This window comes from Trachypithecus francoisi, unplaced genomic scaffold (genome assembly GCF_009764315.1).
Source record: "Trachypithecus francoisi isolate TF-2019V2 unplaced genomic scaffold, Tfra_2.0 Contig00709, whole genome shotgun sequence".
NCBI lineage: Eukaryota > Metazoa > Chordata > Mammalia > Primates > Cercopithecidae > Trachypithecus > Trachypithecus francoisi.
The window spans coordinates 1,917-74,005 of record NW_022680837.1 but is presented as its reverse complement, the minus strand read 5'-3'; the positions used below and the strand labels follow the sequence as shown (position 1 = coordinate 74,005).

Below are 72,089 nucleotides of genomic sequence, written 5' to 3'. Positions count from 1 at the left end.
ATAGACCAGGCAGCCAGCTGCTGCACTGCACTCTAACACCCGTCACCTGGTGTGTGCCAAAGTCACCCCTCCGGGGAGCTCCTCCCAGACAATGGCTGTGCACAGAGGAGTACTGAGGCGTGGCTGCTGCTGGGACACATGGGAGAGAGATTCCTGATGGACAACTGTGCTCTGGGAGGCACCAATGGCCTCTCTGGACTTAACTTAGACCACAAGGTAGTTAGGGCAGCTCCATCAAGTTCCTACCCATGTCCAGCACTAGTTGAGAGACTGGCATTCTTGGGTGACGGCGTCTAGAGCCTCACCCAGCTCCTGCGCATTTTTATGCCTCCATTACTTACATGTGCCTTGGTGACAAAATGAGAATGTTTCCTCTTCTTATAATAAACTTTTCTAATCCAGAGACCTCAGGGGTAGCCACAGAATCATAAATGCAGAGAGGCTCGCAGGGAAACTGTTGCATGCAGAGGAAGCCACAGATCCTGAAGGAAAGCTGCCCGTGACAACCATCTGCACCTGCCCTAGTTTTCTGTGGGTTCTGAGTGCCCCCTTTAGCTGAGCCTCCTCCCATATCATTGCAGGAAATTCTGTGTCTGTGTTCACACTGGCGTCTTCTTACCTCGTGCCTCACATACAGTAATACACGGCCATGCCCTCTGCTCTCAGACTGTTCATCTGCAAATACAGTGACTTTTGGCACTTTCTTTGGAGACGGTGAATCTGCTCTTCACAGATTGTGCATAACATATCTGATTACCATCATACTCTATATCTACTACTCACTCCAGCCCCTTCCCTGGAGCCTGGGAAACGGAGTTCATTCAGTAGCTACTGAAGGTTCATCCAGAGTCTGCACAGGAGAGTCTCAGGGACCCCCGAGGTTGTCTTGGGTCCTCTCCAGACTCCACCAGCTGTACCTCACACTGGACACCTACAAACACAGAGACATCCTGGTCAGAAACTGCTGGACATATCCACTATTTCTCTCAAATTTTTTCACTCACACTTCATCTCTCTAGTTCACCTTTTAAAACAAGGACAGTGAAAACCCAGCTCAGCCCAAACTCCATGGTGAGTCCTCTGTCTTTAGACCTGTTCACCAAATGGAAACCCCTGAGAATCCCAGGGCTGGGGCTTCTCTTCTAGAGCTGCAGGGTCCAGACTGGGCTGGTTTTCATCAGCAGAGGGAGAAACGTATTTGCATGTCTCCTACTGTACAGAAAGCTCTGGGATGGGAATCGTGAGGAGGGGCAGGGCTCAGAGCAGACAAAGTGCCCTGGGGGAGATTGGTAGTGATCTTATCACTCGGGAAAACGTCATTTAGTGGTCATCTTATTTCATTTTTATGTATTTACAGAGTACATTTAATGCAAGTGTGAATGTTCCATTTTAAGGAAGATAAATTACATACAGAACAGAGTGGTTGTACAATGCATTCCAGGTCACACAGCTGGATAGAGTTCACCCCATTATCTCTGCCTGTGCCTCTGGGCCACTAGAGGAGACTGCTCCCCTGAGACAACTCCGGGGCAGTGTGGGACATGCCTAGTGAGGTCTGCAGGATTCCACCCCTGCCAGGACATCTCCCTTTTCTTTTTTTGTATTCTGCTATTTTCCTAAACTATCTAGAGAGAACCACTGTTCATGCATGTGCATTTTCAAGAGTCTGAGACGTTTGAGTGTTCATACTCATCTGTTTTTTGCTCCTCCTCAACCTATTCATTTTTTCCTTTGCTACTGCTTTATTTAAGTACAATTAATAAATCATTAATTCAAACATATACTGCACAATTTGGAAAATGTTAATGTGTGTGTGCAACCCTTTGATCAGGGCTTCAATTAAGTTGTGTACAATTAAGTTGACCCCTAAATCTTTCTGTCACTTCCCTGTAATTTCATGTCACCACCCCATTACTTTCAACACCCAATTCTCACCAATTTCAAATCTTCTTTGCTACTTGAGAATAGCTGTACCTTCTGAAGTTTACACAAATAGAAGTTTATGAAGTGCTCTCTTAATTCTTCAGCTACTTTCACTCAGCAGTTATTTGCGAATGTAACCATGCTTTTATGTGAATGAGAGATGCCTTGATTCTAATGCTGCATTGTACTTTAGTTCATAATCATATGTCAAATTGTTTAACATTCACGTGTAATGAATACAGATATTTGATTTGTTTTCTTAGTTTCTGGCTTTCATATCGAAACAGCTACTCAGTGTGGGAATGTGAACGAAGAGAAAACCATGATCTTATTCTGTTCTCATTAACAACAAACCTGAAAAACTGCAAATAAAGGAAGAAGAAAAACCTGTACCATATCTAAGTCGGTTTCACAGAGCAAACAAGAAGTCTGAAATCTGAGGAGACAGACGCCTGCAGAGAGGACTGGGGCCGACATGTTAGTGAACTCAGGGCAGGTGCCACGGGATGGCACTGAGAGGAATGGGCTTACCTGGAAATATTTAGTGATTTTTTTTTTTTCCTGGATGCATGTGCTAATGGTGTTAGAGTGTGAAACTACTAGTCCTTGCAGGCTTTTCCCAGGAATTTGAAAAATTCACAGTCAACTCCCTTATCTGCTGTCCTGTGCTGTTGACAGGAAGAGAAGAGCAGTAAGGACTGTTGAACACCTGGATTCACCTCCACCATCTCCAGGGGAAATCCACTAAAACCTGTGTCCTACATGCTGTGGCGGAGTCAACAGAAACAAATGAAAATAGAGGATTCCCAGGAAACTCCATCCATGTGAAATTCTTAATCTGCAGGGTAAGTACAATGGAGGAGAAGCTGAGGACACTGGTGAGAAACCACTGTGGTTGGGAAAAGACATTCTACCCCTGCGGGAAGAGGTATGGACAGGAAAATTTGGAAGATCACCCCGAGAACCATGATTACTACTCATGCCTAAGAAGGAGGCTGATGCAGAAGGCTGGAGAACGCCCCCATTTGTTCAAGACCCTTCTCTACATGGTCATCTTGGTCTGCAGAATAATGATGTAGCAGCATCAGCTCCATTCTGGCCTCTGTCATGTGACAGTTTTTTGTGGATTTGCTTTCTGGTCTCACATGATTTGTTTCCTCTCTCAATTTCTAGCTCCATCCTCCTTTTAATTCTCAGTGTATTGAAGAGATTTATATTTAGCTTAGAACAATAAAACCATTGGAAGAAATTTTCATCTTAAAACCACCAAATCTAATGAGCTCTCTCCAGAGATGCCCATCTGTTTTTTCTTCCTTTCCTATGGGGTATGGCCCTTGTTTCTACCTGAGTCTGGCTCTTATTTTCATATGCATGAGGAGTCCAACCATTACACACCCAGGAACATCTTGGAGAAACGGACCCTATCATCTGTCTCCTCAGCCCTCATGTGAACAGCGGCTACTCTGTCAGCTGTTGTATGTGCTTTAGGGCTTTCCATTTAAAAGTGTCTTTCACTAGCCCCCCAAATAAAGTTCCTGAACATTAAATACTTTCAAGATCAAGTATTCTTTTCTGTCCCTTTGTTGTTAATATTGTTTTATTCTATTAAAATCCATTGGAACCTCAGTGACAATAGAAGGGTCCAGCCTACCCATCCCATTGTCTGACTTCTGCCTGACGATCCACCTATGAGCTCATTTACTTCACTGCTCTGCAGCTGATGGAACCATCTGGACCTTCATTAATAACAGGTGTGTGATCCATTAGCGAACAACTGAGAGCAGCAAGTGCTTGAGCTCCTCGGAACACAGGTGTGGTCCTGCAGTAGAGTCTGTGTAACTGAAATCACATGTGCGTACAACGCATGGACTCAGCCCAGAAGGTGATGCCAGCTCCTGGCCATTCCTGGGTAGCCTGATGTGGGGTGCCCACAGAAGAATGGATGCAGTATACAGATTTTAGAAAGTGATGATATGGTGCTGGGGGCAGTGACAGCCAAATTTCACTAAAAGTCTATTCTGCCCTTGGTACTTGGGGAAGACTGGGAAGAAGGGAACAAATCTCAGACCCCATGTAGCTCCTCATCTAGGAAGAGATTCAGTCCCATTTTAGAAAGTTGAAGAAATAGTCTATACTTTCAGGGATCATTTCTTTTTTTCTTTTTTTTTTTTTTTTTGAGGCGGAGTCTCGCTCTGTCGCCCAGCTGGAGTGCGGTGGCCGGATCTCAGCTCACTGCAAGCTCCGTCTCCCAGGTTTACGCCATTCTCCTGCCTCAGCCTCCCGAGTAGCTGGGACTACAGGTGCCCGCCACCTCGCCCGGCTAGTTTTTGTATTTTTAGTAGAGACGGAGTTTCACCGTGTTAGCCAGGATGGTCTCGATCTCCTGACCTCGTGATCCGCCCGTCTCGGCCTCCCAAAGTGCTGGGATGACAGGCGTGAGCCACCGCCCCGGCCAGGGATCATTTCTATAGTTCGTTCAATGAAGTTGAAGAAAAACAGTGATGCTGGTGATGTTGCTGTGGTTTCCTGTGACATGCTTAAGAGACAGCAGGAGATGGTCAGCGGCCAGTGTCCGCCCAGCTGGCGCTCTTTGTCCATTTGTTATGTCCAAATGAAAGATAAAGGACCAATTTTGTGGCACACACACCAGGGCTGGTTTCAGAGGATCTTGCCCAAAAATGGCCAATATGGTCATGACACATTTTTATATGAGAACTAGTATATTTGCCAATTTTATGTGGAAATCTGAGAGGTGTGCCCAGCCTCAGGGCTGCTCCTCCCTCAAGGAGATAGAGCTAACAGAGTTATGTGGCATTAGTCTGTCTGGGTCTTCATAAGAAGACAACAGGAGTGACCAGGCGCGGTGGCTCAAGCCTGTAATCCCAGCACTTTGGGAGGCGGAGGCGGGCAGATCACGAGGTCAGGAGATCGAGACCATCCTGGCTAACCCGGTGAAACCCCGTCTCTGCTAAAAAATACAAAAAACGAGCCGGGCGAGGTGGCGGGCGCCTGTAGTCCCAGCTACTCGGGAGGCTGAGGCAGGAGAATGGCGTGAACCTGGGAGGCAGAGCTTGCAGTGAGCTGAGATCCGGCCACCGCACTCCAGCCTGGGCGACAGAGCAAGACTCTGTATTAAAAAAAAAAAAAAAAAAAAAGACAACAGGAGTGAGTGGCTTAAACAACAATATTGATTTTCTTACAATTCTGCTGTCTGAATGTGGAAGATCAAGGTGCTGGCAGGGTCGGTTCTTGGTGCGGCTTCTTCCTGGCTTGCACAGGGCAACCTTCTAGTGCACTACGTCTCCACATGGATACTCCTCTGCGAGCACATGAAAAGTGAGAGGTCTCTGGAGTCTCCTCCTCATCGTATAAAGACAATAGGTCTATTGCATTAAGGTCTCACACATATGACCACATTTAACCTTAATTGTATCCTTAAAATTCTAACATAGATCCATTAGATTTAAGGTTTCAGCATATGAATTTCAAAGAGAGCACAATTCAACTGACGACACAAATCAAGAGATGGTGAGAAGCATTAGAATATATTTTTTAATAAAGAAGGTAAAATGGGCCCTGCAGAAACTTGTAGGAAAGTTCCCAGTAATTGGTGAAACTTCGACCGTAAGAGGAAAATTTGTCTTCCTCCGTTCTTCCCTGACACAAGGATGTGAGGAAGCAGAACCACAGATAATAAAGAAAGAGGATCCCTGGGGACAGCTGAGGTGCTGGTGAGGAGGGAGAGCACTGAGCAGATGAGGAAGCCCCGCCCTCCCTGCACCTGCTCCTGACCCGGCCTCCTGCTCTGTGGTCCCCGCGCGCCCCCTGCTGGTCCTGAGCGGCACCTGCGCCCGCCCCCTCCGCCTCCCTGCAGGGAGGTTTGTGTCTGGGCTCACACTCACCTCCCCTCACTGTGTCTCTCGCACAGTAATACACGGCCGTGTCCGCGGCGGTCACAGAGCTCAGCTTCAGGGAGAACTGGTTCTTGGACGTGTCTTTTGAAATGGTGACTCGACTCTTGAGGGAGGGGTTGTAGTAGGTGCTGCCACCACTACCATAGATATACCCAATCCACTCCAGTCCCTTCCCTGGGGGCTGACGGATCCAGCCCCAGTAGTAACCACTGCTGATGGAGCCACCAGAGACAGTGCAGGTGAGGGACAGGGTCTCCGAAGGCTTCACCACTCCTGGGCCCGACTCCTGCAGCTGCACCTGGGACAGGACCCCTGTGAACAGAGAGGCCCACAGTGAGCCCTGGGATCAGAGACAGCCTCCCACATCGTCATATCTGCATCCCCGAGACACTCACATCTGGGAGCTGCCACCAGGAGGAGGAAGAACCACAGGTGCTTCATGTTCTTGCACAGGAGGTCCATGACTCTCAGAGAGCATTTCCCATGTGAGCAGGACCCTGAATTTAAGGAAATGTGTGGTGGTTTCCTGTGGGTGCCTAAGTGAGGATTTGCATGTGGGTGGTGCCTTTGTGTGGAGAGATGAAAAGGGATGAGGGCGCCCCGGTCTTTTGGGTTCATGCTGTAAGGAGGATGCTGGCTGTGCCCTCTGAGAACCCAGTTCTCCTCCTGGGGCCTCCCCTCACCAAGCCCAGATTCCTCTTCTTCCAGGCAGGGAAATGTGCTGAAGGAGCTGGTCTGGGAGATGAGTGTGATCATGGATCAAGGACAGATTTTGGAACAGGTTCAATGCTGTTTTACCCTTGAAGATTTATATGAAACCAACCAAACAGCCAGGTTATCTAAATTGTCAAATCTCCATTCAAAAATATTAGGGCAGCAGCTGAATATGTTAATCACAGTGAGTTCATGCAAATCTAAATCCATACAATTTTCACTGCAATTCAGAACATCCATCATGGGTAGCGGGAAAATATCTGTCCCAGGGAGTGTGTCATTTAAGGAAAAAAAAAATCTGAGAGCCGCTCTTCTGGGACCTTTTGAAATTTGGGGTTCTGTCTGAGATCTCAGGAGAAGGTGGTGACTCATGTCTCCATCGTTCTCAATGTGTGACCCTAAGAATGTGGCCTGGCCTGTAAACACTTCTCTGTGAAAATATGTAAATTGGGGATTGCAGTGACGATTTCAGTCAAAAACTGTAATAGGTCAGCAAAGGAGGATAGTCTCATCACCAAGTTTAGTGCAATTACCTTTCCTGGGAACCAGAGTGGACGTCTGTGAGCCCTCCCCTCTGAGAGCACGTGGAACTCTGGTCCTTCCCTGATGGGTCATACCTGTGAAACATGGCTGGAAAATTACACTCAAGTCCAGAGTCCTTACCTACATATTTACCAATTCAGATTCATCTGTCTCTGAAAGACTTTCTCCTCCATTGATTTGCATGAACATACCCTAGGGTGTGTGGTATTGCAACTTGGGCATTTGACATTGGTTTGGTGAATTATATAATAAATAATCTGTCTCCATGGATGTGGGTAGCAGGAGAATCACTAGAAGTTGGGAGTGTTGTATAATCAGGATAAACCTGGGCTCTCTCCTGAGGAGCTGAACAAGTGAGCTGACCTGTGGGACAACAGAGGGAGAGAGACAGACCTAACATCCAGAGCCATGTGAACTCCTTATCTCCCGGGGGATCTCTGGGCCTTTTGTTTGAACAGATCCAGAAAGACCTTCCTCACCCTCGGAATTATGAACATTGAGGGAAATTGAGATACATTTTTATTTATGGAGAATAATTCACAGGCTTGTAGACATCTATGAGGTGCATACAGGGTTGCTACAATATGCTCACACAGAGAACAGAAAGAATTATATTTGGTAGAAAGACAACCAAAGAGTTTCTGAATTTGTAGGTATTGTTTGCCGCAAGTATGGCAGGTGGCTAGATCATGTTATAATGCTAGAGGTAAAACTTCCCAACATTGTTATAGAGACAAAATGCAAAAGAGTAAAGATTCAAATGAAGTTTCTTTGAAAATCAACAGTAATGAACAGTCCAAAAGAAATCAACCATTATGGGAAGAGTGGTCATTAAATGAAATAGTAAATTCCGTCTGACAGCTCATTTTCACCTCCGCGAAGACTTCAGAGCATAGACTAAGAGCAGAGAGTGAACGTAGGGCAAACAGGGACCAGATGTTTGAGGAGGATGGAGAGTGAGCTGGAGTCATTGTGAGCCATTCAGAAAGGTAGCAATGTGCCAGAGTGTACTGAGTCCTCCTGAGTTAAGAGGTGCTGAATAATCACCTGTATCACTGCCCTCAGTGTATTTTATTCTCCAAATTCTCTTGGATGTTCAGATTTGAACACGTGGAGTGTTGACGGAAATCATCATGACTAGGAACTTTTCAGTGAAGATGTAGGTAACAATGTGCGTGTGATTAAATTTGGGTCGTGCAAATATTATTATCCAAAATGTCAAAGTCAGTGTCTCTTAATATATCTTTCTTTTTTATTTTACAGGCAAAGACTTGTTCTGTTGCCCAGGCTGGAGTGCAGTGCTGTCTACTAATTTCATAGCATAAAAATGATCAGCCCAATTTATGTAGTCCTGTTATCTCCATCAATGACTTAGGTCCATGTGGCCTGTGACATAGCTCTAGACACAGAGGGAAAAGAGGTGGTTTGTTGAGTTGATGTTGCTTCTTCAGAGGGGAGTTTAAACAATCAACTCCTCATCTCACCCAGTCTATTTTTATAACTGTGCGTGAAACTTGGGAATGCAGTCACGATTTCTTAAATAACGGGAGTTGATTGTGCCATGAAGGAAACAAGAATATGGGTAAATTTAAAGCCTGGGTACATAATCTGCTGAATTAACAAAGCCTAGAGCCAATCACATTCTGGCATCTTGTTTAGTTAGTTGTGAATTTATTTTCAGTTGGTTAGTTCAAGTTCCCATAATTTCTGCTAAAATAGTCAGATACAATAATCTTCAGATACTGAAATAAAAAAATAACTAATTTGAAAATGAACCCGACTTCCAGGAGAGTTGAAAATTCCTTTGTGGTGAACGGTGTGAAGCACCACACCTGGTCTATACATATGTCTATGAGTATAAATTTATGTCCCTATAGCTATGTAGTTGCTGATGTCAACAAATGTTACTAAAACTCTGCAAGAGTCAGTGAAAAGAATTAGGAATGTTTATTTCTTGAACGTATATACTTAAACGATACATATATACAGAATTTTAGTAATTCCTAAAATTTAATAATAAATTTATAATAAATACAAGTAATAAAATATCACAGCCTAGAATGCTCCAGAGTTCTGCCAATACAAACCTAACTTTTCTTTCCAGCTGAGGAGAAAGGAAACCTCGCCCTGCACCTGCTCCTGGGACTGGTCCTGTCCGCAGTGGGTTCCGAGAGCCCCCTGGTGGCCGCGCGCGCCCCTGCAGAGAGGTTTGTGTCTGGGCTCACACTGATCTCCCCTCACTGTGTTCCTCGCACAGTAATACACGGCCGTGTCCTCGGTTTTCAGGCTGCTCATTTGCAGATAGGTGATGCTTTTCGAATCATCTCTGGAGATAGTGAATCTGCCTTTCACAGATGCAGCGTAGTCTGTTGTCTCACCATCAGCTTTGTTTCTAATTAATCCTACCCACTCCAACCCCTTCCCTGGAGCCTGGCGGACCCACTGCATGTAGTGGTCACTGAAGGTGAATCCAGAGGCTGCACAGGAGAGTCTCAGGGACCCCCCAGGCTGGACCAAGCCTCCTCCAGATTCCACCAGCTGCGCCTCACACTTGACACCTGCAAACACAGAGACACCAAGGTCAGAAACTGCCACACATATCCCTGTTTCTCTCACTCATGTCCCTTCACACTCACTATCTCTAGATCTCCATGAATTACCTTTTAAAATAGCAACAAGGAAAACCCAGCTCAGCCCAGACTCCATGGCTGGTGGTCTGTGTTCAGTGCTGGTCACCAAGTGGAAACTCCTGGGAATCCCAGGGCTGAGCTCCTCTCCCAGAGCTGCAGGGTCAGGGCTGGGCTGGATTTATCAGCAGAGGGAGGGCCCTATTTGCATGTCTCCTACTATATAGCAAGCTCTGGGGTGGGGCGCCTGAGGAGAAGACGGGTCCAGATAAGGTGACTGTGCCTTGCAGGAGTTTGGTGACTATGATGGTATTTGGAAAATACACTGTCTTATTGGAAAATTTTGCTGTGATAAGCACTTTGAACGGATTACACTATTTTAGTTTTACTTATTTGTGTAAATTACATTTTGTCGGAATCAATGTTTCTTCATGTACAGATGTGGAAGTAAACCACACATGGAAAATTAATCTTGCCACTTTGGGAAGCAGAGTGGAGATTTCTCAAAGAACTTAAAACAGAGAGAGCATTTTACCCAGCAAATCCACTACTGGATCAACACTAATAAGACCTACTTTTTGAAAGCACAATAGGTGCCTACAGTCAATAATAACTTAATGGTATATTTTAAAGAAATTTAAAGAATGTAATTGGATGTTTTTGTATTTCAAAGAATAAAAGATTGAGGGGATGGACACCTCATTCTCCATCATGTGCCTATTTCATATTGTATGAAAACATCTCATGGAACTGGTAAATATATACACCTATTATGTACCAACAAAAATTTTATAAATAATTAATTTTCTAATTGAAGGCAAATGTTCAAAGGAAATAAAGTGATGAAAGTTTAAAGAGAGACACTTTCTAAGCAGTGAGTAACTACTGTGAAGCCCCTACCAATATGCACATACATGTTAGATTTTAATTTTTTTCTTTTTCTTCCATGCACAGAGAAGCACATTTTAATAAACAAATGTAAGGTTTCTTTTTAGTGGGGATGTGGTAACAGCACAGAGCAGATAAGGTGACAGCTCCTTCTTCCCTGCTACTTTGTGTGCAGCCCCTGCTGTGTGAAGGTTGAAATAAGGCCCTGACTCAATCAGTAGAACGTCACCACTCATACAAGGTGAAATGTCCTGGAATCAGAGGCAGATTGCACTCAGACTTCTTTCCCTACTGTCACACATGTTTTGGTACTTTTTGCAGTATCTTTTATTATTACTATCATTATACTTTAAGTTCTGGGATACATGGGTATACAGGTACCATGGTGGTTGGCTGCACCCGTCAACCCATCATCCACATTAGGTATTTCTCCTAATGCCATCCCTCCCCTAGCCCCTCACCCCTCAACAAGCCCTGGTGTGTGATGTTTCCCTCCCCGTGTTCACAGGTTCTCATTGTTCAACTCCCACTTATGAGAGAGAGCATGTGGTGTTTGGTTTTCTGTTCCTGTGTTAGGTTGCTGAGAATGATAGTTTCCAGCTTCATCCATGTCCCTGGAAAGGACATGAACACATCCTTTTTAATGGCTGCATAGTATTCCATGGTGTATATGTGCCATATTTTCTTAATCCAGTCTATCCTTGATGGGCATTTGGGTTGGTTCTAAGTCTTTGCTATTGTTAAGAGTACTGCAATAAACATACGTGCACATGTGTCTTCATAGTAGAATGATTTAAAATCCTTTGGGTATATACCCCGTAATGGGATTGCTGGGTCAAATGGTATCACCTACTTTGCAAGAAAAATAATTTAAAAAACAATAAAAAAAAGTCTCCGGGACACAGCGCATTCCCAACACTTTGTGAGGCCAAGGCGGGTGGATCGCTTGAGCCCAGGAGTTGGAGACCAGCTTGGGCAACGTAGCAAAATCCCGTCTCTACAGAAAATACAAAAAATTATCCAGGCTGAGTAGTGAGCACCTGCCTGTAGTCACAGCTGTACAGGAGGCTGAGGTGGGAGGATGGCTTGAGCCCAGCAGGTGGAGACTGTTGAGCGATGATTCGACACTGCACTCCACCCTGGGCAGCAGAGCAAGAGCAAGACCCTGGCTTGAACAACAACAACAACGACAACAACCACAACAACAAAAATAGAGTCAAATGTCAACACTTTTAGTTTTCCTTTCTTTCCTAAATGCAAATTTGTACTATGAAACAATAATCCATTCTAATTATCTCAATAGTTTTAGTAGAACTCTCATAGAAAATAAAGATAGATATTTTAATACAGAGAAAATGTATTTTATAATACTTCAGATATCAGTTTGACAGATATTGTCACCAAATTAAAAACAAATCACTGCCTGCATTTAGTCTAAAAGTAGCCCTAGAAAAGTATCAAGGAAGAATGCTTTCTAAAGATAAATATGTGCGTTCTAAAAATATGTATGTATACATTTTACTTTGGGGAATACATATTCTTAATTTTAATATAGGGACCCAGTAGAAATAATAATGGAGTGGACTGTTAAAAATCTCTTTCTGTTTGAGTCAGGAAGTTTAGATTAAAGGCTTACGATAAAAGTGTTTCCAAATCATATGAGTTGTTTAGTTCAAATCATTTTCTCTTGAAGGTACTTTTGATTCATGGCAAGAATTTATATTGAAACAAAATGTACATAAAAGTCAGCATGAACTTCTCTAAGTGGTTGAGATACCATCTAGCTTATCACAGACAAAAATTGTTGTATAAAATAAACACAAAATGTTATTATTTTAAATTTGATCTATGTTATGTAAAACAGAAAGAAACTTTGTGATATTTTTCTAACGTATGAAGCTATAGCAAAATTATTAAAAATCAGGTAAGTTAGAGTATGATTAGTCTTCCACTTATAAGTTATTTGAGTATAAAATTATGCTCAAATGCTGAACTAAGATACAAATGTCATATTGAATAATCACTCATATACTTCTGTATTAATTCATTTTCTTAAAAAACTTATATCCCATACTATAAAACAAAAAATTTTTTAAATTTATTCTAACTATATAGCGTAATTTAATGGATCAATGTGGCAAACTCAATATGTTTCAGGCACAAACAAAAATACTTAATGGGCAGGTTTTATTTTTCATTTAAAATACATTATATTAATTGTCAAAACAATAAATTTGCTGAGTGATTTCATAGCTTCACATTTACTTTTCTGCTGCAGTCAAAGCCAAAAAGGCTATAATTCCTCAAACTTTGAAAAGCACCACGAATCTTTAACAACAGGAGTTATAGGGCTTGGAAATAAATATTTATTGATTAATCCCAGGGGAACTTGTGTGGGGTTTTTTTTTTTTTTGAAACGGAGTCTCTCTCTGTTGCCCAGGCTGTTCAAGCAATTTTCCTGCCTCAGCCTCCTGAGTAGCTGGGATTACAGGTGCACACCACCAGACTCAGCTAATTTTTGTATTTTTAGTAGAGACAGGGTTTCACCATATTGGTCTTGCTGGTCTTGAACTCCTGACCTTGTGATCCACGCTCCTCAGCCTCCCAAAGTGCTGGGATTACAGGTGTGAGCCAAGGCGCCCAGCCCCTGTTACTTTTAATTCATGTAAAAATATAACTTTATCTCTATTTCATTTCACACAGAGAAAGCAATTCTAAATGTGTTAAAAACTCATGAAAACAAAAAAAATGATGAAACATTGCAGGTTATACGTTTATGATTAGTATGAAAAAGGAAATCCTAGGAATAAAAAATCATGAGGTTTTAAATAAAAGATTGATACGTTTCACTAAGAATTCATCAGTTTTTACTATGCAGAAAACAGAAAGGCTACCAACTAGAAATATATATATGGCAGTGTTAAAGGTTTTAATAAAAATATATAAAAAGAACTCTTTTAAATAACCAACCAATGACATAGAAAATAAGTGGGCAAAATTTTTAAATAGTCATTTTATGGAAGAGGAAATCTGAATAGCCAACAACCTCCTGGAAACTATACTGAAAACATCAACAATGCGGAAAATGAAAATCAAAAATCAATAAATTACATGCTCCAGTCAAACAAATGTTTAAGTTCTGGTTAGTTGAGAGGTTGGTAAAGATTACCATAATGGAAATCTCATACATTGCTGGAAAAAAATGTAAATTTTATAAACCCATTAAAAGCAATTAAAAATTTTTTAAAAATCTAAACATAATGCATAGGAAGAAAACTAGTACACAAATGAATGTAAAGGTACTTGAATAATAGAGTTCACAACAGAAATGTTTATTACAGCAATAAATGGAATCAACTTAAGTGTTTCACGACAAGGAATGAAAAAATTTTTGTTACCTATTATTTATAGTTATAATTCCATTTAAATAATATTCAAAGACATATAAAGCTCAATAGCATTTTGTTTAAGGTTACATATTTATGTGTAATACATCTAAAAGCAATTGAAAAATGAGCATAAAAATTAGCAAAATTATTTCTTCATGAGTACACAGAGAGTGAGATAGGATCAGATACACAGTTGGTTTAAAATTTTCAGTTTTTTCTGTGTGGGTGTGTGTTTGTGGGAGGGTGTATTCATCTGTATTCATTTTATTGTTGTATTTTATCCAGTATTAATCATTAAATATCCTTTGTATATATTTAATATTTAAATAAAAACAAAACCTTCCAAATTAAAAAACTTTATTAAAAAAACATTATAGCACATAGCAACACAATATGATCATCATATCTATATTTGTACTTTAAAGTGTTTTTTTATTATAACCCTTTTTAGACACACCAAACTTGGCCGACTACTATTATTTCACTTGGATTTCTTGCAACAAGGGATTATGTCAAATTTGACAAACTAAATAAACAAACCACCTAAATGAAACTTTGTGGACAATTTAGAATATTCTAGTCTTTCTGATGTCTCACTTTTAGAAAAACTGGATCTATGCTTGCAAAGAATTAAGAATTTTAGTTTGGAATAAACACAAAAATCAACTCTAAACGGGCTAAATAGTTAAACGTGTGGCTTCCAATTGGAAAATTTCCCCCACCCAGAAAATAATATTAAGAATGATTTCCGGGCCGGGCGCGGTGGCTCACGCCTGTAATCTCAGCACTTTGGGAGGCCGAGGTGGGCGGATCACGAGGTCAGGAGATCGAGACCATCCTGGCTAACACGGTGAAACCCCGTCTCTACTAAAAATACAAAAAATTAGCCGGGCATGGTGGCGGGCACCTGTTGTCCCAGCTACTGGGGAGGCTGAGGCAGGAGAATGGCGTAAACCCGGGAGGCGGAGCTTGCAGTGAGCCGAGATCGCGCCACTGCACTCCAGCCTGGGTGAGAGCAAGATTCCGTCTCAAAAAAAAAAAAAAAAAAAAAAAAAAAAAAGAATGATTTCCTATATTTCAAATTAAAGGCACAGACAATAAAAGCAGAACTGAACAAGTGGAACTACAGCACAGCAAAAAGAGTCTGCAAAGCGCGAAAATAATTCCAACCTACAGAATGGGAGAATATAATTGCAAGCCAGGCATCTGAAAAAGGGCTTATATCCAAAATACACACACAACTACAACTTTTTAGCAAAATCATAATTGCCTGATTGTAAAGCGGTCAGTTTTACACCATAAAAATTTAAGAATATAGATGTCATTTTAGAGATTCTTCCCTCTGGGTAATGGTAAGTTTGATGGTACACTTGGTTAGGGTAGACTATGTATTTATTCAATCCAATATTAATATATGTGGTGTTAGCCAGCTGCAGTGGTGCATGCCTGTAATCCCAGCACTTTGGGAGGCTGAGGCGGGTGGATCATCTGAGGTCAGGAGTTTGAGACCAGCCTCACCAATATGGTGAAACCCCGTTTCTACTAAAAAGACAAAAATTAGCCAGATGTGGTGGCGTGTGCCTGTAGTCCTAGCTACTGGGGAGGCTGATACAAAAGAATTGCTTGAACCCAGGAGGCAGAGGTTACAGTGAGCCAAGATCATGCCATTGCACTCCAGCCTGGGCGACGGAATGAGACTCCATCTTAAGTATATATAATGTTGTGAATTTACTTAATAGATGCTATTAAAACTGTCATCAGCTGACTCTAGGTTAAGTAGATTATCATTGATAAAGTGGGTGGGCCTGATTCCATCAGAGCAGAACTGGAGAAAATGAAATTCCATGGTGTTCAGCAGCTTCATCTCTCTCTGGGACCTCCAGCCTGCACTTACTGAGGGATCACTTAGGGAAATTGGATATTCCTAGCCATGTCTAAAAAGCGTTATCCTCTACATCTCACAGAAATGTGGCATGTCCATCTGTAGCTTGTCAACTGAATAACAGGCGGAAAGAGACTCTAAAATATAATAATATAATATAAAATATTATATTATTAAAATATAATAATATATCTTCTAGGATGTGTATTGCAATTGAAATATGTATGGGTGCATTCAGGTTGGTATGGAAAGAAAAAAATTAAGGAAAAATGAGGAGGGTTACATCAGTTGTTTTGAGACAGTTATCCTGGGGTAGAAGGATCAGTAATGGGGTGACATCGGTATAAGGTTGTACAGGCAGTTTGCTGGGCAGATATTCTTGGAGAAGTAATTATTTTATGGTTGTGGTGGCCTCGGTGCAAAGTTGTGGTTGTGCAGAGTCTATTTATGATAGTTCTTGTTACCAGGAATATGGGTGTTAGAACCTCCTTCATGGCATTTCCCAGCTTCATCGCCTTCCCCAGCTTCATAAGTGGCTCCATTTTGTTTCTGATAAATTTTACAACCTCTTTCTAACACTGCTTCTGAAGCAGATGAGTCTGATAGTTTGCACAGAACAGGGTTAATTCCACATCCACGTCCCATTTTGATCAAATAAGTTTATCCCTTTCACTATTAATGACCAGTTGCATTCCCAGATGAGTCTACACACAACTCAGTGGAGGGTCCTGAGAAAATGGGGAGAGAACGAAGTTCCATCAGCCTCTCCCACGTGGCTGCAGGAGCCACAGCCTGAGCCCCACCTGAGCTCCAAGAAAATGCCTTGAGCCCTGGAATGTAGACCATGGAGACCATCTTTTTCTTTTTTCAGAAAGCAGGAAAATAAAATTTTAAAGGAAGAACAAACACTACAAAGAAAGAACGAAGTCTGCGAGCAAAAGGAGCACCAGGTCAGTGTGATGCTGACGGGCTTTAGTGTCAGGAGAAGGGTCAGACGAGAAACCTGTGAGCTTCTACATGACACTGACCCTGGCCCAGCCTCTCTATTGCCTGCGATCAGAATCCCAAAGACTGTTCTAGTCCAGGAATCTCCCTGAGGTTTCTGTCCTGCGTCTGATTGGAGAAAACTCACCAGGCACCCCTGAGCTTCCTCAGGACGCTGATCCTGGTGAGGACTTTTCATCTCTGTAAGCAACAATCTGCATTTTGTGCATATGAAAATAGGTTATCATAATAAATAGTCCTTTAAAAAATATGTAGAGATGACATTACTAAGCACAGAGTTCTGAACTCAGAGAGGTTCACTAGAGGAACTGTAAAAAGATGACGTCCCACATCCTGACAGGAAATCAGGCTCCGTGTGCACCTGCCTCTGGGTTGACTCTGATCGGTGGGTCCCGAGCGCCCCCTGCCGCTGATTTCCCGCCGCGCCCCTGCAGGGAGGTTTGTGTCTGGGCTCACACTGACTTCTCCTCACTGTGTCTTTCGCACAGTAATACACGGCCGTGTCCTCGGCTCTCAGGCTGTCCATTTGCAGATACAGCGTGTTCTTGGCGTTGTCTCTGGAGATGGTGAATCGGCCCTTCACGGAGTCTGCATAGTATGTGCTACCACCAGTACTACTAATACGTGAGACCCACTCCAGCCCCTTCCCCGGAGCCTGGCGGACCCAGCTCATGCCATAGCTACTGAAGGTGAATCCGGAGGCTGCGCAGGAGAGTCTCAGGGACCCCTCAGGCTTTGCCAAGCCGCCCCCAGACTCCACCAGCTGCACCTCACACTGGACACCTGCAAACAAAAAGACACCGAGGTCAGAAACCGCCAAATATGTCCACTGTCCCTCTCACTCATGTCCTCTCACACAGAATTTCTACTTCACTCTCAATTACCTTTCAAAAGAGCAACAAGGAAAACCCAGCTCAGCACAAACTCCATGGTGTGTTCTGTGTGTTTAGTGCTGATGGCCGAATAGAAACACCTGGGAATTCTAGGGCTGGGCTCCTCTCCCAGAGCTGCAGGGTCAGGGCTGGGCTGCTTTTCATCAGCAGAGGGAGGGACCTATTTGCATGTCTCTTGCTATATAGCAAGCTCTGGAGGGGGACGGCTGAGGAGAAGGCAGTGCTCAGAGCGGATGAGAGTGTCCCGGAAAGCACTGGAGTCAATTCTATCTCTCAGGAAATATAACTTCAGATTATGTGATTGTGCCTTGATAATCATTTAGTATTCATCGTCTTATTTAATTTTTACATACTTGTAGAATGTACTTAATGCAAGTGTGAATGTCACATTTTTAGAGAAGATAATTGCATGCAGAACAGAGCAGTTGTGCAGTATGTCCAATATTACACATCTGGACAGAGTTAGCTCTATTATCTGTGCCTGTGACGCTAAACACTGGAGGAGTCGGCTCCCCTGAGACAGCTCCAGAGTGGTGTGCGACATGCCTAGAGGGGTTTTCAGGATGTCCCACCTGTCATAACAACTTTATGGAATTTTGCCGTTTCTAGTGTTTACCTGAAATACACAATCAGTGTTCACATGTGTGTATTGTCAGGAGTCCGTGATTATTCAAGTGTCAATATTTATCTCTTTCTTGCTTTTTCCCAGCCAATATCTTCATTTTTATTACTGCTTTATTAAAATCAATTAATAATGGAAACAAATTGATAGTGCAGCATTTGGGAAATGTTGATATATGTGTGCAGTCATTGAATCAGCACCTCAGTCATGCTGTTAGCAATTAAATTAAACTCTATTTTTTTCTCTCACTTCTCTGTAATTTCATTTCACCACTTTGTTACTCTTACCACCCTTTTCCTCAGAAAATTCAGATCTTCTTCATGTTAATTTACAATAGTTGCATCTTCTACAATTCATACAAATAAAATCACTTGAGATTTTCTGTGAATTCTTCAGCTTCCTTCACTCACCACAATTATTTTATAATATCCTCATGTTCTTATGTGAATGATTCATGCCTTGATTTCAATGGCTCATCGTATTTTGTTACATTAATATTTCTCAATTGTTTGACAATGCACCAGATAATGGATGCCTAATATGTTGTCTCAGTTTCTGAATTTTATTTAGAAATTAGATACTAAGCATTATATGTAAAAATTGAGAAAATAATCATTTTCTGACCTCGTTAACAAAAACCATGAATAACTACAAAAAATAAACCCTTCAACATATCTGAATTGATGTTACAGAGAAAAAAAAATCCCTGTATTCTGAGAAAATAGGGGCCTGCAGAGAGAACTAGGGTCCATTTATTAAGAGTAACTGGGGCAGATGCTACTCACAGCATCATATTGAAGAAGGAAAAAGCTAACCTGGAAAGGTTTCATGAGTTTTGAGGATGTGTGTGCTAATGGCGTGTGAGAGTGAAACTCCCGGCACTTGCAGGTTTTTCCTACAGAATTGGGGAAATCCCCAGACAACTCACCCACCTGCTGTCCTGTGGTGTGGACTGGGGAGGAAGAACAGCAGCTCCATTCAATGCTGAATCCCCCTTCACTATATGTAGGAGGCATTTATTAAATCTTGTGTCCTGTAGGCACTGGTAGAATCAACTAGAACACAAGGAAATGGAGGACACCAAGGAAACTCTACCCAGAAACACCTCCCATCTCTTTCCTGAGGAATGAAATCCTGAATCTGTGGGGTAAGGACAGTGGGTCAGAAGCTGAGGACGCTGATGAAAATCCACTCTGGCTGGTAAGAGACACTCTGACACTGGGGAAGGGAAGGAACAGAAACACTTATGAGGCCATGCTTCAGAGCCAGTCACACCACCCATAGCTAAGAAGGAGGCTTAGTCAGAAGGTTGGAGAACGTACCCCTGTGTCCAAGCCCCTTCACCACACAAACAATCACCAAGTAAAAGTGTCAGCAGGATGCACCTGCCACAGCTGAAAGAGCTCTCTGGGGAGAATGAAATGTGAAAACCCAAAGCCAAACAGGGACACAAAGGCAGGTATCACTGGTAACTGAAGCTCTTGTGAACAGGAGAAGCTGACTTCAACTCTGATAGCTGTGGCAACCATACACTTGAAATCCAACCCTGAGTAGACTCACAGAAATGTGGTTAATAAAGGCCTAGCAGAATGTAATATGTGATCATCTCCTGAAAGAAAAAAATAAATGCAAGAAAATAAATTACAAGCGAAATGCAAACTGAAATTATACATGCATTTCATTTTTATAAAAATGTGAAAGCAAATAAAACTATGTTATTAAAAAAGATCCTGAGACAATTTGTCAGCAGATTTGTGTTTCAGGGCACATGTTAGCAAAGTTTCTCTGCGAGTAGCCATGTGATATGCACTCAAAATATAGATCTACACAAAGAAATTAAAATTGTAAAAAAGGGAAAATCAAGAGGAGGTGCAGTTATTATCTTTGTAATTGCTATAACATATAAGTATATAAAGCAATAAAATATGTATTATATTTTATATGTAAGTGCCAACTGAGGATAAACAAGAACGACTGGGGAGAAGGAGGAATTCAAAGCACACAGCTACACTATCTCTGTACTTCATGTCAAGGCCATCACAGTATCTGCATTAGAATCTAATTATACACAATTCTTATTGTAAACCTTATGGCAACCAATACCATATTTATAAAAAATGAAATAATCTGTTAATAGAGAAATAAACATCATTATAAACTACGAATTTAAACAAAAAATAACAGAAAAATTAATATTACTTTTAAAATAGAATATATTATAGTTGATTTGATAAAACAAGACTCAACTATTAGCTTTGTACAAGAAAGTTATCCTATATATTCACAAATAGAAAGATAAAGATGGGAAAACACAGATTATGAAAACATAAACCAAGAGAAAGCTATAGTAGCTGTGTAAATTTCAGAAAAAGTAGACATCAAAAAAACACTTTTAGGACTTAACAGGTATTACATAGGATAAAGTTACCAGTTTTTTTGAAAGACACCAAAAAAGACTTAACAATTGTATAATAGATGAAGAATGCACCATTTGTTGTGATTTACAGAACAAACGTGATAAAGAAGTAAAGATGTCAGTTGGACCATGCACGTAAGAGTGTCCTAGGGACTGTGAACCTTCTTTGTAGTCATGGAGGGCGCCACTGAGAACTTCCTCTTGAATTTCTCCCTGCAGCTGCCCACACCAATCCTGATCCTGGGGCCTGCTGGACCAGGCTGATGCTGCAGTCAGTGAAGGTGAATCCAGAGTGTTTGCAGGAGAGACTCCGAGAACCCCTGGCTGTACCATTATTCCCGCTGTCTCCTTCAGAGAACTTCACACAGGACTTCTGCAAACACAGAGGGAACAGACTGAGAACAGCCCCATCTGGAGCAGCCAAAACTGAGCCTGATCCACAAGGGCCCTAATATTAAGAGTGATTAGAAGGAAAGCCCAGATCAGCACAGACCCCATGGTGTGGACACAGAGGAAGGTGCAGGTGTGGGGTAGCTCCTCACCAGGTCACTAGAGACAGGGGATGAGCTGCTCCTCATGAGCGTGGGAATGACTGCATTTCCATGTGTCCTCCCTGTGGACATAAGTTTGCTACTCAGCAGTTGTCATCCCTCCTCCGCCTGTGGATTTCAGGGAGGGCAGGTCAAGGGATTCCTGGGACTGGATGCTCAGAGTTAATCTGCAAACTACACGTTCTTGTTCCCTGATGAGGGCCCTTTTCAGGTGTCTTTATAGAGTGAATGTTTATTAACAAAATAACCTAGTAAATACATGAAAATAAACTTTTCCAGAGGAGTCATATATCTGCCTGTAGTCTCTGCATGTAGAACTATAAACCACTGCTTTTAACAAGAAGGCAAAGGCTTCAGTTAGAATTAAAAATAAAATACAGACCTACCCATTTTTAGGGCTGGAGTCCATAACTGCTTGTATTCTGAGCTAATTTTGCCACACAGCAGTTCAGCATCAGACAGACATGCTTATGAGAAGGAGTCATTGTGGGGACATTCGTGGTTTTCTGAGGGAAGAGTCCACAAAGCAATGTGTGTGCTTGTCTGATGGAGGAGTCTGCGCGGGGACAGATGTGTGCACATATCTATATCTAAAAGTAATTGCCCAGTTAGGGACAGTCTGAGCTAGTCTGAACTGGAGTTTGGGGAAAACTTTTCTCAGTTAAGGGAAGATGAGAAACCTCTGGGTGACCTGCTTGTCAGGAAGGAAACTGACTCACATGGGAACCTGCTGAAAGAAAGGTCTCTTGTGAAGGAAACAACTTATATGAAAATGGGGAAAGTTACCTTATTCTTTATTGCCTGCATCTCATGCCATCCCTGCCCACACTGAGTAAAGTTGCCAGAGACTTCTATACAGTCTGCATTTCATTTTGGAGTTCATGACAAGCTACATACTTTTTTAAAGTTGTATATATTTAGGTTCACACTTGGTGTCATTAAATTCTAAGTGTTGACAAATTAAGTGCATCATGTGTCCAACATTGCATATGATATAAAATAAGTATTACCACCCTTAATCAGTGCTCAATTCACTTCTGTGATACCCTCTTTCTAAATTCCTGGAAAATCTTCATATGCTTACTTTATCTATAAGTTGGTTTTACGAAATTTTAAATAAAATTATATAGTGTATTTGAAATAACTACACTTTGAAAGGTGACACACACAATCTCTCACCTAAATAACGTTGATAATTAGGGGATTCTGTAAGTCTAAACTGTAATGAAACTGCGTAGAAGCACCGTGCTTTAGTAGATAAACATGCTTCCAAACAAGTACAGCTTAAATCTGATACCGCTGTGCATGTGACCTGAGATTGTGCAACTAAATAATTCAATGACATGTGATGGAGTGGAATTCTTCATATTGGAGTGGATGGTTATTAGCAGGCAAGAAAGAAAAGTTAAAAGTCTATATGTGGTATTACAGTAAGGTAAGTATATCGGTGTGTTCTCATGTTTAATGCAATATAGGTACAGAAGATTAGATATACAGTTTCCATGTGCCCGTAAACGTGGGTTAATATTCAAATGGTACTGTTAGCTTAGAGTCCCTAGAATCCCCAACACCACATTAACAGTTCACACATCCAACATCATAATTTTGTACTTTAATACAATTCTCCAAACCAGAGGCCAGAAATCCTTGGAGAAATGGCTGATTCTATGTAAGGAAAATATAATACAGGAAAATGAGTTTAGAATTTCTTGTAATACTAGAAATGGGGAAATGTTAAGAAACAAAAGGATGAGTTGTATCATAAAGATACAGAGTGCAAAGTAAATGAGCTCACGTCCTCTAAATTAAAGTCTGGTTACTTGTGCAATAAAGTGAATAATGTAGCATGGATCTACACCAGAGTATGAAGTAAACATCCCTGAACCATTTCTGAAATTAATAGGTAATTAAATCAAGGAAAAATAGAAAGAAGGACACATCTCCCTTATAGAATAATCCAAATGACTTAAGTTGATAGTCCTCTCATCAAGTGAGTGAAGTTTAAATACTCATTAGTTAATTGTGGCATGAGATTAGAGCATGGAAAATATTTCCAGTGTTAGTGGATTTTATTCTGAGTTTTCAGACATAATGCAAAAACATGAATCAAGAAATAATAAAACTTCACATGTTACTTTATCCAAATTTACACACACAAGCACACACATAGACACAGAGATAAATATAAATGTTTCTGCAGTACACACTGATGAGGGAGTGAAAAGACAACCACAGACTTGGAGAACACACTTGCAAATCACATATTTGCTAAATGGCATTTTTAAAACTTGGTAAATAATTTTTATCTGCAATTTTGTATTTTAGATGCAGAGGAAGCCACAGACCTGAAGAAAAGCACTCCTTGACCTCCATCTGCACCTGTCCCAGGGCTGCCCCTGTCTTATGTGGGTGCTGAGTTTCTCCTTCAGCCCAGCCTCCTCACGTCTCTGCAGGAAATTTTGTGTCTTGTCTCACACTGACTTCCCATCACTTGGTTTCTTATTATAGTGATACATGGCCATTCACTCTCATAGCAAGTTCTCAAAATTGTATCTGGATGATACAGTGAGTCTACCCTTCAGAGAGTGTGCATAGTATATCTGACTTCCATTATCCTTTGTATCTACTACTCAATTCAGCCCCTTTCCTGGAACCTGGTGGACTCACCTCATTCAGTAGCTACTGAAGGTGAATCCAGAGGCTGCATGGGAGAGTCGCAAGAACTTCCCAGGCTATGACAGGTGGGACACATACACCATGAACTACTAAGTAGCCATAAACAGGAATGAAATCATGTCCTTTGCAGAGACATAGATGGAGCTGGAGGCCATTATTCTCAGCAAACTAACACAGGAACAGAAAACCAAATACTACATGTTCTCACTTTTAAGTGGGAGCACAACGATGAGAACACATGGACACAGAGGAAAACAACACACACTGGGGCCTCTTGGAGGCTGGAGGGTGGGAGGAGAAAGAGAATGAGGAAAAATAACTAAAAATTACTAATAAGCACTGGGATTAATACTGGGTGTATTAGTTTGTTTTCACACAGCTCATAAAGACATACCTGAGACTGGGAAATTTATACAGAATAAAAGGTTTAATGAAATCACAGTTCCACATGGCTGGGGAGGCCTCACAATCATGGTGGAGGTCTAGGATGAGCAAGTCATTTTTTCACAGATGGCAGCAGGCAACGAGAGAGCATGTGATAGGAAATGTCCCCTTATAAGACCATCAGATTTCGTGAGATTTATTTACCATGATGCTCACAGTAAGGGAAAGACCTGCCCCAATGGTTAAATTACCACCCACTGGGTCCCTCTCTTAATGTGTGAGAATTCAAGATGAGATTTTGGTGGGGACACAGCTCAACCATATCATGTCCCTGGCCCCTCCAAAATCTCAAGTCCTCATATTTCAGAACCAATCATGCCTTCCCAACAGTTCCCTCAAAGTTTTAACTCATTTCAGTGTTAACTCAAAAGTCCACAGTCCAAAGTCTCAGCTGAAACATCACAAGTCTCTTCCTCCTATGAACCCGTAAAATTAAAAGCAAGTTAGTTACTTCCTAGATACGATGGGGCTATAGGTATTGGGTAAATATAGCCATTCCACATGGGAGTATTTGGCCACAACAAAGGAGCTACAGACCCCATGCAAGTCCAAAATCCAGCAGGGTAGTCAAATCTTAAAGCTTCAAAATGATCTCTTTTGATTTCATGTCCCAAATTCAGGTCATGCTGATGCTGAAAGGTGGGTTCCCATGGTCTTGAGCAGCTCTGGCCCTGTGGCTTTGCAGGGTATAGCCTGCCTCACAGCTGCTTTTACAGGCTGGTGATGAGTATCTGCAGCTTTTCCAGGCACAGAATGCAAGCTGTTAGTGGATATATCATTCTGGGGTCTGGAGGATGGTGGCCCTCTTCTCGCAGCTCTACTAGGTCATTCCCTAGTAGGGACTCTGTGGCAGGGTTCAAACCCCATATTTCCCTTCCACACTACCCTAGCAGAGGTTCTCCCTGAGGGCCCCACCCACGCAGCAAACTTCTGCTTGGGCATCCAGGCATTTCCATACATCCTCTGAAATCTAAGTGGAGGTTCCCAAACTGCAATCCCTGAATTCCATGCACCGCAGGCTGAACACCACGTGGAAGCTACCAAGGCTTGGGGTTTGCACTCTCTGAAGCAACAGCTCAAGATATATCTTGGCCCCATTTAGCCAGGGCTGCAGTTGCTGGGATGCAGGGCTTCAGGTCCCAGGGCTGCTAAGGCTGGGCTTGCCCTTGGCTTGGTTCCCATTACAATTTTTTCTGCTAGACCTTTAGGACTGTAATGAGATGTGCTGCTGTGAAGACGGCTGATATGCCCTGGAGACATTTTCCCCATTGTCTTGAAGATTAACATTTGTTTCCTGGTAACTTATGCAAATGTATACAGTCAGCTTGAATTTCTCCACAGAAAACAGGATTTTCTTTTTTATCTCATTGTCAGGCTGTAAATTTTTCAAGTTTTTGTGGTCTGCTTTCCTTATAAAACTGAATGCCTTTAACAGCACCCAAGTCACCTCAGGAATGCTTTGCTGCTTAGAAATCTCTTCCACCAGATACCCTAAATCATCTCTTTCAAGTTTAAATTTCCACAAATCTCTAAGGCAGGGGCAAAATGCTACCAGTCTTTTTGCTCATACATAAGAAAAGTCATCTTTGCTCCAGTTCCCAATAATTTCCTCATCCCCAACTGAGACCATCCCAGCCTGGACTTAATTGTTCATATCCCTATCAGAATTTTGGGCAAAGCCATTCACCAAGTCTTTCCAAACTTTACCACCTTATTCTGTCTTCTTCTGAGTGCTCCAAACTATTTCAACCCTTGTCTGTGACCCAGTCTCCAAGCCGCTTCCACATTTTCAGGTATCTACAGCAGTGAGTCATCTACTGGTACCAATTACTGTATTAGTCTTTTCTCACTTTGCTAATGAAGACATATCTGAGACAGGGTAATTTATACAGTCAAAAGATTTATTGGACTCACAGTTCCACATGGCTATGGAGGTCTTACATTCATGGCATAAGGGAAGTAGGACCAAGTCACATCTTACATGGATAGCAGCAGGCAAAGAGAGAGCTTGTGCAGAGAAACTCCTTGTTACAAAACCAGCATATCTCATGAGACTTATTAACTATCACGAGAACAGCATGGGAAAGGACTGCCCCCTTGATTCAATTACCTCCGATCAGGTTCCTCCCACTACATATGGGAATTCAAGTTGAGATTTGGGTGGAGACACAGCCGAACCATTTCACTGGGTGATGAAATAATCTGTACAAGAAGCCTCCATGACACAATTTATCTATGTAACAAACCTGTACATCCTACACATATATACCCCTGAACTTAAAATAAAAGTTAAGATAATAAATAAATAATATGTTAATATATGCATATATAATATACTTATATATACATATATTTATATATTATATGTATAAAATATATATGTATAGATAGAGTAATATAAAATAAGAAAATCTAAGAGGAAACAAGCTTGGCCTAATTTTCTTTTTCTATAATAATTAAAACAATTATTTTTAGAACTTTGTGTATACGACAAAGTGCTTTTTTTCAGTTCATATGGTTGCAACCGCCCTTATGAAAGATATAAACACCCCTGGCCTGACTGCGTAAATGTTGAAGGTAGACCTGGTTCTGGATTCCTGAGTCAGAATCTTCCAGTTGTCCGCACCCTCACAAGGCCAGAGAAGTGAGAGGAGATTTCCATTCTGGAAAGGAGTGAGTGGACGGCACAACTGGTTTGGAGACACGACATACTGCGCCTGCATTTACAGAAGCAACGCACACAGGGAACGTCCTAGCGCCATCTGGTCTCACACACACGCTTGGGACTCATGGTGGGGGACTCCGGCCTCGGACAGTCCTAGTTGTCAGTGCCCGGCTTGGAGAGGCCTGGGCAGAAGTCATGCAGGTCCTGGATCTTCCCGTCCAGCACCTCCAGGAAGCTCTTCCCCCTTGACCTCCAGGTGGCGCTGTCGGGATTGGCTCTCCTCAGCGTCTGTCTTTAGGGAACGCGCTTTGTCTTCCAGGATTTGATCTTCTCTCTGCCGCCTCCATCTTCTCAGAGACGCCGTCTCACTCAGACATGAGCTGAGGTGTGAGTTCAGTTTGTTTTCGGAGATCTTCCACCTCTATCTCCTTTTCTCGGAGCTTGGCCTCCAGCTCCTCGATCCTCCTCCTCAGCTGCGTGTTCTTCTCCTTCTCTCTGTGGATCTCAGGGCCTCTTCCTCTGCTCAGCGCTGGCCGCCGACTTCCGCAGCGCCTTGGGCAGCCGGGCGTCGCTCTCCCGCCGGGTCTGCGGCTCCATCTCCCGCCTCTTCTCGTGGGCAGCGCCCTGCGTCGAGGCCGCCTTCAGCTTGTGGTTCCCAAATTGCAGGTGCCTGTCGGCTGCAGCGGCGTGAGAGGCCTTTCCATCGTTCGTCCCGTTGACACTGGATGCCGGAGTAGAAGATGAGGCTCCACGCCCGGGTTCTCGGGGATGATCACTCGAGGGCTCCATGTTCCCCTAGGTCTTGTTTTTTCCTATCTTGGCAGCTTCTTCCACCTCCTGGAATTTCTCTGCAAACTTTGTCAGCTGCTACTCAGTGGAAATCCCCAAACCAAACGCTGTGTCAGCTCTGCTGTCGGCCCACTGCCCAGACGTCTGTGACGTGTTGGTGAAGGTCATATTTGGTGCGATTGTGCTCTTTATGGTCACCTTGGCTCCGTCCACACTAACCATCCAAAAGCTGTTCCTTGTGACATCATAGAAGCAGGAAACGGTGACCACCTATTGCTCGCAGGCATCCAGTTCTTGGTGTTTGGGTCAGTCTGGAAGACCCGCCCTCGGGGGTGAAGATGGGCTGTTCTCCCATCTCCGGCGCTGCTCAGGCAGCCTCTCTGACCAGGCCTCTGGTGCTCGCTCTCCGCCCACTGTGCATCCGCTCCCTGTGCAGCACGTGTGGCGGCCCCTGCGTGTCTGGCTCAGCTCTGGCGCCACTCCATTCCGCCAGGTAGGCCGGGCGGGGGCTCTGGAAAGAATAATTCTAAGAATTAAATTAAAAGAATAATCTGTGATAAGGAGACGTCAGAATTCCATCTCAGAAAAAAAAATTGAAAATATATAATACATACAAAGTCCTGAGAAAAAAACCTTGAAGCACAGGAAGGTCTCATGTATAAGTAGTTCGTAATATGTTTATTGTTAAAATTATTACCTTTATGTTGTTTTGAAAAATTGAAGCAAAGCATAATGAAATTGTTTTGTGCTTATCTAGTACAACAGCCTGGTTAAGAAAACTGAAGAGCCCTGTAATCATGAGGAGGAGACCTAATCCACAAGAGAGGCTCTAATTCCTGTGTGGACACACACATTTGCCTGCTTCTGCCCATCTAGGAGCTGCTTCCTGAAGTCTTCAGGAGGCAGGAGGGTAAATGAGTTTCTCAGCATAATCTAATCACATCCTGACTGGGAGAAAACATTAATGACCTAGGACGGATTAGAAAATATGTAGTTAAAACTTCATTGAAAATTGAGACATTTTGGTTGTATATATTTATAGGAAATAAAGCTATGTCATGATTTATGATTGCAAATCAGAGTAATTGAATCAAGCTAGTTGACATATATACCGCCACAAATCCTTATTTCTGTGTGTGTGTGTGTGTGACAGGGACATTTGAAATTTGTTCTTGGCTATTTCAAAAAGACCAATACACTATGTTTAAGCTTACAAATAGACATCAATTTATGTAAACTATAGAGAATGATCAAAAGGAGTTATGGATTACTATAATTTATATTAAGTTAATCATTGAGCTTCATTCTTTAGGACATATTTTATGATTATATATTTTCTATTATTTTATTATAATAAATATAAAGACTACACATGTATGCATAGCTTTGTGTATTTACACATATGTCTATAGATATAAATTAATGTCCCTGTAGCTACGTAATAGCTGATATCAACAGATGTTAACAGAATTCTAAAAGAACAAGTACAAATTATTAGGAAGAATTATTCCTTGAAGGTATGTATTTTTAAAAAATACCCTTACATATAAATTTAAAAAATACTAAAACACAATTCTCAATAAAAAAATTCATGACAAATAACCATAGTAAAATATCGCAACCTAATAAGACTACAGAGTCCTGCAAAAACAAGCCTGCCTCTTGCACCTGAGAAAGGAAACCTCCCTGCATGGCCCTGCAGGGAGGTTTGTGTCTGGGCTCACACTGTATTCCCCTCACTGTGTCTCTGGTACAATACAAGGCCGTGTCCTCAGTTTTCAGGCTGTTCATTTGCAGATGAAGCGTGTTCTTGGCATTTTCTCTGGAGATGGTGAATTGGCCCTTCTGGAGTCTGTAAGATATGTACTACCACCCTTAGAATTAACTTGTCCAACCCACTCCAGGCCATTCCTGGAGCCTGGTGGACACAGTTCATGTAGTAGCTACTGAAGGTGAATCGAGAGTCTGCACAGGAGAGTCTCAGGGACCCCCACCAGGCTTTGCCAAGCCTCCCCCATACTCCACCAGCTGCACCTCACACCGGACACCTGCAAACACAGACACCCTGGTCAGAAACTGTTGCACATATCCACTGTTTCTTTCACTCATGTCCCCTCACACTCAACATCTCTCATTTTACATAAATCACCTTTCAAAATAGCAACAAGCAAAACCCATCTCAGCACAAAATCCATGGTGAATCCTTTGTGTGCGATGCTGATCACTGAATGAAAACACCTGGGAATTCTGGGGCTGGGCTCCTCTCTCAGAGCTGCAGGATCAGAGCTGGCCTGGTTTTTATCAGTAGAGGGAGGGCCCTATTTGCATGTCTCCTGCTATATAGCAAGCTCAGGGGTGGGACAACTGAGGAGAAGGCAGTGCCCAGAGCAGATGAGTGGGTCCTGGAGAACACTGGGGCTAATCCTACCTCTCTGGAAAATATAGCTTCAGATTATGTGATTGTGCCTTGATAATCATTTAGCAGACATCAGCTTATTTAATTGTTACATATTTGCAGAATATATTTAATGGAAGTGTCAATGTTATATTTTTAGAGAAGATAAATTACACACAGAACAGAGCATTTGTGCAATGTGTCCGATAACACACATCTGGCCAGAGTTAGCCCTATTATCTCTGTCTGTGCCTCCAAACACTGGAGGAGACTGCTCCTATGAGACAACTCCAGGGCAGTGTGGGATATGTCTAGAGAGGTTTTCTGGATGTCCCACCTGTCATAACAACTTTATGTAATTTTGCTTTTTCTAGTGTTTTCCTGAAATATGCTATCAGTGTTCACATGTGTGTATTTTCAGGAGTCCGTGATAATTCAAGTGTCAATATTCATCTCTTTCTTGTTATTTCTCAGCAAATATATTCATTTTTGTTGCTGCTTTATTCAAAACATCCATCAATAATGAAATCAAATTGACAGTGCAGCATTTGGAAAATGTTGATATATGTGTGCAGTCATTGAATCCGCACTTCAATCATGTTGTTAGCAATTGAATTAACCCTCTTATTTTTTCTTTCACTTCTCTAATTTTATTTCACCACCTTGTTATTCTCACCACCCTATTCTCAGAAAAATTTAGATCTCCATGTTAATTTTCTACAAATTATGTAACATGAAATTTCCTGTGAATTCTTTAGCTTCCTTCACTCAGCACAATTATTTGATAATATCCCCATGTTCTTAAGTGAAGGAGGCATGCCTTGATTTCAATGGTTCATTGTATTTCAGACATGAATATTTCTCAAATTGTTTAACAATGCACCAAGTAATGGGTATTTGATTTGTTGTCTTAGCTTCTGAATTTTGTTTAGAAAGCAGATACTAAGCATAGGAATGGAAAAAATGAGAAAACGATAATGAGGTTTATATTCTGACCTCATTAACAGAAAACTTAAACGACTACAAAAAATAAACCCTTCAACATATCTGAGTTGATGTCACAGAGAAAAAATCCCCCTGAAATCTGAGAAAATATGTGCCTGCAGAGAGACATTGAGTCCATCTATTACAGTACCTGGGTCAGGTGCCACTCATGGCCTGGTATTTAAGATGGAAAAATCTAACCTGGAAAAGTGTAATGAGTTGTTGAGGACGTGCGTGCTAATGGTGTGAGAGTGTGAAACTCTGGGCATTTCAAGGCTTTTCCTACAGAATTGAGGAAATCCCCAGACAACTCACTCACCTGCTGTCCTGTGGTGTGGACTGGGGAGGAAGAACAGCAGCTCCGTTCAATGCTGAGTCCCCCTTCACTGTATGAAGGAGACATTTATTAAATCTTGTGTCCTGTGGGCACTGGTAGAATCAACTAGAACACAAGGAAACAGGACACCAAAGACACTCTACCCAGAAACACCTCCCATCTCTTTCCTGCAGAATGAAATCCTGAATCTGTGGGGCAAGGACAGTGAGTCAGAAGCTGAGGACACTGATGAAAAACCACTGCGACTGGGAAGTGACACTTGGCGAAGGGAAGGAACAGGAACGCTTGGAAGGCCGTGCTTCAGAGCCAGTCTCACCACCCATAGCTAAGAAGGAGACTAGGTCAGAAGGTTGGAGAACGTGCCCCTGTGTCCAAGCCCCTTCACAACACAAACAATTACCAAGTAAAAGTGTCAGCAGGATGTACCTGCCACAGCTGAAAGAGACAGGCTCTCTCTGGGAAGAATGACATGTGAAAACCCAAAGCAAAACAGGGAAACAAAAGCAGGTATCACCAGAGGAATCTGAAGTTTTTGTGAACAGTAGAAGCTGACTTCAACTCCGATAGCTGGGGTAACCATACACTTGAAACCCAGCCCTGACTGGATTCACAGAAATGTGGTTAATGAAGGCCCAGCAGAATGTAATATGTGATTGTCTCCAGGAGGAAAATAAATACTAGAAAATAAGTAACAAGGGAAATGCAAACTGGAATTCTACATACATTACAATTTCATTAAAAGTGAAAGGCAAGTAAAATTATGTCATTTAAAAAAAAGATCTTGAGACAATTTGTCAACACATTCATATTTCAGGGCAAATTTTACAAAGTTTCTCTGCTAATAACCATGTGATATGCACTAAAACATAGATCTATACAAAGAAATTAAGATTGTAAAAAAAGGGAATATCAAGATGAATTGTCAATTGAATTTTATCTTTGTAATTGTTATAATGTATGGGTATAAACTGATGCAAAATTATGTATTTTATTTTATAGCATATATAAGTGCAAACTGACAGTAAGAAAGACTGGTTGGAAGGAGGAATTCAAAGTACACAGTTACATTATCTCTGTACTTCAGATCAAGGCCATAATAGTATTTACATTATAATCTTATTACATACAATTCTTATTGTAAAATTTATGGTAATCAATACCATATTTATAAGAAGTGAATTATATAATCTGTTAATGGAGAAATAAACATCATAAAATGCTAATTTAAACAAAACTAAAAGAAAAAATTAGTTTTAAAATAGAATTTATTATAGTTGCTTAAAAAAAGCAAGACCCAACTGTTAGCTTTGTACAAGAAAGTTATCCTACATATTTACAAATAGAAAAGATAAAGATGGGAAAACATGGATTATGAAAATATGAACCAAAAGAAAGCTATAGTAGCTGTGTAAATTTCAGAAAAAATAGACATCAAAAAACACTTTTAGGACTTAACAGGTATTACATAGGATAAAGTTACCAGTTTTTTTTAAAGACACCAAAAAAGACTTAACAAATGTATAATAGATGAAGAATGCACCATTTGTTGTGATTTACAGAACAAACGTGATAAAAGAAGTAAAGATGTCAGTGAGACCATGCACGTAAGAGTGTACGTAGAAACTTCCTCTTGAATTTCTCCCTGTTGCCACCCACACCAGCCCCGGTCGTGGAGCCTGCTGGACCAAGCTGATACTGTGGTCAGTGAAGGTGAATCCAGAGGCTTTGCAGGAGAGGTTCAGTGAACCGCTGGGCTGTACAATTTTTCCACCTCAGACTCCACCGGTGAACTTCACACAGGTCTTCTGCAAACACAGAAGGAACAGACTGAGAACAGCCCCAGGTGGAGCAGCCATAGCTGGACCTGATTCACAAGGGACACTAATATTGAGGGTGATGAGAAGTGAAGCCCAGATCAGTGCAGACCCCATGGTGAGGACACTAAGGAAGGGCACAGACATGGAGTGGCTCCTCACCAGGGCCTGAAGGAACAGGGGATGAGTTGTCTTTCATAAGGAGGGGAGGGGACACATTTCCATGTATTTCTTTTTGTGGTCATGGGTGCACCACTCAGCATTGCTCATCCATCCTGTGTCTACATTTCAGAGAGGGCAGGGTCAAAGGATTCTTGGGTCTGGATGCACAGAGTTAATCTGCCCATCACTCTTTCTCAGTCTCTAATGTGGACACTGTCCGGGTATCTTCATAGCAGCAAACATCGACAAATAAGACCAGTAAGAACATAATAAATATATTTCCAGAGAAAACAGGCATCTGTCTGTGATCAGTACATTTAGAGTTGGAAACCACTGTTCCTGACAATGAGGCAAAGTTAAGTTAAAACGAAAAAAAAATGTGTATCTACATCTTGTCTGGAAGGAGTTTTATAATTATAATTATCTTGATATCATTTTTCCATAATATTATTCAACATTGGATATATGTTCTTGTGTCAGCAAACAGTCAATGTGGAAATGTGTGTACTTATCTGAGTGAAGAGTTCACATGGAGACATGTTTGTCTGAGAGGAGAGTCCACATGAGGAAATGTCTGTTTTCTGAGGAAAGTGTAATTGTAAGGACATATGTGGTGATCTGAGGAAAGAGTCCATGTGGGGACATGTGGGTTTGCCTGAGGGAAGAATCCACATGAGGAAAGGTGTGTTTGTCTGACAGAAGAGCCCGCATGCTGACAGGTGTGTGTACCCATCTGAGGGTAAATGTCCACTCAGGGACAGTGTATGTCTGAACTGAGCTGAAGTTTGGGGAAAACTTTTCTCAAAGAAAGAAAAGAATGTTCTGGGTTGTTTGCTTGTCAGGAAGAAAAAGCCTGGGCCACATAGAAAATAGATTTTGTCTTCATTAAAGGTCTTCATTGAATGGAAACATCATATATGCAAGTCAGGAAAATTACTTCATTCTTTGCTGCATGTATCTCATAACATTCCCACGGTCCCAAATACATTATTAGATAATTTTATAGAGTATGCATTTAATCCAGAGGTTAATAAACTGCTAAATATATTTTAATTGTATATATTTAGGTTTATATTTCTCATCACAAAATTATGAGCTTAGACAAATTAATTGTGTCACGTCTCAACCATTGCATATCACTAGAATATTCTTACTCTTGTTAAACAGAGCCTGTTTTACTTATTTTACACCCACCCTCTAAATTCCTGGAATATCCTGTTTACTTGACTCTAGTTTTGGCTTTTACAGAATTTCAAACAAATGAAACGATATCGTGTAATTGAAATGACTTCACAGAAGAAAGTGGAAAATGAAGTTGCTGACATAAGTAACTTTGAAAATGAGGAGATTCTGTAAGTTTTAATTGTAAACAAACCACACATAAGCACTCTATTCTAGTAGATAAACATGTTTCCTACAATGGTACAATATTACATTTCTGATGCTGCTCCGCATGTGTCCTGAAATTGTACAGCTGAGTAATAAAATGGCATATGGTGGGATGGAGTTCCTCACTTTGCAGTGGGTGGTTATAGACAGTCAAGGAAGAAAGAATAGAAAGGTCCATGTGGTAGCATAGTTGGGTGGAGAGTCCAATGTCTTCTCATTTTTAATGTAATCAACTTACAGAAGATTAGATACATAAACAGTTTTGAAGTGTGCATAAACATGGGTTCATATAAACGTGCACATTTACTAGGCCAATTCATTGAGAGGTCCCAGAAGTACTTACACCCCATCAACAACACACATACCCAGTATCACAATATTTTATTGTAATATTATTATTTAAAGTCAGAAACAAGCACTCTTTATAAAAATGGCTAATTCTATGTATGAAAAAGGTAATATGGAAAATGAGCTTAGAATTTATTATAATATCCAGGAAACAGGGAAGTGTTCAAAAACAAAAGGATGAGCTGTGCTGTAAGGATGCAGGATCCAAACTAAATCAGCGCCCAGCACCTAATAAAGCTGTGGCGATTTGAACAATAAAATGAATAATGTAGCATGGATCTTTTTCAGACTATGGAATAAACATCCATAAACCAATACGGATATTAATAGATGATTAAATAAACAAACAACAGGAAGAAGAACACATCTCCTTACAGAAGTGTTCCAAATATCTCAGGAGGATAGTCCTCCAATCAATAGGTGAAGGCTAAACACTCATGAGTTGATTGTGGCCTGAGATTAGAGACATGGAAAAAAAAATCACTAATAGTGTATTTTATAGTGAAATTCACATATAATGCCAAATACATGATCTATGAATGAATATTTTTTTTTGGTCTAAATTTGTTTAAACACACACACACACACACACACACACACACAAACATTTTTCTTCAATATCCACTGATAAGGGAGAAAAAGGCAACCACAGACTGGGAGAAAATACTTCCAAGTCACGTGTTTGTTAAATCAATCCTTTTCATTTGTTTTTTGTTTGTTTGTTTTTGTTTGTTTGTTTGTTTGGAGATGGAGTCTTGCTCAGTTGCCCAGGCTGGAGTGCAGTGGCGCGATCTCAGTTCACTGCAAGCTCTGTCTCCTGGGTTCATGCGATTCACCTGCGTCAGCCTTCGGAGTAGCTGGGACTACAGGCGCCGCCACTACACCTGGCTGATTTTTTATTTTATTTTATTTTTAGTAGAGACGGGGTTTCACTGTGTTAGCCTGGATGGTCTCGATCTCCTAACCTCGTGATCCGCCCGTCTCAGCCTCCCAAAGTGCTGGGATTACAGCTGTGAGCCACCCACCCCGGCCAATTTTTTAAATTTGTTAAATGACTTTTATAATCAATATGCAAGTAAACTTACAACTAATCAAAAGAAAACAATGCAGTTAAAAATCAACCAAATATCGGGAGAGGCATCTCACCAAAAATTATATAAAAATTGTTAAATATGATTTTTTAAATTAAGAATATGTGCATTTAAAGAAAAATTAGATACAATTACTCACCTATTAGCATGGTTAAAACTCACAAATCTCATGAGGATAAATGGCAGTATGAATGTGGAAAAACAGGAAATGTCATGCATTGATGGTAGGAATTCAAAATGTTACATGCACAAAATGATAGTTTTTGGCATTTTTTAAATAGAGATAAAAGTAGAGTTAAAATGTGAACTTGTGTTTGGGTTCCAAAATATTTACAACATTGATTCAGAAATTGATGTTTACAAAGATCGATTCAGAGGAAGTTCTGTATCAGATATCTTAATTTGATTCATTCTACAATCTCTGAAATTTGCTTATGGAATAAATGCTATTTGAAAAATCTCTCAAATAACTAAAATCCCATCCACTCAAGCCCTTGTCCAAAGTTCTGTGGCACCCAATGCAAAACATAGCTGGTAAAGGTGTATCTGGAGGCCTTCCAGGAGACCTTCACTGAGGACCCAGGCTTCTTCACCTCAGCCCCAGACTGCACCAGCTGCACCTGGGAGTGGGCACCTGTGGGGAGGACACAGGAATGGATGAAAGCCCACCTGACTGAACTCAATCCCCTTCTCATCGCTGGGACTTGGGAACCCCTTACCTGTAGCTGCGGCCACCAAAAGAGGATCCTCCAGGTCCGGTCCATACTGAGGAGCTGTGCTCTCAGGGCTTCTCTGGGAGACGGATGTGGTTATTGGGTGATGCTCTCAGGGCTGAGATATATCCATAATTACCTCCGTGGATCTCAGGTTATTTGTGTATTCATGAGTCAGAGCATTTCATAGCTCAAGACCCTGATTCAGGATAAGAAACAGTAAATGAATGACACATCAGCCTTACACGAGTGGGATTCTGACGGTCCAAGCACTAATCCTGTTTGAAGAAATGGATGCCCTGCTCCATTTACAAACTTTTTGTGGCCAGTCATCCTTTCACTGAAAAACAAGCACCCAGAGGACACGCTCCTCACTGTGAACCCACATTTCATTAGCATGGAGACCACATGGATGGTTTCTGGAACCGTCACTCTTCGTGACACTGACCAGGTGCCGTGACCCCATCCTGGTCCCGTCAGGCATCAGCCACAGCTCACGTTGACTCTGAGAAAGTGAGTGCTGATGTCCCACGTGAGTGTCCAGCAGGTCCCTCTAAGATCTTCTGGGCACTCCTGAGACAGTGTCTCCGACACCTGCCTGACATCCTGATCCACCAGGATCTTCAACAGAACCACCCTTGGTTTACAGATTTGCCCTGTGATGCATAAATAGAATTGATTTTCTCATCTCACGGACAATAGGAATCAAAAGATGGAAGAGATATTTGGAGTTCTTTATGAATTCACTACTCCAAAAATAATTTGCAAGGAATTTGTGTTTTGAATAAATCTTGGTTTTATTTCCTACTCCATTTAATAGAATTTCATGAAGTTTTTATGTACTTTCAGTTCATATCCATAGATCCTCATCTTCACATACTGGTTTCTGACTCACTGGGTCTGTGTACCTGCCACACTCTCAGATCCATCACTGCACTGTCAAATGCACAATGTAGGCAACATTACCTAACACTGAAATCTGACTTTTTATTCATAGGAATACAGTGGTTCCCACAATTCTGTATCCATTCAATTAGTAGAACTATTCCTATTCTTTATATAATCACTATTAAGATATTTATAGTCTTAGAAACCCACTTTAAAAATAGTTCACATTGCCTTAAATTATATGAATGTTCTGATGTAACAGGATATTTAAAGGCACATCAGCAACTTGTTGAACACATAGTTTTTGTTGTTGTTGACAAAGGAAGACACCTGAGAGGAAACTTCCTCCCCATCCTTCTGTACACCTGCTCTGGGGATGAAACCTGTGCTTGGTGGCTCCTGAGTGCCCCCTCCAGCCCAGCCTTGCCTTGTAGTGAGGTTTCTGCAGTGGTTGTGACCTTGACCAGGCGTCTCCAGGGGAAAAGCTCAACTTTCGTCTTTACTGCCTTTTGTGATTTCAGTGTCCCTGGACTATTTACTTACATCTTCCCTGGACGATTTGCCTGGATTTGCTTACATCTTACCTGGATTAACTATTTGTTTACCTCTTACCTAGGCTATTTACTTACATCTTACCTGGATTATTTGCTTACATCTTACCTGGACTATTTGCTTACATCTTACTTGGACTAATTGCTTACATCTTACTTGTCTATGCACTATTTACTTACATCTTCATATAATCATGGGAGAATGGAGGAGGGATCTGGCATGGTAGATTTGTCTTTCTTCACATAGAACAAGGTGCTGGAAAAGTTCTTCCCTGTGGGATCTTTTGGAGAGGGCTCTTGGTATATTTTACAGTAATTATAACTTCCCCACTTCTGACTCATAGGAAACATATTGGGATTGTATGTTTTCGAATCTGGAGGTTTCTGGAGGGAAAGTCCAGAAGACTGAGGAGCGTTCGGCCCTCTGGAACTGTCACTTCACCCTAGTCCACATCTGTCTTGCAGACGTCTAGAGTGCTTACCATGTAAGTGCCCTCAACAGCTTGTTTATATATATATATATATATATGTATATGCATGTATGTATGTATATGTATGTGTATATGTGTATATATGTGTATTTATGTACATATATGTATGAATGTATATATGTATGTATACGTATGTATGTGTACATATATGTGTGTGTTTGTGTGTGTGTGAATATTCTTCTGCGGCTTCTGTTTCAGTAAAGCAAGTGCCAACTGCCATTCTGGACATACCTGTCTCTCCCGTTTTGGGAGTGGGCAATTTTTGATTGGAATTTCATTCCTTTGATGAATTCCCAAAGGTATTGAAGATCAGATTGTGCAGACGCCTCTTGACGTAAGAATGAGGTGATGACTTTTGTAATCTTTACATTTTGGAGCAAAGACAAAAGTACAATCAAAGGTCCTCTTCATGTGTTACTGGAGGCAGGATTCTAATCTGATTACATAGATGTGGCACCTGGTCTGACATAAATGAACAGGCAAGGAAACAGAGAAAGGACATGGCACAACGGTTATGAAAAAGTCTCAGCAATTTTAATTTTCTTCTGAGGAAGCTGAAATTGTGAAAGTAAAACAGTGTGACTGGTCATGTGTCAGGTGAAGTTGTGTTCCGGAAAGTGTCTCCAGTCCTGGGCTGGATCCAGTAGGTGCACTCAGGCCCCAAATCCTAAAGCAGGGACTTGTATTCCTTAAACAGATGATATTCCAATGAGAAAACTGTTCTCAGGTGAGCTGCAGAGCAGGGAGGAGGAGATGGAGGTGACCTTGGCTTCCCAGCATTGCTGAAACTTGAAGACCAAGGCCACATCCTCATAGATGGAGCAGAAATCCACCTATGAGTACATTACATCCGCTCTGTCTTCAGGAATCTTGGGCTGTGGGGGAGGTGAAGGAATGTGATTTATTCCTTTCTGCTAAGGCAGTGTGCTTCAGAGAAAATGAATTGAAAATTTAATAAATACGCTTTTTGCCATAATAAGGGAGACAACATGAATAATTCATGGCAATGCAAGTGGTCACTTCAGAGCTGGCAGAAGGAGCAAGTGCACAACTGAGAGAAGGAAGCCCCCTGCCCCAGGAAGCAGGTGCACTAAGACCATCCCCTGAGAACTGCCCTCCAGATGCCATGTGTCAGTGGAACCTGGGCCTGTGCCTGGGATCTGGTGCGTAGTGTGGAGAGCAGAGCACAGCTCCATTCCTCCTCACTGTGTGACCTAGGATGTGACCTCTTCCTCTGAGCTTCATTCTAACTAGGTGTTAAAATCAAATAACAGCAGTAACTTTACTTGTGAACTTTCTGGTAAGAGCCAGTGATGATCAGAATTGTTATCACTGTTGTTGTCCAAACCCTTAAATATCATAAAAATACCTGTGTGACCCCTCATCTCAGACCTCAGAGGACCACCTTGCAGAGAGCACACCTGCTTTGTTTCTGTCACAAACGTGGTATTAGAACTGGAAAGTATGTGTACCTTGTTATAGAATTTATATCTTAATTATGTTACATTGGTTGAAGTCAGAATTAGTAAGTGACAGTTAGAATTTTAGGTGGTGGGATATCTAAGCAAACTATGGATGGTGTGTCTTCATTTCTCCTTGCTTATTATAGATAAGGGAAGAGGAGAGAGAAAAATTAAAGAGAAAACTATGGACCAATAGTCAGGTGTTTTATAAACAAAGGAGATTTTCACTTCTTCTGGAAACTCCATTAAATTAAATAAATTAGGGAACTTTAAGACACCTTTCTACATTCTAGATGCATATCTAATACAGATTTAGATTTAAATGCACAGAGATAAGGCAGAAAATGGAAATTCAGCAACAGATCAGTTTGCCAAATAGGCAGATTTAAACTAGTTTGTAATTTTACCTAAATACTCAAAGAACAAACCCCAGATTCATATAAGAAATGACGAGATTTCAATGTTTAATGACTGGTTGAGAGAAGCTTGAGCTAACATTATTTTGATGAATCGTATATCAATAATAAAACTTTGTCCAGTGGTCCAAATTTTCAAGGGGCTGCTTGAGTAAATAGTTTCTACCTCCCCTACCTGTGATTACTGGCAGAATCTATCATCCTCTAAAACCCAGGGACCATTAAGAACAGAGACAGAAGCTTGAATACTATGAATTTTGAGAGACCCAAATTACTGCCTGGACTGGTTGATGAAGATGATCTCTATAAGCCTCGTCTTTGAAGAGTGTATGGTGGCTTTTGTTATAATGAACAGGTAACAACAAAGACAGTCAAGGAAAATGAAGGAGGAGGGGCACATGGTCCAAACAGAAGAACAACATAAAGATCTAGAAACTGATATCAATGAAAACGAAGCATATGGATTGCCTGGAAGAAAATTTAAAGTAAATGTTAGAAACACGCTCAATGAGCTAGTGGCATCATGCAAGAACAATGTGAGAATTTTAATAGAGATAAAACATTTAAAAGATGACTAAACAAAAATATTGATGCTGAAGAATACAATAAGTCAGACAAAATTTTTAAGAGGATTTTAGACCAGACTAGATCAAGTCATAAAAGAGTAAACTCAAAGAAAGATCATTTGAAATAGTAGAGACAGGGAAGAAAAACTTAAATGAAAGAAATAAAAAAGAGTTAAAGACTTACGAGTCAGGAAGCGCAGTGAAAATGAAATTTTATGCATTGAGGAGTTATGCAAAGATGAGACAAAACGGGTAGTGAAGGAAGAGGGTGAGAGAGAGACAGAGAGAGAGAGACAGAGAAAGAGAGACAGAGCAAGAGAGAGTGAAGTTTTTAAAGATGTAATAGCATAGAAACTTTCTAAATCTGGAGAAGCAAATATTCATCCACATCCATGAAGCTCTATACATTTTAAATAAGGGAAACCAAATGAGAAAAAGCAAAGATAGGTTGAAATCACATTGCTAAAGGAAAGGTTTTTGAAAACGGAAAGTAAAAGAGCAGATTTACCAGATTTCTCAGCAGAAGATTTTCAGTTCCGAATGGAGGGGAATTATATTTGATAATGTATGGTTTATTGATAGAGATTATTTCTGAGAAATGTATTTCTAGTCAATGTCATCATTGTGCAAGCATCATAGGGAGAACTTACACAAACCTACAAGGAATATCCTACTACACATAGACTATGTGGAATAGCACAATGTTTCCGGACAACTAACCTGTACAGAGTGTTACTGCACCGAACACTGCAGGGAACTGAAACGCTGTGGTAAGTATCTCTCTATCCAAACACATGTAAATATGGAACATCCTTAGTGAAAATACGGTATTACAATGTTATGTGGCCACAAACATATATGTGGTCTATTGCGGACTGAATCATTGTTAGATGGCCCACGACTGTATTCAAATTGCTGGGGAAAAGTAACTGAAAAACAAACAAAACTCTGCCAACCAAGAAACTTTACCATGTAAATCTTTTTGTAAAGTAAAAGATAGGTAAGACCTTTCCCAGAGAAGCAAAAACTAAAGGAATTCTTCAACACGGGGCCTGCCTTAAACACTAAAGGGTTTCAACTAGGGCTGCAGAATAATGACATTGCTGCATCAGCTCCATTCTGGCCTCTGCCATGTGACAGTTTTGTGTCAATTTTCTTTCTGCTCTCTCAGGACTTTTTTCCTCTCTCACCTTCTAACTCCATTCTCCTTTTAATTCTCAGTTTGTTGAAAAGATTCATATTTAGCTAAGAACATTAAAAACTTCAGAAACAAATTTCATCTTAAACTCAACAAATTTAATTACCTGTTTTCATGGATGCCCATCTGTTCTTTTCTTGTTTTCCTATGGTATGTGGCCCTTGTTTCTACTTCAGTCCAGTCCTTAATTCCATATGCGTGAGGCGTCCAACCATCACACACCCAGGACCATCTTGGAGGAAGGGACCCTACCATCTGCCTCATCCTCCTTCAGGTGTACAGTGGCCATTCCTTCAGCTGTTGTATGTGCTTTAGGGCTTTCCATTTAAAAGTGTATTTCACTATCCCTCAAATAAAGTTCCTGGACCTTAAAAAGCGATGTGGTGTTGGGGGCATTGACAGCCAAATTTCATTGAAAGTCTCTTCTGCCCTTGGTAATTGAGGAAGACTGGGAAGAAGAGAACAAAACTCAGACTTCATGTAGCTCCTCATTTAGCAATAGATTCAGTGCAAATTTAGAAAGTTGAAGACATTGAGTAATGTTGGTGTGGTTTTCTGTGGCATACTAAGGAGACAGCAGAAGATGGTCAGTGGTCAGTCTCCATCCAGCTGGTACCCATTGTCCATTAGTTAGGTCGTCAGAAAAGATAAAAGACAACTTTTGTGACAAAGCCCGAAGGGCTTCATTAAAACACTTTGCCCAGAAATTGGTCAACAGGGACATGACAAGTTTTTATATCACAGCTACTATTTTTTGCCTACTTTATGTAGAAATCTGAAGGATGTGCCCAGCCTCAGGGGGCTGATTCTCCATCCAGGGCACAGCGTTAACAGAGTTACGAGTTATGTGGTATTAGTCTGTCTGGGTCTTCATAAGAAGACAACACGGAGTGGGTGGCTTACACAACAAATATTGATTTTCTTACAATTCTGAAGTCTGAATGTTGAAGATCAAGGTGCTGGCAGGGTTGGTTCTTGGTGCAGCTTCTTCCTGGCATGCACTGGGGCACCTTCTAATACACTGCGTCTCCACATGGACTCTTCTCTGCGTGCACGTGAAAAGTGAGAGGTCTCTGGTGTCTCTACCTCTTCTTATAAAGACAGCACGTCTATTGCATTAGGTTCTCACACTTCTGACCACATTTAACCTTAATTGTATCATTAAAATTTCTATATAGATCCATTGAGTTTAAGATTTCAGCATATGAATTTCAAAGAGGGCACAATTCGATTGATGACACAAACCAAGAGATGGTGAGAAGCATTAGAAATATATTTTTTTAATCACTAAGGAATAATGGGCCATGCAGGAACTTGTAGGAAAGTTCCTAGTATTTGTTGAAAGTTCAATTGTAAGAGGAAAATGTGCCTTCCTCCTTTCTTTTCTGGCAGAAGAATGTGAGGAAGCAGAACCACAGATATCAAAGAAAGAGGAGCCCTGGGGACAGCTGAGGTGCTGGTGAGGAGGGAGAGCACTGAGCAGATGAGGAAGCCCCGCCCTCCCTGCACCTGCTCCTGACCCGGCCTCCTGCTCCGTGGTCCCCGCGCGCCCCCTGCTGGTCCTGAGCGGCACCTGCGCCCGCCCCCTCCGCCTCCCTGCAGGGAGGTTTGTGTCTGGGCTCACACTCACCTCCCCTCACTGTGTCTCTCGCACAGTAATACACGGCCGTGTCCGCGGCGGTCACAGAGCTCAGCTTCAGGGAGAACTGGTTCTTGGACGTGTCTTTTGAAATGGTGACTCGACTCTTGAGGGAGGGGTTGTAGTTGGTGCTCCCATCACTACCATCGATATACCCAATCCTCTCCAGCCCCTTCCCTGGGGGCTGGCGGATCCAGCTCCAGTAGTAACTGCTGATGGAGCCACCAGAGACAGTGCAGGTGAGGGACAGGGTCTCCGAAGGCTTCACCACTCCTGGGCCCGACTCCTGCAGCTGCACCTGGGACAGGACCCCTGTGAACAGAGAGACCCACAGTGAGCCCTGGGATCAGAGACAGCCTCCCATATCGTCATATCTGCATCCCCGAGACACTCACATCTGGGAGCTGCCACCAGGAAGAGGAAGAACCACAGGTGCTTCATGTTCTTGCACAGGAGGTCCATGACTCTCAGAAAGCATTTCCCATGTGAGCAGGACCCTGAATTTAAGGAAATGTGTGGTGGTTTCCTGTGGGTGCCTAAGTGAGGATTTGCATGTGGGTGGTGCCTTTGTATGGAGAGGTGAAAAGGGATGAGGGAGGCCCCAGTCTTTGGGGCTCACCTTGAGAGGAGGATGCTGGCTGTGCCCTCTGAGAACTCAGTTCTCTTCCTGGGGCCTCCCCTCACCAAGCCCAGAGTCCTCTTCTTCCAGGTAGGGAGATGTGCTGAAGGAGCTGGTCTGGGAGATGAGTGTGATCATGGATCAAGGACAGATTTTGGAATAGGTTCAATGCTGTTCTACCCGTGAAGATTTATATGAAACCAACCAAACATCCAGGTTATCTAAATTGTCAAATCTCCATTCAAAACATTAGGGCAGCAGCTAAATTTATTAGTCACAGTGAATTTATATAAACCTACATCCATGCCATGTTTATTGTAATTCAGAATATCCATCATGGTTAGAGGGAATATGTCTGTCCCAGAAAGTGCGTCATAAAAAAAATAAACATCTGAGACCTTCCCTTTTGTGAACGTTTGAAATTTGGGATTCTGTCTGCAATCTCAGGAGAAGGTAGTGGGACGTATCTCCAACCGTGTCAATGTGTGATGCTGAGAATGTGGCCTGACCTTTATACACTTCTGTGTGAATAGATGTAGATTGGGGATCACAGTGACAATTTCAGTCAAAAACTATAATAGGTCAGCACAGGAGCATAGTCTCATCATCAAGATTAGTGCAATTGCCTTTCCTGGGAACAAGAGAGGACATCTTGGGCCCTCCCCTCTGAGAGCACAAGGAACTCTGGTTCTTCCCTGACAGGTCACACTTCTGAAACTTGGCTGGAAAATGACACTCAAGCCCAGAGTCCTCACCCACATATTTATCATTTCAGGTGCACCTGTGTCTGAAAGACTTTCTCCTTCATTGAATTGCATGAACATACCTTAGAGTTTGCGGTATTGCATCTTGGGCATTTGACATTAGTTTGGTGAATTATATAATAAATAATCTATCTCCATGGATGTGGGTAACAGGAGAGTCATCAGAAGTTGGGTGTGTTTTAACATCAGGACAAACCTGGGCTGTCTTGTTAGGACTGAACAAGTGTGCTGACCTGTGGGACACAGAGGGAAAGAGACAGAGCCAACATCCACAGCCAGGTGAGCTCCTGACCTACCAGGTGGTCTCTGGACATTTTGTTTTAAAAGATCCAGAAAGACCTTCCTCACCTTCAGGAGAATTATGAACATTGAAGGAAATTGAGATAAATTTTTATTTACAGAGAATAATTCATAGGCTTGTAGACATCTATGTGGGTGTGTACAGGATTGCTAGGATATGCTCATACACAGAACAGAAGAAATAATTCTATTTCATGGAAAGAAAACCAAAGAGCTTCTGAATCGGTAGGTATTCATTGCCGCAAATGTGTCAGGTCACTAGATCATGTTATGATGCTGGAGGTAACACTTCCCAACCTTGTCCTGGAGACAAAATGCAAAAGAGTAAAGATTCAAGTGAGATTCCTTTGAAAAATACAAGTAATGAACAGACCAAAACAACGAACCATTATGTAAAGAGTGCTAATGAAATGAAGCAATAAATTCCATGTTGAGGTAATGGGGAAGTTCCATCTGACAGCTCATTTTCACCTTTATGGCTACCGAGTGCCCCCTGCAGCCCAGCTTCTACCCTCAAGTGAGGTTTCTGTCTGAGCTCTGTGAGTGAGCTGGAGTCCTTGTGAGCCATTCAAAAAATAGTTGATTCCACCTCTTCAAACGGGAATTTAAACCATCAACTCGTCACCTTACCCAGTCCATTTTTGTAACTGTGCGTGACCCTTGGGAATGCAGTCACCATTTCTTTCATAATGGAAGTTGACTGTGTCATGAAGGTAACAGGAAGATGGGTAAATTTAAAGTCTGGGTACATAAACTGCTGAATTATCAAAGCCCGGAGCCAATCACATTCTGTCATCTTGCTTAATTAGTTGTGAATTTGTTTTCTGTTGTTTAGTTCAAGTTCCCATACTCACTTTCTGATAAAATAGTCACATACGATAATCTTGAGATATTAAAACGAAAAACAATCACTGATTTCAAAATGAACCCAACTTCCAGAAGAGATGAAAATTCCTTTGTGGTGAAGGGTGTGAAGGGTGGGTGGAGACATGATTGAATACTGAGGCTGTGTTCACAATTGTATTATTTTAATTAGGAAACTTCAATACATCCCTTATACTTATTAGAAACTCCCATTGAGGACCTTGATGTAATGTAAGTAGTTGATGGGTCACACAAAAACAATGAAGCTGAAGGTTACTGAGCAGGACTTGCTATTGCAACTTTAGCTTTCCTTTAGAACACATTCCTCTACCTGATGTGAAATTAGCCCAGGTGCACTGATGAGCGTTTTACAGTTAACCAAAGACCAGGAAATGGGCACTCGTGTGTGTGGAGCAGAGCATGGCTCTGGGATGCTTTGCAAACAGAGTGGCTTCTCACATCTTCTGGAAAACTCATCAAAATGGGCAACTCAGGGATCTCTTAGGAGCACCCACTTGTCCCACATTCATGGCTGATATAAAAGTGGAAATTGACTTTACATTTGGCATGTTTTTGCAATGGCTGGTACCTGTTGTTCCTTTCCAAGTTTAGTGATTCCTTTAGGATCTTTTGTAGGGTAGGCCTGATAGTAACAAAATCTCTAAGCATTTGCTTGTCTGTAAAGAATTTTATTTCTCCTTCACTTACGAAACTTAGTTTGGTTGGATATGAAATTCTGGGTTGAAAATCCTTTTCTTTAAGAATGTTGAATATTGGCCCCCACTCTCTTCTGGCTTGTAGAGTTTCTGCCGAGAGATCTGCTGTTAGTCTGATGGGCTTCCCTTTATGTGTAACCCGACCTTTCTCTCTGGCTGCCCTTAACATTTTTTCCTTCATTTCAACTTTGGTAAATCTGACAATTATGTGTCTTGGAGTTGTTCTTCTCGAGGAGTATCGTTGTGGCGTTGTTCCATTGTACATACATTGTACAATGGTTTGTGGCATACTTGAACATATTGTTTTATTCTAAACATCACTCTTCCTTAAATAAAGTCATTTTTATTTCAGGATAAATGTTATCATACAAGATTCTTTCTCATATAATTTTTTTAACTTTCCTTATCGAAAATACTTCTCTATTTCTGTAACTTTCTTTAAATTTCTCTTATTTACTGGTTATGCTTACGATGTTTTATAAGAAATCTTTGAATTAATAAGTTCTTTTTGTAAGAACAAATTTTTTTAAAAAATAAGTTTTTATAGTATATATTTTTTAAAACAATTGGTAATGACTTAAACATTTAGTCAATATTTATTACTTAATTAAACTTTACATTTTTAAATTGTAGAACAAGTTTAGGCAAAAGGTTTACTTTATTACATTTACCTAGTTTATTTTTCAGCAGTTTACCTAGATTATTTACGAAAGTTATAATACTCACACTTTAAAGTATTTTCCTTGTTAACCATGTTATAACCCATGAATTTCATGTATTTACCTAAGTAAAAATCTTATGTTTAATTAAATGATTGTTTATCTAATAACTATTTACCTGTTTTTTATTAAAACAACAATATTAAACATACTATTTGCCAAATAACAAAAATCATTCTGGCTTTAACTAGGTTTATAATTTTATAATCTTTATAAAAAATTTGCACACCATATTATATCTAGCTGTGATTTTAAATAGAAAATCACTTGATCAATTAATATAAACAATAAGGTAAGCTGATAATTCTGAAAATATCTCTAATTTTGCTTTAACAATGATTTTAAAGCTAACTCATTTATTAAATGTTAATTTATGTCACAGGTACTTAAAATGTATTTAGGGCTCCTTTATTTAAAAATAGTTACTTATTTTAAAGGCAAGTTTGTACCTTGTAGCCACAACGAATAACAACATATATATACATACATATTACACATACATACCAGCACACATTCACACTAATACAAAGATACTAGAGCTTTTACTTCAAAACTCCAGCTATGGAATATTAGTAAAAACTCAGCAGTTGTTTTTAAAAAGGCGTAAGACGTAAGCAGTGGTTGTTAATTTAAAACCAGTAGAAATGCCCTGTAAACTGGAAAACAAAATATTTTAAAGCAAAAAACATATCCTCATCTTTCTTTATAAACGTCACAAAAATTTCATTATACTCTCTTACTATTCTAATGTTTAGAAACCTTAATTCACAGTGAGAAACCTCGGATTACTTAATATGACATGGCTTTGAGATTTTAAATTACTGAAGATAATTATGAGATTATATTTACCAAATTAATATTAGTAAAGCAATATAAAATTTAAAGCTGACTAATAAAAGATGCATATTTTCTTTACAAAGTGTTTCATTAAACAGACTTAACTTGATTGGTGGTCTTTGAAACACAGCTTGATTAGATTATTGGCCTTAGAGTGGAGCCATTTAAGAAAAAGGGACAAGAAAGTATGCAGTTTTTAGTGCATTAACTGCAATTGTTTATGCAAATGTGCAAAGAAATGAGTAGCCTTTTATAGTAATGACCATTCCTGTAAACTGTCCTCAGCCACTCGTAACATAGCTTTCAAAGCCACCCTAACATCGCAGCTTTCACTCACTTGTGCATACACCAAGAATAAATCCTCTCACAATACTATGTAATTCTGGCAGCCTCCAAAGCCAAAAACATTACATAATACAAGAAAGTAGAGTTTTATACCTGAGAAAAATCTGCCAATGATTGAATCCACAAAGGAAGCAGGAAAACTCCCAACAGGTTAGTGTCCAGATCCAAAAGGAACCCTCATCATCCTCTCTGCCCCAACCCAGGGACCTGATGTGGAGCTGCCTCCTAAGGGAGCAGTGTTGTCCTCAGTGCCTCCGGCCACCCCTCCCCTCAACCATCGTGTCCTCAGTGTTCCCTGGTGTTCTGAGCCCCCCCCCCCCGGTGTCCTAAGCTCCCCTTGGTGTCCTGAGAGCCCCCTGCTGTCCTGAACACACCCTGGTGTTCTGAGTCCCTGGTGTCCTGAGCGCCTGCTGGTTTTCTGAGATTCCCCTGGTTTTCTGATTGCCCCCTGTAGCTCTTGTGCACAAGCACTCCCTGGTATCCTGAGCACCTCCTGGAGGTGGTGAGCATCCCCTGGTGACCTGAGCCCTCCCTGGTGGTTTAGAGAGCCCCCAGGTGTCCTGAGTGCCCCCTAATGTCCTGAGCACCCCCTGGTGTGCTGAGTGCCCCCTGGTGGTTTTGAGTGCCCCGTGCTGTCCCGAGCGCCCCCTGGTGTCCTGACTGACCCCTGGTTGTTCTGAGGACACCCTAGTGTCCTGAGCTCCCCCCAGTGTCCTGAGTGCTCCCTAGTGGTTCTGAGCCCCTGATGTCCTGAGCACCCCCCGGTGACTCTAAGTGCCCCGTGGTGTCCTGAGCGTCCCCTGGTGGTTTTGAGTGTCCCCTGGTGTTCTGAGCGACCCCTGGTGGTTCTGAGCACCCCATGGTGTCCTGAGAGCTCCCTGGTTTCCTGAGCAACCCCTGGTGATGCTGAGCAGCATCTACCATGCTGTCCCCTCCTGTTTCCCTGCAGGGAGGTTTGGGTCTGCTCTCACGCAGATGTTTCCTCACTGTGTCCCTCACAGTAATACAGGGACTTTTCCTGAGCTCTCAGGTTAATTATCTTTTTTTTTTTTACATTATGTTGTAGGGTACATGTGCAGAATGTGCCTGTTTGTTACATACGTATACATATGCCATGTTGGTGTGCTGCACCCATTAACTCGTCATTTACATTAGGTATATTTCCTAATGCTATCCCACCCCCTTCCCCGCACCCCACAGTAGGCCCTGGTGTGTGATATTCTCCTTCCTGTGTCCAAGTGATCTCATTGTTCAATTCCCACCTATGAGTGAGAACATGCAGTGTATGGTTTTCTGTTCTTGCAATAGTTTGCTGAGAATGATGGTTTCCAGCTGCATCCATGTCCCTACAAAGGACATGAACTCATCCTGTTTTATGACTGCATAGTATTCCATGGTTCATATGTACCACATTTTCTTAATCCAGTCTGTCATTGATGGACATTTGGGTTGATTCCAAGTCTTTGCTATTGTGAATAGTGCCGCAATAAACATATGTGTGCATGTGCCTTTATAGGAGCATGATTTATAATCCTTTGGGTATATAACCAGTAATGGGATGGCTGGGTCAAATGGTATTTCTAGTTCTATATCCTTGAGGAATTGCCACACTGTCTTCCACAATGGTTGAACTAGTTTACAGTCCCACCAAAAGTGTAAAAGCGTTCCTATTTCTCCACTTCATCTCCAGCACCTGTTATTTCCAGACTTTTTAATGATTGCCATTCTAACTGGTGTGAGATGGTATCTCGTTGTGGTTTTGATTTGCATTTCTCTGATGGCTAGTGATGATGAGCATTTTTTCAGGTGTCTTTTGGCTGCATAAATATCTTCTTTTGAGAAGTGTCTGTTCATATCCTTTCCCCACTTTTTGATGGGTTTGTTTGTTTTTTTTTATTGTAAATGTGTTTGAGTTCCTTGTAGGTTCTGGATATCAGTCCTTTATCAGATGAGTAGATTGCAAAAATTTTCTCCCATTCTGTAGGTTGCCTGTTCACTCTGATGGTAGTTTCTTTTGCTGTGCAGAAGCTCTTTAGTTTAATTAGATCCCATTTGTCAATTTTGGCTTTTGTTGCCATTGCTTTTGGTGTTTTAGACATGAAGTCCTTGCCCATGCCTATGTCCTGAGTGGTATTGCCTAGGTTTCCTTCTAGGGTTTTTTATGGTTTTAGGTCTAACATTTAAGTCTCTAATCCATCTTGAAATAATTTTTGTATAAGGAGTAATGAAGGCATCCCGTTTTGGCTTTCTACTTATGGTAGCCAGTTTTCCCAGCACCATTTCTTAAATAGGGAGTCCTTTCCCCATTTCTTGTTTCTGTCAGCTTTGTCAAAGATCAGACGGTTGTAGATGTGCGGTATTATTTCTGAGGACTCTGTTCTGTTCCATTAGTCTACATACCTGTTTTGGTACCAGTACCATGCTGTTTTGGTTACTGTAGCTTTGTAGTATAGTTTGAAGTCAGGTAGCGTGATGCCTCCACTGTGTCCCTCACAGTAATGCAGGGGCTTTTCCTGAGCTCTCAGATTAATCATCTTAGAAGAGATTTTCTGATAAGAGCGTCTCTGAGGAATGTTAATCTTCTTTGTACTCAAGGAGAGTCTCATTGGGAACTTCCACTTAAATTACTTATGTTATTACCCACACCAATTGCTCTCATGAAGACTGCTGGACCAAGCTTATGCTGTTTTCATTGAAAGCGAATCCAGAGGCTTTGCAGAAAGGTCTGAGAATTCTTGGTCTATAGTATTTCTCTGTGTGACTCCACCAGTTAACTTCACAGGGGACTTCTGCACACACAGAGGCAACAGCTGAGCCTGATCCCTGGGGAATATGAATATTGAGAGTGATGACAAGAGAAGCTCAGATCAGCACAGACCGCATTGTGTGGACACTGAGGAAGAGCACAGATGTAGGATGGCTCGTCACCAGGGCCTGCAGGAACAGGGGATGAGCTGCTTTTCATTTGCAGGGGAGGGACCTCATTTCCATGTCTTTCTCCCTGGGGACATGAGTGCACTAGTCATCAGGGCTCATCCGGTCTCTGTCTCTGGATTCCAGGGAGGGCAGTGTCAAAGGATTCCTGGGACTGGATTTTCAGGGTTGATCGGCCCATTACTCTTTTTCTCATATGTGGACCCCATTAGGGTATCTTTATGGTATCAATGTTTATCAACAGTACAGTAAAAATAAATAAATAAACCTTACCCAGAGGAAATGGAATCCTGTCTGTAGGCTGTGTAATTAGAGCTGTAAGCCCCTGTTGTCTACAATAAAGAAAAATCTTCAGTTAGAGTTTTAAATATGACAGTTTCTACAAATTGTCAGAGCTGGAGTCCATAATTACCTCTATCCTGAGCTCATTTTACCACACAACTTTTCCGTGTCCAATATATGTGCTTGTCTGAGGCAAATTCAATGTGGGGACATGTTTGCTTATCTGAGGGAAGAGTTCACATGAGGAACGGTGTGCTTGTCTGAGGGAAGTGTTGACATGAGGATGCGTGTGTTTGTCCAAGGGAAAGGACCACGTGGGGACAGGTGTGTGTATTAACTGATAGTAAATGCCCATTCAGAGACAGTGTGTGCCTGAACTGAGCTAAAGTTTAAGGGAAATCTTTCTTGGCCAAGGGAAGATGCGAATCATCTGGATTATTTGCTTGTCAGGAGGGAAACTTGACTGCACATGAACCTGATTAAAGTCTTATGTGAATGGAAACATATGCAAATGGAGAAAGTTACTTCTTTCTTTCTTGCCTGCATCTTATGCAATTCCCTCCCCACACTGTGTAAAGTTATTAGATATTTTGCTTTTATACTCTCTGCATTTTACCCTCAGGTTCATGATGTGCTAAATAATTCTGTAAGTTGTATATATTTAGATTTACACTTTACATCATAAAATTGCGAGACGTAACAAATTGTGTTATGTGTTCACTACTGCAGATCATAAAAACATTTCACTTTTTGTAAAAAGTGCCTGTTTCTCATAATGCATACCTTCTCTCTAAATTTCTAGAAAACCCTCATATATTTATATGATCTACACTTTTGTCTTTTACAAAACGTCAAATAAAAAGTGCACAGCGTATTTGAAATAACCTCACTGAAGAAAGTGGCACATAAAATTTCTCACCTAGATAACTTTGGAAATTAAGGTGCTTTGTAAATCAAAGTGTAAAGAAACTGCACTTAAACACTGTATTCTAGTTGATAAACATGCTTCAAACAGTGGGACAAGTTAACAATTCTAATACCACTGTGCAGATATCCTGAACTTGTACAACTAATGAAATGAATGGCATATGGTGGGAGGGGGTTCCTCACTTTGCAGTTGGTGGTTATGCACAGGAAAGGAAGAAAGGCTAGAAACATCCATGTGGCATCATAGTAGATTGTAGATTCCAGTGTTTTCTAAAGTTTGGTATAATAAAGGTACAGAAGATAAGGTACAGAAATAGTTCAGGTGTGCAGGTACACATGGGTTAATATACACACGCACATTTTCCAGGGCTGTTAGCTTAGAGATCCTAGAAACACTGACACCACATTAACAACACAACAACACACACCCAATGTCACAATTTTGTATTTTAATATAATTCTGTAATATGAGGAACCAGAAATCCTTGGAGAAATAACTGATTCTATGTATAGAGAAGATAGTAAAGAAAATGAACTTGGAATTTCTTGTAAGACCAGGACAAAGGAACATGTTCAAAAACAAAAGGATGGGGTGTGCTGCGAGGAAACAGAATCCAAACTAAATGAGCTCCCAGGACCTAAGAAAGCTGTGGTGATGTGAGCAATAAAATGAATAATGTAACATCAAATTTTCTCCATAGTGAAAAATAAATGTTAATGAACCAACACTGATATTAACAGATAATTAAACTTTTAAAAAGTTGAAGAAAAGACATTTTTCATGCAGAAGAATTTCAAACATCTTAAGTTAATAATCCTCCCATAAAGTAGGTGAAATTTAAAGAATTATGCTGTGATTGTGGTTGGAGATTAGAGACACAAGTTTTTCTGTTAGAGTTGATTTCTTAGTTTTAGAATAATACCAGAAGTATAATCTATGGAAAAGTAAAATTATTTTATCCAAGTTTGTACACACATGCACACACACACATAAATGTGTATATACATATATATATCTGTGTGTGTATATGAACACTTTTCTGCCACAGACACTGATAAAGCAGTGAAAAGACCACTACAGACTTGGAGAATACACTTCCAAATCACATATTTGTTAAATGGCTTTATGCTAACTTGGTAAATGAATTTTATATTGGGTATGTAAGGAAGTATACAATGGATCAAAAGAAAACAGTTAAATTAAAAATGAGCGGAATATCAAAATAGACATTTCATCATAATTATATAAAAATAATGAAATATAAAATTCTAATTAGAGACGTGCATTTAAACAACAATGGGATACCACTAATAATCTAGTAGAATGGTTAAAATACACAATATTCATAGTGCCAAATGGCAATAAGAATGAGGAAGAACCGAGATCTAACATGCATTGCTGGCATGAGCCCCAAATCATAACTGCACACTATGGAAAATATTAAAACATTTTGATATTTCATATAATGGAGGTAAAGGAGGTAAACAGAGAGATAAAAACGCAGCTATGTTCCAAAATATTTACAACACGGATTCAAAAAGTCATGCTCACACTAGTATCTTCAGAGCAATTCCTATATCAGTTCTATTAATTTGATTGTTTTCTACTCCTTGAATTTCGCTTACAGAGTAAATATTGTACGGAAAATTTCTCGAATAATTAGAGTGCATACACATTTCTCTTCCTTTTCTTCAATGATTTAACCTCACTTTCTAAGAAAGTCTGCAATCAAATACTCCCTGTCATCTTCTCATGCCCAGCACAAGTGCCCCCTCCCTCAGGCCCTCAGACTCTCTCAGGCTGTGGGTTTTCACACTGTGTGTTGTGCAGAGTAATACACGGCCGTGTCCTCAGATCTCAGGCTGCTCAGCTCCGTGTAGGCTGCACTCTTGGACGTGTCCCTGGTCATAGTGAGTCTGCCCTTAAACTTCTGCGTGTAGACTCTGTTACCATCGCTAGGGTTGTTCCATCCCATCCACTTAAGCCCAGGGGCCTGTCGCGCCCAGTGTATACCGTAGCTCATGATGATGAACCCAGAAAAATTACAGGAGACCTTCACTGAGGCCCAGGCTTCCTTACCTCAGCCCCAGACTGCACCAGCTGCACCTGGGAGTGGGCACCTGTGGAGAGGACACAGAAGAGTGGATAAAATTCTTTTTGACTGAGAAGAGTTCCCCTCTCATCCCAGGGAATAGGTGTTCCTTTACCTGTAGTTGCTGCCACCAAAAAAACGATCCTCCCGGCCCAGTCCATGGTGAGAAGCTGAGCTCTCAGGGGATTCTCTAGAGGAGGGATTGGTTGTTGGATGATGCTCTCAGGGCACAGACATGCAGTGGATGTCAGGTTATTTACTTCAGTGGATCTCAGCTTATTTGCATATTCATGAGGCAGAACATTTTGTAGCTCAAAGCCTGATCCATGATAAGAAAGGGAAGGTAAATGACACATTAGCCTTATGAGAGTGAGAAGCAGATGGTCTGAGCCCTAATCCTGTTGGATGAAATGCATGTCCTGCTCCATTTATGAATGTTTGTGGACAGAGGTCCTTTCACTGAAGAATAAGCCCCCTCAGAGCATGCTCCTCATTGTGAACTTTCATTTTATAAGCGTAGAGACCGCCTGGAAGATTTCTGGAACCATCCCTCTCCATGACACTGAGAAGAGGCCTTGGCCCTATTCTGGACCTGTCAGGCACCAGCCCTCCTCATTGGTGATCTGAGACAGTGACTGCTGATCTCCTATACGAGTGTCCAGGTCCCTCTGAGATCCGCTGGGTACTTCTGATCCAGTGTCTCTAGCACCTGCCCCGCGTCTGATTCCCCAGCATCTTCAATGGAAGCACTCTTGGTTTAGAGATTTGCCCTGTGATGTGTAATCAGAGCTGATTTTCTCATCTCAGAACAATAGAATCAGAAGTTGAAACAGTAGTTTGGAGTTCTTTATGAACTCACTGCTCCCAATATAATTGTCAAGGAATTTGTGTTTGTAATAATTTTGAGTTAATTTTGGACTCCATTTGCTAGTATTTTATGAAGTATTTACATACTTTCAGTTCATATCCATAGATCCTCATTTTTACATATTGATTTCTGACTCACTTGGTAGGTGCCCCTGCCACACTCCAAGATCCACCACTGCCCTGTCACTCACACAGTGTAGGCAACATTACTTAACACTGAAATCTGAATTTCTTATTCATAGAAATATAGTGGCTACCACAATTCTGTATCCATTGAATTAGTAAAACCATCCCTAATCTTCATATTCTCACTATGAAGACATTAATAATCCCAGAAGCCCACTTTAAAAATAGTTCTCAATGCCTTAAACTGTACGAATGGCTCGGATATCAGCAACTTGTTGAACTCGTATTTTAGCTTTTTTTTCTGACAAAGGAAGACTCAGTCCTTCAGAGGAAACCTTCTCAGCAGCCTCCTGTGCACCTGCTCCAGGGCTGGAACTTGTGTTGTGAGTGACTCTCCCGACCAGCCCTTGCCTTGCAAGGAGGTTCCTCTTGGGAACATTTACCCCCAGCTTCTGTAGCCCGACATGAAATGGCTTTGTTCTGGTTTAGAATACTCTCTCAGTGACACCATATGCTGCTGACACCATTTCTTGAAACAATTGATTAGCCTTACTAAATCTGTTGAACTCTGCAGGGTGAACCAAAGCAAGGATTATATGATGAAGGAGGAAGCTCCTTCTCTGAAGCTCTGGATTCACTTCATTAGTGGATCCAAAATGAACACAGAAACTTACAGGAGTTTGGGGAGCGATGTGTTTCTTCAATGGGCTCCTGCAGTTGAATGTTGCACCTGAGAATACCAGCAGGTCCAGATACATTCAGATGACACCCCACTCCATATCCACTATTCCAATAACACACATTTTCCCTTCTTCCCATTTTGTAGCTTATAGGAAGTGCCACCTACACTGACACTAGGCCTATGTATCCGACATTTTCCCTAGAAGTCTAAAGCAAACAGGACACAAGGGGAGACTTGGGAAGTGCATGCAGGTTGTTCTTTTCTTTTTCTCAGCTAGGAATCCAGCAAAGGCTTCATGGTAACATAAGCTGAGGTCAGTTAGGGAGTTTTCAAGACCGTGGTCTTAAAAATGGTGATATCAGAGGCTTTGGATTCCTCTACTGTCTTGTCTCACTCTCTGCCATTTTCCATGAGTTTCCCTACGTTCTCCTCAGATAGAGTCTGTGCATTGCCACACTTGCGTCTTTAATCCAGAGCCATCATCCTGGTGAGAATGGATTGGGCAGTGCGGGTAAGCACTCCCTGTTCTGACCATGGAAACCTAGAGACGCGATCGGCATCCTCTTCTGGGCTGTGACCTTGACCAGGCGTCACCGGGGGAAAAGCTCATTTTTGGCAGTTAATTCCTTTTGTGGTTTCAGCATCCTTGGACTATTTACTTTCCGGTAAGAGCCAGTGATGATCAGGATTGTTATCACTGTTGTTGCCCGATCCCTTAAATATCATAAAAATACCTGTGTGACCCCTCATCTCAGACCTCAGATGACCACCTCGCAGAGAGCACACCCGCATTGTTTCTGTCACAAACGTGGTATTAGAACTGGAAAGTATGTGTACCCTGTTAGAGAATTTATATCTTAGTTTTTTACATTGGATGAAGTTAGAATTAGTAAGTGACAGTTAGAATTTTAGGTGGTGGGATGTCTAAGCAAACTGTCGATGGTGTGCCTTCATTTCTCCCTGCTTATTATAGATAATGTGAGAGGAGAGAGAAAAATTAAAGAGAAAACTATTGACCAATAGTCAGGTGTTTGATAAACACAGGAGATTTTCACATCTTCTGGAAACCCCATTAAATTAAATAAAATAAAGAACTTTAAGACACTTTTCCACATTCTAGATGCATGTCTAATACAGATTTAGATTTAAATGCACAGAGAGAACACAGAAAATGGAAATTCAGCAACAGATCAGTTTGCCAAATAGGCGAATTTAAACTAGTTTGTAATTTTACCTAAATACTTAAAGAATAAATCCCAGATTCAAATAAAAAATGACAAAATTTCAATGTTGAGTGACTGCTTGAGAGAAGCTTGAACTGTTATGCCCAGATCGTTTATTCCCCGAAGAAGACCACCAGAGTCCAGAGTCAAAGCCAAGTGGCAAGGATCTTTACTGCAAGTTCGAACTTGGTCCCTCCATTCCACAGCGTACAAGAGGGCCCCAAACGATGCGTGTGCTCGCTTTTTATAGCCCGATGTAAACAGGATATGTTAAGTTACAGAGGAACAAGGGTATTCTTTTGGTTACAGCATTACAATTGGTTGTCATTTTAAGTTATACATTTAGTAGTTTTCTATTGGTTCCCGCGCTTTCAGTAAACCACAAATGGTTGTGACCTTATTGGGGACTCTCCAGGTGGTGTTTTTTCCAAAGTTGAGATATATGGAGGAATGTGTTTGTGCTGGGCCCAGGGCTGAGGAATGTGTGAATGTGTTTGTGTTGGGCTCAGGAAGTTGAGATGTATGGAGGAATGTGTTTGTGCTCTTTCAGAACTAACGTTATTTTGATGAATCATACATCAATAATGAAACTTTGTGCAGTGGTCCAAATTTGCAAGGGGCTGCTTGAGTAAATAGTTTCTACCTCCCCTACCTGTGATTTCTGGCAGAATCTATCATCCTCTAAAACCCAGGGACCATTAAGAACAGAGACAGAAGTTTGAATACTATGAAGTTTTGAGAGACCCAAATTACTGCCTGGACTGATTGGTGAGGATGATCTCTATAAGCCTCGTCTTTGAAGAGTGTATGGTTGGTGGCTTTTGTAAAATGAACAGGTAGCAGCAAAGACAGTCAAGAAAATGAGGAGGAGGGACATGGTCCAAACAGAAGAACACATAAAGATCTAGAAACTGATATCAATGAAGGAAGCATATGGATTACCTGGAAGAAAATGTAAAGTAAATGTTAGAAACATGTTCAATGAGCTAGTGGCATCATGCAAGAACAATGTGAGAATTTTAATAGAGATAAAACACTTAAAAGATGACTAAACAAAAATATTGATGCTGAAGAATACAATAAGTCAGACAAAATTTTAAAGAGGATTTTAGACCAGACTAGATCAAGTAATAGAAGAAACAGTAAACTCAAAGAAAGATCATTTGAAATAGTAGAGACAGAGAAGAAAAACTTAAATGAAAGAAATAAAAAAGAGTTAAAGACTTACGAGTCAGGAAGCGCATTGAAAATGAATTATGCATTGAGGAGTTATGCAAAGATAGACAAAAGTGGTAGTGAAGGAAAGGGTGGAGACAGACAAGAGAGAGACAAGCAGAGAGGCAGAAAGGTTTTTAAAGAAGTAATAGCATAGAAACTTTCTAAATCTGGAGAAGCAAATATTCTTCCACATCCAAGCTCTATACATTTTAATAAGTTAAACCAAATGAGAAAAATCAGAGATAGTTTGAAACCACATTGCTAAAGGAAAGGTTTTTGAAAACAGAATGTAAAAGAGCAGATTTAGCAGATTTCTCAGGAGAAGCTTTTCAGTTCCGAATGGAGAGGAATTATATTTGATAATGTATAGTTTATTGATAGAGATTATTTCTGAGAAATGTATTTCTAGTCAATGTCATCATTGTGCAAGTATCATAGGGAGAACTTACACAAACCTACAAGGAATATCGTAGTACACATAGACTATGTGGAATAGCACAATGTTTCCAGACAAGTAACCTGTATAGCATGTTACTGCACCAAACACTGCAGGGAACTGAAACGCTGTGGTAAGAATCTCTCTATCTAAACACATCTAAATATGGAACATCCTTAGTGAAAATACGGTATTACAATGTTATGTGGCCACAAACATATATGTGGTCTATTGTTGACTGAAACATTGTTAGCTGGCCCATGACTGTATTCAAATTGCTGGGGGAAAAAAACTGAAAAAAAAAACAAAACTCTGCCAACCAAGTAACTTTAACATGTAAATCTTTTTGTAAAATAAAGTATAGGTAAGACTTTCCTAGAGAAGCAAAAACTAAAGGAATTCTTCAACACTGGGCCTGCCTTAAATACCAAAGTGTTTCAACTAGGACTGCAGAATAATGACATTGCTGCATCAGCTCCATTCTGGCCTCTGCCATGTGACAGTTTTGTGTGAATTTTCTTTCTGCTCTCTCAGGACTTTTTTTCTCTCTCATCTTCTAACTCCATTCTCCTTTTAATTCTCAGTTTGTTGAAAAGATTCATATTTAGCTAAGAACATTAAAAACGTCGGAAAAAAATTTCATCTTAAACTCAACAAATTTAATTACCTGTCTTCACGGATGCTCACCTGTTCTTTTCATGTTTTCCTATGGGATGTGACCCTTGTTTCTACTTCAGTCCAGTCCTTAATTCCATATGCATGAGGCGTCCAACCATCACACACCCAGGATCATCCTGGAGGAAGGGACCCTACCATTTGCCTCATCAGCCTTTAGGTGTACAGTGGCCATTCCTTCAGCTGTTGTATGTGCTTTAGGCCTTGACATTTAAAAGTGTATTTCACTATCCCCCAAATAAAGTTCCTGGACCTTAAAAAGTGGTGTGGTGTTGGGGGCATTGACAGCCAAATTTCATTGAAAGCCTCTTCTGCCCTTGGTAATTGAGGAAGACTGGGAAGAAGGGAACAAAACTCAGACCTCATGTGGCTCCTCATTTAGCAATAGATTCAGTGCAAATTTAGAAAGTTGAAGACATTGAGTAATGTTGCTGTGTTTTTCTGTGGCATACTAAGGAGACAGCAGAAGATGGTCAGTGGTCAGTCTCCATCCAGCTGGTACCCATTGTCCAGTAGTGAGGTCATAAGAAAAGATAAAAGACAACTTTTGTGACAAAGCCTCAGCGGCTTTATTAAAACACTTTGCCCAGAAATTGGTCAACAGGGACATGACAAGTTTTTATGCCACAGCTAGATTTTTTGCCTACTTTATGTAGAAGTTTGAGAGATGTGCCCAGCCTCAGGGGGCTGATTCTCCATCCAGGGGACAGCGCTAACAGAGTTATGAGTTATGTGTTATTAGTCTGTCTGGGTCTTCATAAGAAGACAACACGGAGTGGGTGGCTTACACAACAAATATTGATTTTCTTACAATTCTGAAGTCTAAATGTTGAAGATCAAGGTGCTGGCAGGGTTGGTTCTTGGTGCGGCTTCTTCCTGGCATGCACTGGGGCACCTTCTAATACACTGCGTCTCCACATGGCCTCTTCTCTGCGTGCACGTGAAAAGTGAGAGGTCTCTGGTGTCTCTACCTCTTCTTATAAAGACAGCACGTCTATTGCATTAGGTTCTCACACTTCTGACCACATTTAACCTTAATTGTATCATTAAAATTCCAATATAGATCCATTGAATTTATGGTTTCAGCATATGAATTTGAAAGAGGGCACAATTCGATTGATGACACAAACCAAGAGATGGTGAGAAGCATTAGAATATATGTTTTTTTAATCACTAAGGAATAATGGGCCATGCAGGAAGTTGTAGGAAAGTTCCTAGTAATTGGTGAAAGTTCAATTATAAGAGGAAAATGTGCCTTCCTCCTTTCTTTTCTGGCAGAAGAATGTGAGGAAGCAGAACCACAGATATCAAAGAAAGAGGATCCCTGGGGACAGCTGAGGTGCTGGTGAGGAGGGAGCCACTGAGCAGATGAGGAAGCCCCGCCCTCCCTGCACCTGCTCCTGACCCGGCCTCCTGCTCTGTGGTCCCCGCGCGCCCCCTGCTGGTCCTGAGCGGCACCTGCGCCCGCCCCCTCCGCCTCCCTGCAGGGAGGTTTGTGTCTGGGCTCACACTCACCTCCCCTCACTGTGTCTCTCGCACAGTAATACACGGCCGTGTCTCCGGCGGTCACAGAGCTCAGCTTCAGGGAGAACTGGTTCTTGGACGTGTCTGTTGAAATGGTGACTCGACTCTTGAGGGAGGGGTTGTAGCTGGTGCTCCCAGTACTACCAATGATATACCCAATCCACTCCAGCCCCTTCCCTGGGGGCTGGCGGATCCAGCTCCAGCCATAAGCACTGCTGATGGAGCCACCATAGACAGCGCAGGTGAGGGACAGGGTCTCCGAAGGCTTCACCACTCCTGGGCCCGACTCCTGCAGCTGCACCTGGGACAGGACCCCTGTGAACAGAGAGACCCACAGTGAGCCCTGGGATCAGAGACAGCCTCCCATATCGTCATATTTGCATCCCCGAGACACTCACATCTGGGAGCTGCCACCAGGAGGAGGAAGAACCAGGTGCTTCATGTTCTTGCACAGGAGGTCCGTGACTCTCAGAAGCATTTCCCATGTGAGCAGGACCCTGAATTTAAGGAAATGTGTGTGGTTTCCTGTGGGTGCCTAAGTGAGGATTTGCATGTGGGTGGTGCCTTTGTATGGAGAGTGTAAAAAGAGGATGGAGGACCCTGTCTTTTGGGCTCACCCGGGAGTAGGATGCTGGCTGTGCCCTCTGAGAACTCAGTTCTCTTCCTGGGGCCTCCCCTCACCAAGCCCAGAGTCCTCTTCTTCCAGGTAGGGAGATGTGCTGAAGGAGCTGGTCTGGGAGATGAGTGTGATCATGGATCAAGGACAGATTTTGGAATAGGTTCAATGCTGTTCTACCCGTGAAGATTTATATGAAACCAACCAAACATCCAGGTTATCTAAATTGTCAAATCTCCATTCAAAACATTAGGGCAGCAGCTAAATATATTTGTCACAGTGAACTTATACAAACCTACATCCATGCCATGTTTATTGTAATTCAGAATATCCATCATGGTTAGAGGGAATATATCTGTCCCACAGAGTGCATCATAAAAAAAATAAAAATCTGAGACCTTCCCTTTTGTGACTGTTTGAAATTTGGGATTCTGTCTGCAGTCTCAGGAGAAGGTAGTGGGACGTATCTCCAACTGTGTCAATATGTGATGCTGAGAATATGGCCTGACCTTTATACATTTCTCTGTGAATAGGTAGATTGGGGATCACAGTGACAATTTCAGTCCAAAACTATAATAGGTCAGCACAGGAGCATAGTCTCATCATCAAGATTAGTGCAATTGCCTTTCCTGGGAACAAGAGAGGACATCTGTGAACCCTTCCCTCTGAGAGCACAAGGAACTCTGGTTCTTCCCTGATAGGTCACACTTCTGAAACATGGCTGCCTGGAAAATGACACTCAAGCCCAGAGTCCTCACCAACATATTTATCATTTCAGGTTCACCTGTGTCTGAAAGACTTTCTCCTTCATTGAATTGCATGAACACACCTTAGAGTTTGCGGTATTGCAACTTGGGCATTTGACATTAGTTTGGTGAATTATATAATATCTATCTCCATGGATGTGGGTAACAGGAGAGTCATCAGAGGTAGGGTGTGTGTTTTAACATCAGGACAAACCTGGGCTCTCTTGTTAGGACTGAACAAGTGAACTGACCTGTGGGACACAGAGGGAAGAGACAGAGCCAACATCCAGAGCCAGGTGAGCTCCTGACCTACCAGGTGGTCTCTGGACATTTTGTTTAACAGATCCAGAAAGACCTTCCTCACCTTCAGGAGAATTATGGACATTGAGGGAAATTGAGATAAATTTTTATTTACAGAGAATAATTCATAGGCTTGTAGACATCGATGTGGGTGTGTACAGGATTGCTAGGATACGCTCATACACAGAACAGAAGAAATAATTCTATTTCATGGAAAGAAAACCAAAGAGCTTCTGAATCGGTAGGTATTCTTTGCCACAAATGTGTCAGGTCACTAGATCATGTTATGATGCTGGAGGTAACACTTCCCAACCTTGTTCTGGAGACAAAATGCAAAAGAGTAAAGATTCGAGTGAGATTCATTTCAAAATACAAGTGATAAACAGACCAAAAAATAGGAACCATTATGTAAAGAGTGCTAATGAAATGAAACAATAAAGTCCATGTTGAGGTGACAGGGAAGTTCCATCTGACAGCTCATTTTCACCTTTATGGCTACTGAGTGCCCCCTGCAGCCCAGCTCCCACCCTCAAGTGAAGTTTCTGTCTGAGCTCTGTGAGGGAGCTGGAGTCATTGTGAGCCACTCAGAAAAGTAGTTGATTCTACTTCTTCAAATGGGAATTTAAACAATCAACTCCTCACCTTAGCCAGTCTATTTTTGTAACTGTGCGTGACCCTTGGGAATGCAGTCACCATTTCTTTCATAATGAGAGTTGACTGTGCCATGAAGGTAACAGGAAGATTTGTAAATTTAAAGTCTGAGTGCATAAACCGCTGGATTATCAAAGCCTGGAGCCAATCACATTCTGTCATCTTGCTTAATTAGTTGGGAATTTGTTTTCAGTTGTTTAGTTCAAGTACCCATAACTCACTTTCTGATAAAATAGTCACATACGATAATCTTGAGATATTAAAATGAAAAAAAAAATCACTAATTTCAAAATGAACCCAACTTCCAGGAGAGAAAAATTCCTTTGTGGTGAAGGGTGTGAACTGTGGAGACATGGTTGAATACTGAGGTTGTGTTCACGATTGTTTCATTTTAATTAGGGAACTTCTGTACGTCCCTTATATTTATTAGACACTCCCATTGAGAACCTTGATGTAACGTAATTAATTGGTGGGTCACACAAAAGCAATGAAGCTGAAAGTTATTGAGCAGGAATTGCTATTACAACTTTAGCTTTCCTTTAGAACACATTCCTCTACCTGATGTGAAATTAGCCCAGGTGTACTGATGAGCGTTTTACAGTTAACCAAAGACCAGGAAATGCGCACTCGTGTGTGGAGCAGGGCATGGCTTTGGGATGCTTTGCAAACAAAGTGGCTCCTCACGTCTTCTGGAAAACCCATCAAAAAGGACAAGTTATGGATCTCTTAGGAGCACCCATCTATCCCACATTCATGGCTAATATAACAGTGGAAGTTGATGCAAAATGAGATCACATGGAAGATAAAGAAACTGCTGCACCACTGCCTCAGCTCAGCACAGCTACCTCTTCCCTCAGGGCTTCTGACTCTCAGTATGTGGGTTTCCACACTGTGTCTCTCGTACAGTAACGCATGGCTGTGTCCTCAGCCTTTATGCTGCTGATCTGCAGATGCGCTGTGCTGACAGAGGTGTCCATGGAGAAGACAAACCATCCTGTTTAGCCCTGGGCATAGGTTGGGTTCCCAGTGTTGGTGTTCATCCATCCCATCCACTCAAGCCCTTCTCCAGGGACCTGTCTCACCCAATTCATACAATAGGTGGTAAAGCTGTAACCAGAAGCCTTGCAGAAGACCTTCACTGAGACCACAGGCTGCTTCACCTCAGGCCCAAACTGCACCAGTTGCACCTGGGAGTGGGCACCGGTGGAGAGGAAACAGGATTGTGTGAAGTCTCACTTGACTGGCTTGGTTTCTCTGTCAGCCCTGGGACTGGGGAGCCCCTTAACTTTTGCTGCTGCTGCCACCAAGAAGAGGAGCCTGTAGGTCCTGTCCATGGTAGGGTGTGGTCACGAGGAGGGGTATGGTTGTTGGGTGATGTTCTCAGGGCACAGAGTTATCTGTATTAACCTCAGTGATTTGCATATTCTTGAAGGATGCTATTTAATAGCCCAATTCCTGACCCAGTATGAGAAACAGCAAATACATGACACGTGGATGACACAGTTGTAGAAGCTGAGGGTTCAAGCCGTAATCCTGTTAGAGGCCATGTGTCCCCTACACATCCCTGAACTCTGTGTTGACAGAGCCTCCCCCACTGGAGAACAAGCTCCCCCGGGACACGCACCTCACTTTGAACCCACATTTGAATGAATCAGGGGCAACTTGAACCATTTCTAGACCTTAATATGTGAATGCGTTATTTTGGGAATGAGTGTGTTTGTTCAAAATTTGCACTGATTTAAAAGAAAGGATCGCCTCCTGACCTCCACTGCTTACTGTTAAGATAACTAGCAGAGTTTGAATTCCCCATTGTGAAAGTGGTTCTCATTACACATCCAGTTTGATAAATGCTCACGATTGAATGGAATATTTATACAAACATCAGAAGTCCTTGTGAAATACTTACATTAGATATTTTTAAAGGAAGTCCGGGGCCCTGAGAGGAATCCCTCCCCAGCCTCCTGTGCACCTGCTCTGGGGCGGGAGCCTGTGTTGGGTTTATCCTGAGTGCTCCCTGCAGCCCAGCCCCTACCCAGCAGGAGCGTTTCTGTCTGAGCTTACAGAGCATATTCCTACCAGTGTCTCTAGCCCGGTATAAAGTGGCTGTGCCCTGGCTCAGAATTCTCCTTTAGTGACACAACGTGCTTCTCACACCATCTTTTGAAATACTGAATTGGCCTTAGGAAACCGAGAACTCTACAGGGAGACCCAAAGAAAAGATCTCCTGCGTCACTGGGGAGCCATTTCCTGGAGCTCCAGAGGCACTGAATCGTTTAACATATGGTGAACTCAAAAACTCTTCAGGGATTTGGCGGGGGATTCTTATTTTCTTTAGGGTCCTGCAGTTGATTATTGCACCTGAGAATACCTGCAGGTGCAGTTGCACGTGGACAGAAGCCCAATTCAACTCTAGTATTCAAATAATACATACACACCACACACACACACACACACACACACACACACACACAATGTGGCTAATTTTAACATTAATCGGCCCATTTTTTTCCTTTCTTTTCTGGTATCCATGTCAAGGAAAGCACTCCCTACACTGGCAGTAAGGCTGAGTATGTGTCTACTTTCTGCAAACAGAAGTAAAGAAAACAGAATACAAGTAGACACCTGGGAAGTGCATGCACATTGAATTCACCTGGTTTCACTTTGGAACCCTGCAGACGTGCCATGAAAAGTAAATTTGAGGCCAATGAGGGTGAAATCATTTCCTTGGTGCTGAAGTTGCTATTGTCAGAGCCTTCAAATTGCTCTATTTTCCTGAACATTTTTTATCCTATTTTCCTCCTCAGAGTTTGTGCATTGCCACACTCTCATATTTAATCCATACTGACTAAACTATGAGATGTAATGGGTGGAACACGGAAGCATTACATGTTCTTACAGATGAATCTTAATACTCTGGTGATCTTCTTTCTCTGGACTGTGCCCGATACAGGAAGTCTCCAGGTGTGAAGCTGATTTTTGCTCTTTTCTCGATGGAACATCACAGGAAAATCTTCATAAATGTGCCCCTTTTGGCTAATTGTAGCCATTTTCATGATAAAGGAAGGCTGCTGGTATGGGCTTGTAATGGGGATGGATTACCTTTCCCCACATACATAAGGATGTAAAAATGGGTTGTCTGCCTGAAGAAGGTCTCAGTGTTTTATCAGAGATTCAGTCTCCTGGTAATACAGCCATGCAGGGATCTAGGTGGATTCTCTCCCTGATAACCTGGAGGTTCCTGGCGGGAAGGGCAATAAGAGTATGGGGGGGTGGGGCCCCCAGGATCTCTCACCCTCATGCTAGTCCACACATGCTCTTTATGTTTATTTAGTTCAGATTTTCATATAACAAATCACACAGCCAGGCTCATTTAAATTATCCATATTCAGGCCATATGGGACCAGCAGCTGAGTATAATAATTACATTGGACTCAGACAAATCTGGTCCTAATCCAATGTTTACCATAGCTCAGAACACCTATAATGACTCACCTAACTTGGAGATTATTTCTTCCTTGAAAGAACTGTAAGGGTTGCTGTGGAGCCTCTGTGGGGTTGGATTTTTTTGAATCAGCCTGTCATGCGGGGTATTCTGAGTGATGTAGACCTTTACACTTAGAAAGCAATTATTCCTAGTGACATGGAAATGGCTGGCAGCCCTCAATTCAGTTAATTCCTTTGGTTCACCTGAGTGTCTACAAGTATCTGACGAACCTCAGGACTCTTCTTCATGGATGACTCTGAAGATTGTCAATCAATTCAGTGCTACAGACAGGCAGCTAATGGAGGATTCTCAGTCCACTGATACGTTGGGCCAGAAACTGAGGAAACATCCAAGAATGAAACATTTTTGTCAATGCCAATCAATATTAAATTCAAGAGTCAGGATTTTCAGTAAACTGGAGTGTAAAGTTTTTATGATTCTTGACAATGGGTCTCAAACTTCATGGTATGCAGAAGAAATGAGCTCATCATGGTTAGACAGAAGCTTCTTTTCCTAGGACGTTAGTCTTTCAAACTAAAGCAACAGAGAAGTGGTTTCCTGAGATCTTGTGAACTCCAGCCATGAAACTCCAAAAAACACCAGTCAATTTTTTGGTTCATGTCTTACAACTCAAGAAGCAATGAAAAATCTACAAAATAGGAAACCTACTCAAACAGAGATAATTTTCCCTAATTGAAAAATAGACCAGTATTCATAAAGAGACACTTTTTCATGGGACCCACAACTTACACAGATTTCTGTGACCTGAAGAACCACCTTACTCAGACACACAACCCAAGAGCTTGCAGTGTACCTAATCCAACTCTAGGGCATTATACATGGAGTGTCTCATTGCCAGGGTCTCTTATTCTCATGAAAGGATGTTCATTATGGGATTCACCAGAATTTTCAGGTCTTTTAGAGAAATGAACCTGCCTTAAAATCTTAAAAATCTTACTCTCTGGGAAGGAGCACTGTAAATCAGAAGTCAGATAATCTGTAAATTAATATATATTTGTGGATTTTGGAAGAAAGAGTTCAAATAGTAATAGCCCCACTCAGTTTTCCTCTGACTAATATCAGTTCTAGAAAGCACTGAAAAAACCTGTGCTGCTCTGAAATATTTTAGGTTTGTTATATTAGGGCATCACCAGAAAAAGAAGGAACCAAGCGTCCTTGGAGATTGATCATTTGTAACAGATTTGTGCCTGTGGTGCAGGATGGTTGTGGTGGAGGAGGCTGTGCCTGTGTAGGGCAGGGATTAGTGGGAATTCTCACATCTTCTGTTCAATTTCTTTGTCATCCTAAAATTGCTCTAAAATAAACTTCATGATAAGGAGGGACAGAAACACTTGAAAGAAATTTTTGCCACTTTTTAAGAATCATTCTTAGTCTCACCATGTGATCAAATAACCTTGCTCCAAATCATGTGTTCATCCCACTGGAAAACTTGTTCACAGTAGCACCTTCATGGAATGTTGGTATCAACTTTATTGGGGTGGCCTTTCCCACTCCGTGAATCTGGCTTATATGACGACTCTTGAATGGAATATTTATCTTAAAATTAGAATATGTACGTGTTTCTATTGTTCTTTTTTTCTCGAATATATAACCCATTTTGTAAACAGTCTTAAACCTAATAACCCCTGTCATCTCCTCAGCCCCGCACAGCTGCCTTCTCCCTCAGGGTTTCTGACACTCTCAGGATGTGGTTTTCACACTGTGCCTCTCGCACAGTAATACACGGCCGTGTGCTCAGATCTCAGGCTGCTCAGCTCCATGTAGGCTGTGCTCGTGGACGTGTCCGCGGTAATCGTGACTCTGCCCTGGAACTTCTGTGCGTAGTTTGTTATACCAACAACAGGGAGGATCACTCCCATCCACTCAAGCCCTTGTCCAGGGGCCTGTCGCACCCAGCTGATAGCATAGCTGCTGAAGGTGTATCCAGAAGCCTTGCAGGAGACCTTCACTGAGGCCCCAGGCTTCTTCACCTCAGCCCCGGACTGCACCAGCTGGACCTGGGAGTGGGCACCTGTGGAGAGGACACAGGAGTGAATAAAATCCTCTTTAACTAAACCAGGATCCCCTCCTCAGCTTTGGGACTAGGAAGCCCCTTACCTGTAGCGGCTGCCACCACAAAGAGAAGCCTCCAGGTCCAGTCCATGGTGATGAGCTGTGCTCCCAGGGGCTTCTTTAGAGGAGGGATGTGGTTGTTATGTGATGCTCTCAGGGCACCAATATATCTATATTTATCTCAGGAAACCTCAGGTTATTTGCATATTCATAAGACAGGATATTTCACAACTCAAAGCCTGATCTAGGATGAGAAAAATACACAGATGCCACATCAGCCATACAAGAGTGGGATGCTGAGGGACCAAGCCCTAATCCTGCTTGAGGAAATGCACCCCCTGCCCCATTTCTAAGCTTTTTGTGGACAGCACTCTTCCTAGTGAAGAACAATCCCCACTCCCAGGATGTGCTCCTCAATGTGAATCCACATTTTATTGGCATAGAGATTACCTCGATTGTTTCTGGGACCATCGCTGTCTCTGACAGTGAGCAGGCACCTTGACTCCATCCTGGTTCCATTAGGAACAGTCAGAGCTCGCTGGTAACTCTGAATAAGTGGCCACTAGTTATCCTACATGAGTGCCCAGCAGGCCCCAGGGAGAGTTCCGAGATCTGCTGGGCACTCCCAAGACAGAGTCCCCAGCACCTGCCTGAGAGTCCTGAGCTCCCAGACCCTTCAGTGGAAAGACTCTTGGTTGACAGATTTGCCCTGTGATGTGTGATTGGCTCTGAGTTTTCCCTCCCACTGAGAGTAGGAAGCAGGAGTTGAAATGGAAATAGGAATTGGAATTTCTTGATAAACTCATAAATCCAAAATAAATACTAAGTAATTTGTGTTTTGAATAAGTTTGGGTTTTAGCATAAACTCCATTAAATAGAATTACTTGAAGTCTTTACACACTTTTAGTTCAGGTACATAGACGGTCATCATCTTTACATGTTGATTTCTGATCCACATGGTCTGTACACCTGCCACACCTCAAATCCACCACTGCCAAGTCAAACACACAACGTAGGAAACATTACTTAGCTCTGAAATCTGATGTCTTATTTATAGGAACATAGTGTATCCCACAGTTTTGTACCCATTAAATTAATAAACCATCTATATCCTTCATATTCTCACTGTTAAGATATTTATTATCATAGAATCTTACTTTTACATAGAGTTCTATTGGCTTTATTGAGTGATATAAATGGTCCAGATGAAATAGGATATTTAAAGGCATATTAGCAACTTGTTGAACACTTATTATAGAATGATTTTTTGAGTAAACAAGACTCAGGCCCTGAGAGAATATTTCTCATTATTCGTCTCCAACAAATAAGTGAGAACATATAGTGTCTGGTTTTCTGTTCCTAAATTAGTTTGCAAAGAGTAATGACCTCCAGTTTCCTCATGTTCCTACAAAGGACATAATTTCATTCTTTTCTTAGCTGCATAGTTTTCCATGGTTCTATGTAACACATTTTTCTCTATCCATTCTGCCACTATGAGCATTTAGGTAATTCCATGTGTATGCTATTGTGAATAGTGCTGCAGTGAACCTACATGTTTATATTCCTTTAGGTATCTGTCCAGCTGTGGGACTGTTGGGTCAAATGAAAATTCGGCTTTAGGTTATTAGAGGGATCACCACACTGCTTTCCACAATGGTTGAACTAATTTATATTACCACCAA

The 72,089-nt window shown here is 41.5% G+C and overlaps 1 long non-coding RNA gene, 4 pseudogenes and 3 gene segments (V, D, J or C); 1 reads left to right on the top strand and 7 right to left on the bottom strand.

Annotated features, from left to right (window-relative positions):
* Positions 1-9,882, bottom strand: part of LOC117087993 — a 16,624-nt gene extending 6,742 nt beyond the window's left edge. Inside the window, 1 exon segment of the V gene segment in view lies at positions 9,755-9,882. Coding sequence covers positions 9,755-9,800 — 46 coding nt within the window.
* Positions 9,883-17,110: 7,228 nt separating this feature from the next.
* On the bottom strand, positions 17,111-17,929 carry LOC117087980 (annotated as a pseudogene). Its single transcript, XR_004438961.1, has 2 exons — positions 17,770-17,929; positions 17,111-17,668 (listed from the first exon to the last, which is right to left on the bottom strand). The product of XR_004438961.1 is annotated as an immunoglobulin heavy variable 3-23-like (transcript).
* An 8,990-nt stretch (positions 17,930-26,919) lies between these two features.
* LOC117087975 lies at positions 26,920-28,430 on the bottom strand (annotated as a pseudogene).
* LOC117087965 lies at positions 28,309-37,225 on the bottom strand (annotated as a pseudogene).
* A 1,309-nt stretch (positions 37,226-38,534) lies between these two features.
* Positions 38,535-44,524, top strand: LOC117088014. Its single transcript, XR_004438971.1, has 2 exons — positions 38,535-39,098; positions 44,140-44,524. It is a non-coding gene; the product is annotated as an uncharacterized LOC117088014 (long non-coding RNA).
* Positions 40,211-44,967, bottom strand: LOC117088004. The segment is given in 3 exon segments: positions 40,211-40,354; positions 44,378-44,698; positions 44,782-44,967. Coding segments are annotated over 3 exon segments (507 nt in total).
* Positions 44,968-55,489: 10,522 nt separating this feature from the next.
* Positions 55,490-66,184, bottom strand: LOC117088015 (annotated as a pseudogene). Its single transcript, XR_004438972.1, has 4 exons — positions 66,087-66,184; positions 62,936-63,034; positions 62,525-62,852; positions 55,490-55,712 (listed from the first exon to the last, which is right to left on the bottom strand). The product of XR_004438972.1 is annotated as a putative V-set and immunoglobulin domain-containing-like protein IGHV4OR15-8 (transcript).
* Positions 66,185-69,923: 3,739 nt separating this feature from the next.
* Positions 69,924-70,590, bottom strand: LOC117088008. The segment is given in 2 exon segments: positions 69,924-70,366; positions 70,453-70,590. Coding segments are annotated over 2 exon segments (363 nt in total).
* Positions 70,591-72,089: the final 1,499 nt, after the last annotated feature.